We start from the raw sequence: 72,089 nt of genomic DNA, 5'->3' as shown, positions 1-72,089 counted from the left end.
AAATTCGGTAAACGCTCTAGAATAGATAATGTGTCAGAAGTCTACCTTTGGCACTGTAGGCTAGGTCATATCAATAAGAACAGGATAAACAGGTTGGCTCAAGAAGGAATTCTTGAAGTTAGTGATTGTGAATCACTTCCAACCTATGAGTCCTGTCTTCTTGGAAAGATGACCAAGTCACCTTTTATTGGAAAAGGTGAGCGAGCCAGTGAACTCTTAGGTCTGGTACATTCTGATGTATGTGGACCCATGAGCTCAAGTGCAAGAGGTGGATTTTTCTATTTCATAACCTTCACAGACGACCTATCTAGGTATGGGTATGTCTATTTAATGAAGCATAAGTCAGAATCATTTGAAATGTTCAAACTATTCCGAAATGAGGTAGAAAAACAAACTGAAAAGTGTATTAAAACTCTTCGATCTGATCGAGGAGGTGAATACCTTTCCAATGAGTTTCTGACGTATCTAGGGGAGAATGGGATTCTCTCTCAGTGGACTCCTCCTGGAACACCACAACATAATGGTGTGTCTGAAAGGAAGAATCGGACCCTGTTAGACATGGTTCGATCCATGATGGGGTTTGCTGGTCTGCCGATCTCCCTCTGGGGATATGCGCTCGAATCGGCTTGTTACCTTCTAAATAGAGTTCCAAGTAAGTCTGTAGCCAAAACGCCATATGAGATATGGATAGGACGTAAGCCAGTACTCTCGCACCTTAGGATTTGGGGGTGTCCGGCATATGTTAAACGTTTAATTACAGACAAGCTTGGACCTAGGTCTGACAAGTATAATTTTATAGGGTACCCAAAAGAGACCAAAGGGTATTATTTCTACCTTGCTGATGAGCAAAAGGTGTTTCTCAGTCTTAAGGCAATCTTTTTAGAAAAGGAGTTCCTTAATGAAGGAACTGTTGCCTCTAAAGTCGAACTTGACGAAGTTCGACAGGTGGAAAAACCGACACATGTTACTGAACCTGAACCGGATTTGATTAGATCAGATCCGGAGCCCATTGATTATGCACCCTTAAGGCGGTCTGGTAGAGTACCACATCAATCGGACAGATATTATGGTTTCTTGGTCCGGGATGGTGATCCTATCGAACTTGATGAAAACGATGAGGATCCGATCACCTACATGGATGCAATGCAGAGACCTGACTCTGAGAAATGGCTAGAGGCCATGAAATCCGAAATGGAGTCCATGAAGGTCAACGATGTGTGGACATTGGTTGACCCACCCGAAGGAGTAAAACCCATAGGGTGTAAGTGGGTCTTCAAAAGGAAGAGGGGCGCAGACGGAAAGGTGGAGACCTATAAAGCCCGTCTGATTGTCAAGGGATATCGTCAACGTTATGGTATAGACTATGACGAGACATTTTCTCCTGTGGCAATGCTCAAATCCATTCGGATTATGCTTGCGATAGCTGCCCATCTGGACTATGAAATCTGGCAGATGGATGTGAAGACAGCTTTCCTAAACGGAGAGCTGGACGAAGAGGTGTATATGATACAACCTGAAGGGTTCACATCCACAGATAAGTCTAAGGTGTGCAAGCTACAGAGGTCCATTTATGGACTTAAGCAGGCATCTCAGAGTTGGAACATACGTTTTGATAGGACGATCAAAACGTATGGCTTCATTAAGAACGGAGAAGAACCCTGCATTTATAAGTGGGCTAATGGTCCAGCAGTAGTATTTCTTGTATTGTATGTGGATGACATTCTCTTAATCGGGAATGATGTCCCTGCATTACAGGGAATAAAGATTTGGCTATCGTCACAGTTCTCCATGAAGGATCTGGGAGAAGCTTCCTACATCCTAGGGATGAGGATCTATAGGGATAGATCCAAAAAGTTGCTTGGCTTATCCCAGTCCACGTACATTGATACTATGCTGAAAAGGTTCAGCATGGAAAATTCCAAGAAAGGCTATCTACCGATAGGCCATGGAATTTCTCTCTCGAAGAGGGATTGTCCGACAACACCTCAAGAGAGAGAGCGTATGGGTAGGATTCCATATGCTTCGGCAGTGGGATCTATCATGTACGCCATGACATGTACACGACCAGATGTGGCATACTCACTAGGGGTAGTGAGTAGATACCAATCTGATCCAGGAGAGAATCACTGGAAGGTTGTTAAAACCATCCTGAAGTATTTAAGAAATACTAAGGACCAGTGGCTTATATATGGTGAATCAGACTTGAGACTTATAGGGTTTACAGACTCTAGTTTCCAGTCTGATCGCGATGATAGCAAGAGTGTGTCAGGATTTATTTTTACCCTTAATGGTGGGGCTGTCTGCTGGAAGAGTTCCAAGCAGCACACTGTGGCTGATTCAGTATGCGAGGCGGAGTATATTGCTGCATCAGATGCTGCCAAAGAAGCGGTGTGGCTGAGGAAATTCATCATCGAGCTCGGAGTAGCACCCTCCCTTGTTGGTCCAGTTCTGCTCTACTGCGACAGCTCTGGAGCCATTGCTCAAGCGAAAGAACCAAAGGCATACCAGCGGACGAAGCATATTCTGCGCCGCTACCATCTCATCCGGGAGATCGTGGATCGAGGTGACGTCGACCTTCAGAAGATCGACGGGAAGGAGAACCTGACCGACCCATTCACTAAAGCCATTGCGGTGAAGGAGTTCAACGACTACAAGTCGAAGATGGGTATTAGATACTGCACCGATAGGCTTTAGGCCAAGTGGGAGATTGTTGGGAATAGTGTCCCAAAGCCAATCGTCAGCCTGTTGACGGTTGTGCTCCTTTTGTATTAGTACATGAATTATAAATAAATAAAAGTTATTTTGGTATTTTTTCATCATAAATGTTTCATCTTCTAATGAACTCCTGTGTAGTGGTGAAGTCCTTAGGACTATTTAGACTCGACAAAGGAGGATTTGTCGTTTAGTCCTTAAACATGTTTGCGACCAAATGATACGTTGTTACCAAGGACGACAATATTTATCGAGCATAGGTCGTTGTGTGCCATATGGGTTGGTTGTCCTCATAACCAAAGAGTGTGGAGACACTGGTATGGCATACAGGTGAGATGTAATGGTACATCTGCACTGAACGTGACCAACTCCGGAGCTATTTCTGCTGTCAAGATTTGCTCCGATGGGATATGGGTATAAATGTCCCTCCGACCTGAGACCGCCACGGTGACTTGCAAGCAACTCACTGCACTTAGGCACTGGACTACCTGAATTTCTAATTCAGTGACGGAAGGTTGCTGGGTGTAGTCAAGTACTTGACTTGTCGGTGCGTGTGTCAAGATGGGATTGACCACTCCAGTTTAGGAGCTGTGTACAGTCGTGTTTCAATTTAGCAAAACCTTGGCCAGGGTAGTCCTAGTGAGGAGTCACAGGACTAATTGAGTTGAGCACGATTCGGATGATATCATCAGGGTTGACAGTTTAACTCTGAGTCATCCTAAACACAGGGGTCAAAAGGGATGAATTATATGGTAACCATATTCACGTAGGTTCTGAATGTTGCGATTGCGATTATTCGACCTATCCGGTCGTCGGGTACCATTGCTAGATGGTCACTTCGATTAGTACAGAAATTGGTTCCTGTGCTACCGGCTTAGGTTCGAACCTGTGGGGTCACACACATTAGAGGTTCCTTTCTGATCTGATGGCTGATTATAAGTCTTATCTATCTGAGACTCTATGATTGAGAATTAGGATTCTCTAATCATGAGTTCCACACATTTTGGGTACCGGGGTCAAAATTTTGAATTTGAAATTTGAACTCTTTGATCAGGGTTTCATATCGATGGTCTCTGATGCCTGATTGCCCATCAAATTTGGACTCAATATTTATGAGAGGTTTAATTAGTGATTTAGTCACTAATTAACTCAATTTGATTGAGTAATTATTTTTGGATCAAGTCCAATTGAATTGGATTCAGTTTGGATTGACCCGATTAGGTTAAATGTTGACCTAATCGCTAAGGTGGTTTAGTCCCTGATTTGATCAGGGGTTAGGTTTAGTTAATTCCTGATTTGATTAGAATTTTATTAAGCCTAATTAAGCCTAATTATGTTGGGTTTAATTTGGTCTAATTGTGCTCAACCTATTTTAAACTAGGTTGGCTCAATTTGAATCAAACCACCTTGTTTTAAATTCCCTGCGTCACCCAACTTCCTTGCACCCATTTGAATTCACGAGAAGAAACTTCTCGTGAAATTTTTCTCATGCAAAACCCTTCCCCACGTCCTCATTTGTGCACCATATGGATGGATAAAATAATTAGTTAGCCATTCAAATTCAAAGCATGTTTGAATTTGAATGGATAACGTATCACTTGCCCTTTCATCCTTATCCATTTTGTGCGCCACATTACTTACACGAGAAAAGGTTTCTCGTGAAACTTTTTCTACGCACAAAGAGCCATGCCCCTTCTCTTCTCACGCCCAAAAGGATAGGGATAAGTTGGTTTTCGTTTGAATTCAAATTTGATTTGAATTCAAATGTGTAACCTCTTGTCTTTATCCTCTCACGTGGATAAGACACGTTCGACATTGTTTTAAAAAGAGGAGAAAGGTGGGACGTGCGTAGAAAAATTAGGAGAGAAACTTTGGGGTGTGAGGAAGGCTTCTGTGCAAGGTGAAGGTCCAAAACCTTCCGAGAGAAAAAGAAAGAAAAGAGAGAAAATTGGGCGCAGGGTTTTTGGTGTGTACCCTAGGGTTTCTACCTAGGGTTCGGGAAGTGAGATTGGTGTGCCACGAGTGTCGTGAGTCCACCAAATTTTAGAGAGAGATCCATCAGCCTCTCAAGTAACTGTGCAGACGATCCGGAGAGTCCGAGAAGTTGGCACACATCGATCGAAGGAGTTCGATCAACATCTGCCATCAAAAGGATGAAATCACGAACTAGCATTCGTGAGGAGCTGATCAGACGGGAGCTTCGTGTGGATGATCCGCAGAGGCCAGACAATTGGGTGGCTGCGACATGACGATCAGAGCCCTCCGACGGTGATCAGATTGCGGTGATCGACTACCCGCAAAAGGTGATGTGTTCTGAACACAGTACTGTAAAACGTTTACTGATTCAAATTTGAATTTCAAATTTAAATGCATGCTGTTGTATCATATTTAGATCCTAGTGTAGGGTTAATTAGTATTAATTAATGAGATTAATTAATAATTCTGCTGTAAAATAGTAATTTTGAAAAAGTTTTAAAATTACCATTTTGCCCCTGCACTAAATTTTCGCTTCAAAGGGACCTCCTTCAGGCGGAGGAACGCCGCCAGGCCGAGGTTGCTTGCCTCCAAGCGAAGACAGCCAAAGTAGCCGCCCTCCAGGAGGCCCTGGAAAGAGAGAGGCAAGCTCGGGAAGAGGAGAGACAAGCCCGGAAGGAGGAGAGATGGATCTTGGAGGAGTCGGTGAGGAAGGCGGAGGCCGAGGTCACCCATTTGGCCGAGCAAACTCCGGTTCTGGTCTCGGAGGCCAGGGCCCTTGCGGTGGAGGAGTTCAAGGCTTCCGCAGAGATGAGGGAACTGAACGTCCAGTTCAGCCAGGAGGCGTTCACTAAGGGGTTCGAGCTCTGCTAAGAGAAGGTGGCCAGCAGATACCCCGACCTCGATCTCGGCTTTCTTGAGGAGTCTGAAAATGAGGCCGGCCCTTCGTCCGCCGCCACCGCAGTCGCACCCCCCGCGCCGAGTTCTCCACCTCCTGCCCCTGAGGTCTGAGACCTCTGATCTTGTGCCCTTATTTTGTCACCATATTTCTTTTCTGTTTGTCTTCAAAACTATTCAATCAATAAAGTCGAATTTCTTGTTGTGGATGGCCTCTCCTCCCCCCTCCTCCTCCTTTCTGCTTTTCTTCTTGTAATGAGTCGATCTTTGACGCTTGCACCTTCCAATGGCAGTGCCCTGCTGAAGCACTCCCCTTGCCCCTGGGGGTCCCACTGAAATCAACTATCCAGCGGCTGAAAAAGGAGGTCCTCCACCTGGCGAAGAAGTTGAAGAAGTCAGAAGGCGAGCTCCGCAAGTCGAGAGAATGCCATTCCGAAGCCGCCGCCGAGGCCGCCCACTTTAGGAGTCTCCAAGTGAAGGCAATCATGGATTACAGCCGAAGGAAGGCGAACTTCACAAAGGAGCTCGAGGAATGTAAGAAGAGTGCCAGCGACTGAACTTGGGCTCAAGAGGCCAGGATCAGCGCTCTTAAGGCGGAGCTATCAGCTGCGAAGAGAAAGATCGGCCAGCTGGAAGGAAACTCATCCCGGCTCCTGGCACGGGTTGATGATGAACAGAAGTGGTCGCAGAAGGTCTCCGACCTCCAGAAGCAGCTTCAAGACGCCGAGATGAGCCACGATGTGCAGCGGGCCAGCTGGTGCCGGCAAGTGGAAGAGTACAAAGGGAGATTTCGGAAGGCGGCGGATGAGGTCGTTCATCTTCAGAGGCAGCTGGTTACTAGGGCACAGCTTACTTCCACCCAAGATACCGAAGAGCTCCAAGCCCTGAGAGGCACTGTCGAAGGGATTTCTGTCTCCCTTGGGGAGAAGACAGCCGAGCTGCAACAAGTGAAAATCCAACTGGCGCTTGAGCGGAAGGCCGTCACGGACGCAGAGGCAGAGTCCGAAGTTTTGCGGAAGTGGCGTCGAGAAGCGGAGGCTGAGACCCGGCAACTTCGTCAGGCGCTCCAGGATACACTGCGGAAGAGGGAAGAACTAGAAGAAGTAATGGAGAACCTGAGGCAGTCCTGGTTGAGGGATGGAGGTGATAACCCTAGGTCGGAGGGAGCAGGGCCTCCTTAGAGCTCTTTTATCTTTATGTCTTACCATGTAGTTACTTTCTTTTTGTCGTTTTGTCCTTCTTTCCCTGGCCGTCCTGGTCTTGTAGTACGTATATCGAAAATGAAAAAAGAGCGCTTTGTGTTACCTTGTCCACGCGTAGCACTGATATTGTCGTCTGTTGGACCTTCCTTGTCGTTTGGCTTGTCTGACGTAGATGTCGTCGTGGGGGGGGCTCTTTCCTTTCATCCGACCTTGTTACGCGGCCGAGTTTCGCCACCATTATTAACCCTTGCTGCAGAAGTGGCGGATGGAGCCCGGCTTCCGTAGGAGTCCGGGCGAAGTCTTCCTTGGCGTAGGAACCCGGTTCCCGTAGGAGTCCGGGCGAAGTCTTCCTTGGCGGCGGAACCCGACTCCCGTAGGAGTCCGGGTGAAGTCTTCCTTGGCGGCGGAACCCGGCTCCCGTAGGAGTCCGGACCATCCATTTTGCTCGAGCCGGCGTGAGGTTCTCCTCTCGTTACCAGCCTGGCTTGTGGGGGCGCGTTAGGGCGCTGTAAGGCCTCTCCCCCCTCCGGTCTAAAAGAACCGAGCCTTCAACTTTGCTCATGTCAGGACGAGGTTCTCCTCCTGTTCCTGACACGGCTGTGGGGGCACATTAGGGCGTTGCAAGGCCTCTCCCCCAATCCGGTCTAAAAGAATCGGGCCTTTGACTTTGCTCAAGTTAGGGCGAGGTTCTCCTCCTGTCCCTAACAGGGCTGTGGGGGCACATTAGGGCGTTGCAAGGCCTCTCCCCCCATCCGGTCTAAAAGAACCGGGCCTTTGACTTTGCTCAAGTTAGGGCGAGGTTCTCCTCCTGTCCCTAACAGGGCTGTGGGGGCACATTAGGGCGTTGCAAGGCCTCTCCCCCCATCCGGTCTAAAAGAACCGGGCCTTTGACTTTGTTCATGTCAGGACGAGGTTCTCCTCCTGTTCCTGACATGGCTGTATTTTTGGAGGGATCACATCCGGTCATAATACATCCACGCTAGGTGGGAGGGGCACGTTAGCTAGAAAGAGAAGTAGATTCAAGGCGGAATAGTAAGTGATACATTTAGAGTTTTCTCACTCCTCCTTGAGGCCCTCCGGTGATGGAGTCGATGGTCCCGATGGGAGGTCGGTCCCCGGGTTGCTCCTCCCTTTTCTGCGGTTCAGGCGGTGGGAGGGCTTTTGGCCGGTCTCCTCTACCCTCAGGCCTGCGGCGGACGAATCTGTCGAGTCGACCTCGCCGAATGAGCTCCTCGATCTCGTCCTGGAGCTGGATGCATTCCTCCATGTCGTGGCCGTGGTCGCGGTGGTAGAGGCAGAACTTGTTGGGGTTGCGCTTCCCGGGGTGTGTGCGCATCCTCTCCGACCTAGGGAGCTGCTCCCTGACCTCCATTAGTACCTGGGCCTTCGAGATGTTGAGGGGGGCGTAGTTGCAGAATTTTCCTGGTGGGGAACCCCGCCGAAACCTGCGGTCCGGGCTTCCCTGCCTGCGTGCCCGGGGTGGAGTAAGGGCGCGCTTATGTCCAGGAGGGGATCGGGAACGTGGTCGGGCTTCCTTTGGCCTTTTCTCAACTGCGGGCTTACTCGAATCTCCCGCTTGACGCTCCCTTGCAGTCTCTTCGTCCTTCATTTTGAAGGCCTCTTCCGCTCGGGCGTATCCTTCAGCCCAAGCCAGTAAATCGACAAAATCCCTGGGGTACTTCTTTTCCAGGGAGTACAAAAGATCATTCTTCTGAAGGCCACCTTTCAGGGCGGCCATAGCAACTGACTGGTCCAAGTTTCGGACCTCCAACGCCGCGATGTTAAAGCGGTTGACGTAGGCCTGTATGGACTCCCCTTCCCTCTGCTTGATGTTGATGAGGGACTCCGAACCCTTTCGGGGACGCCGGCTGCTGACAAAATGGGCCACAAATTGGTGGCTCATTTGATCGAAGGAAAATATGGTACCCAGCTTTAGAGCCGAGTACCAGTTCCTCGCTGCTCCCTTCAAGGTAGACGAGAAAGCCCGGTACAAGATGGCGTCAGGAGCGTCGTGAAGCAGCATCATCATTCGGAAGGCCTCCAGATGATCAATCGGGTCTGACGTCCCGTCGTAGCTTTCAAACTGGGGAAGCTTGAAGTTTGGCGGGATCGGTTCCTGCATAATCATTTGGGAGAAGGGAGGGTCAGTGCAAATATCCTCACCATAAGCGGGAGGCGCGTGGCGGAGTTCTTCGATCCGTCGGTTCATCTCCTGGAGCCTCCGATCCAGGAAATCCTCTCGACTTCGAGTCTCGAGGGTCCTTTGGCAGAACGGGGGCAGAGATCTTCCAGGGGTGGAGTCGTGATCCGATTGAGGGCTTTCTACCCTCGGATTCGCCTTCTCGGGAAGGACGGGGCGGCTGGCCCAGGTGGCCCGCCCCGCCGCCGGGTTCTGGCATTCCGGAGACGCCCCCTCCGGATGCGCCGACGCCTGCGGTTGCTGCTGCTGCATTGCTTGTACGGCTTCGATGAGGCCTTTGACCTGCTGCGCCAGCAAGTCAAACTGCTCCGCGCCGACCGCCGCCACCGGAGGGGGAGGAGGAGGAGGCTGAGAAATGGGAGGGGAGGCCGGAGCCCGAGATCTGGCTGCGGAGGCCGTGGACCGCCGGGTGGACGCCTTGCGCGAAGGCATCAGTGTCGATCTCGCGGGGGAAGATTAGGAGTGGGTGACGGAGAAACAGTCGGAGGCGGCTCCGTTGAACACTCCTTTAAGAACAAGGGTGCTGCGAAGACACAGGACCTTCCTCTAGCGCCAATCCTGTTGGTGCAAAAATCTGCTTGCGCCGGAGAAGCTGGAGTCGGGGAAGCCGCGGTCGCCGCCGGGACCTGCAAGGGAAGTCTAAACCGGAGGTGGGGTTGCTCCGGCAAGACCCTCCGACGCTCAAGTCAGTTCTCTACCTCAACAAGAATGGAGTGCTCGAACGGAGAATTTAGCAGAGTTTTGAGATAAGAAATGAGCTTAGAGAATAACGTATCTGAGTCCCCCTTTTATAGGCGGAGGGGGCAACGGATTGATGGTGACACCTGTAACCATCTGGTAGTGGGCCGCCCGTGGTCAGGAGAATTTATTGCGAGAGGTAGTGGAGCGGAATCGTGGCTGTTACCGCAGCTTGCCACGTGGAATCAGTTGCAGGGAGTGGAGCAGCGTCCGTTGTCGTGACTTGCCAGCGGATGGGAGAATCGCCCGGTATCCATCGCAGGAGGTGGAGCAGGTTCGTGGCCATTATCGTGGCCTGCCAGGGGGTAGTGGAGCTGTGCGGAATCCGCCACAGGAAGTGGGGCAGGGCGGCGATGGTTACTGCGGCTTGTCAGGGAATGATGAAACCGCACGGAATCTGTCACAGGAAGTGGAGCAAGGTCATGACCGTTTCGGTGGCCTGCCAGGGGGCGCGGATCTGTTGATTGAAGCTCGGCGATGGTCGGAGCCCGACCTCTGTAGAGGTCCGGGAGAGGTCCTCCTGGCGGCTGGGGTCGTGGGTGGAGTCTGACCTCCGTGGGAGCCCGGGCGGAGCCGTGCTGCAGGGGATGTCGGAGGCGGAGCCCGGCTCCCGTAGGAGTCCGGGCGGAGCTGTGCTGCAGCTGATGTCGGAGGTGGAGCCTGGCTCCCGTAGGAGTCCGGGCGGAGCCGCTCTGTAGCTGATGTCGGAGGCGGAGCCTGGCTCCCGTAGGAGTCCGGGCGGAGCCGTTCTGCAGTCGATGTCGGGGGCAGAGCCCGGCTCCCGTAGGAGTCCGGGCGGAGTCCTCTGCAATCAAAGTTAGAGGTGAAGTCCGGCTCCCGTAGGAGTCCGGACGGAGCTTACCAGCAGTTGATACTGAGAGCGGAGCCCGGCTCCCGTAGGAGTCCGGGCGGAGTCCCCTGCAATCAAAGTTAGAGGTGAAGTCCGGCTCCCGTAGGAGTCTGGACGGAGCTTACCAGCAGTTGATACTGAGAGCGGAGCCTGGCTCCCATAGGAGTCCGGGCGGAGCTGTGCTGCAGTCGATGTCGGGGGTGGAGCCCGGCTCCCGTAGGAGTCCGGGCGGAGCTGTGCTGCAGCTAACGTCGGAGGCGGAGCCCGGCTCCCGTAGGAGTCCGGGCGGAGCCACCCTGTAGTTGATGTCGGAGGCGGAGCCCGGCTCCCGTAGGAGTCCGGGCGGAGCCGTTCTGCAGCCGATGTCGGGGGCGGAGCCCGGCTCCCGTAGGAGTCTGGGCGGAGTCCTCTGCAATCAAAGTTAGAGGTGAAGTCCGGCTCCCGTAGGAGTCCGGACGGAGCTTACCAGCAGTTGATACTGAGAGCGGAGCCTGGCTCCCGTAGGAGTCCGGGCGGAGCTGTGCCGCAGTCGATGTCGGGGGCGGAGCCCGGCTCCCGTAGGAGTCCGGGCGGAGCTGTGCTGCAGCTGATGTCGGAGGCGGAGCCTGGCTCCCGTAGGAGTCCGGGCGGAGCCGCTCTGCAGTCGATGTCGGGGGCGGAGCCCGGCTCCCGTAGGAGTCCGGGCGGAGTCCTCTGCAATCAAAGTTAGAGGTGAAGTCCGGCTCCCGTAGGAGTCCGGACGGAGCTTACCAGCAGTTGATACTGAGAGCGAAGCCTGGCTCCCGTAGGAGTCCGGGCGGAGCTGTGCCGCAGTCGATGTCGGGGGCGGAGCCCGGCTCCCGTAGGAGTCCGGGCGGAGTCCTCTGCAATCAAAGTTAGAGGTGAAGTCCGGCTCCCGTAGGAGTCCGGACGGAGCTTACCAACAGTTGATACTGAGAGCGGAGCCTGGCTCCCGTAGGAGTCCGGGTGGAGCTGTGCCGCAGTCGATGTCGGGGGCGGAGCCCAGCTCCCGTAGGAGTCCGGGCGGAGCTGTGCTGCAGCTGATGTCGGAGGCGGAGCCCGGCTCCCGTAGGAGTCCGGGCGGAGCTGTGCCGTTGCCGATTCCGGGGGCGGAGCCCGGCTCCCGTAGGAGTCCGGGCGGAGCTGTGCTGCAGCTGATGTCGGAGGCGGAGCCCGGCTCCCGTAGGAGTCCGGGCGGAGCTGTGCCGTTGCCGATTCCGTCGAGGGTTTCGGCTGTGGGTATTTTATACCCAAAATCCTGTTAGTGCAAAAATCTGCTTGCGCCGGAGAAGCTGGAGTCGGGGAAGCCGCGGTCGCCGCCAGGACCTGCAAGGGAAGTCTAAACCGGAGGGGGGGTTGCTCCGGCAAGACCCTCCGACGCTCAAGTCAGTTCTCTGCCTCAACAAGAATGGAGTGCTCGAACGGAGAATTTAGCAGAGTTTTGAGATAAGAAATGAGCTTAGAGAATAACGTATCTGGGTCTCCCCTTTTATAGGCGGAGGAGACAACGGATTGATGGCGACATTTGTAACCGTCTGGTAGTGGGCCGCCCATGGTCAGGGAAATTTATTGCGAAGGATAGTGGGGTAGACCCGTGGCTATTGTCATAGCCCGCCACGTAGGGCCTGTTGCAGGTAGTGGAGCGGCGTTCGTTGCCGCTAGTTGTCAGTGAGTAGTGGAGTCGTGCAGCACCTGCCGCAGGGAGCGGAGCAGAATTGTGGCCGTTGACACAGCCTGTCAGAGAGTGATGGGTCCGCCGCAGGGGGTGATGGAGCCGTGCGGAATCCGCTACAGGAAGTGGAACTGAATCATGGTTGTTATTGTGATCTGTCAGGGGGCGCGGATTTGTTGATCGAGGCTCGGCGGCGGTCGGAGTCCGGCCTCTGTAGAAGTCCGGGAGGGGTCCTCTTTTCGGTTGGGGGCGTGGGTGGAGTCCGGCTCCCGTAGGAGTCCGGACGGAGCTTACCTGCAGTGGATACTGAAAGCAGAACCCAGCTCCCGTAGGAGTCCGGGCGGAGCCCTCTGCAATCAAAGCTAAAGATGAAGTCCGGCTCCCGTAGGAGTCCGGACGGAGCTTACCAGCAGCTGATATTTAGAGCGGAGCCCGGCTCCCGTAGGAGTCCGGGCGGAGCTGTGCTGCAGTTGATGTTGGAGGCGGAGTTGTGCTGCAGTTGATGTCGAAGGCGGAGCCCGGCTCCCGTAGGAGTCCGGGCGGAGCCGAGCTGCCGTTGATGTCGAAGGCGGAGCCCGGCTCCCGTAGGAGTCCGAGCGGAGCCGTGCTACTCGAAGTCGAAGGTGGAGCCCGGCTCCCGTAGGAGTCCGGGCGGAGCCGAGCTGTTCCATCGTCGATTTCGCTGGGGGTTTCGGCTGTGGGTACTTTATACCCAACACTAGTCCCCCTACTTCCGAGTTTGAATTTCAAACGAAGGAAGTACAGAGGGAGAGATGGGTACAGCCAAAACCGTCCCTTCGAATCCTGCGCACTGCCGCCTCCAGATATTTTGGCATTTAATGTGTGTACGTCAGAGCCCGCTTTTCGGTGAAGGTGACCTGAAGAGTCTTTTCGGAACCCTCATTGAAATGCAATCCCAGGCATCGTGCCACGGGAATTTGCGAGCGGTCAACCCTCGATAGCAATGAAGGGGATAAGCACGACACGCGGCACACACCAGCTGGCCCAGGAATACTCGCCGCCATAACTGCGCTAGGATCCGTCGGCTATTTAAACCCCTCAGTCCTTTCATGGCTTCATCCTGGCGCTTTTCCTTCGTCTGAGAGTCTTGCTTCCCTCGCACCAGTCCTGGCCTCCTTCAGCCCCCCAATTCTTCTCTGAAGGTCCCTACGCCATGTCCTCTACCCCGAAAGCCGTTCTTGAGGGGACTTTTAGGGCTTGGAGGAAGGTGAGGAGGAGAATGGCGTCTGGTGAGAATCTTCGTCGTTTTAAAGGGGGCTCAGGGAAGAATTCCTTCAACAACAGGGGTTTAGTAACGGGGGCTGTCGGTGAAGTTATTCTGCCCACGAATTTCGGAGTAGCAAGGCGGGGTGATATCGATCAAGAGGGCAGAGCTGCCGTCATAAGCCATGACGGGATCCTTAACACCGTCGGGGCCGAGGGACCGGAGGCGGTCGGTGTCGACGGCGGGGTAGTGGAACTTGTTGCGGGGACGGTGGAAGTAGCGCATGCCGACCTTGCTGGAGCATTTTGGGTGGCGGCTGTCGTGGGGCATTCGGAGATGAGGCACATCTCTGGCGTCGCTACCGCTTCCGAGGTGACTCCGGTTCTTCTTGAAACAGGTCTTCGCTACTGCCGCCGTTGCCCTTACCGCCTCCGGAGATCTATCCCACCCTTTTCCCGCTAGGGTCGGGACTTCGGAGACAGAATGAGGCGAGATGGGGCGAGAGCTGTTACACGCACTGGAGAACGCGATCGAGAAGGACAGAGACGGGAAGAGGAGTTTGCAGCTCGGAGCGGCCTCCGGTGCACCCTTCCCGAACTGTGCTTGCGAGGCTTGCAATGACGTGTATCTTCTTTTTCTTTTCTTCCTGACCCACCGGGTCCTGTAACGTATACTCCTGTTAAATGAAAAAGAGATTTTGTTACCTCGTCTGTATCTCGCATTAAGTAGTTGTCTGTCGAACTTCTTCATTTTTCTTTCCTCTTTCTTCCTTCTTTTCTTCTCTTTTTTTTTTTTTTTTTCGCGTCGTCCCAGGGTCATTGACGAACTCTTCTGTTCATGTGGGGTTGTCGTTTGCCGAGCTCCTTTTCGGCTTTTATGCCGTTCGAAGATATTCAATTGTCATTCCGTTGATGGTTGCAGGTTTGCTTGGGGCCCTTCGGGCCCAAGATTCCTCCTAGGGCTTGAATTCGGGGATTCGAGCTTCCGTTGCCTTCGGGCACTATTTGCTTTCCTTTTTTGCTTGGATTGTTCTCCGCTGAAGTCTGGGCTAAGTTTGGCTCCCTTGGTAGTCCGAACGGAGAAGCCCTCCTGAAGTTGGAGTAGCCCGGCTCTCGTAGGAGTCAGGGCAAAGTTTTCCTGCAATCAAAGTCATAGGCAAAGTCCGGCTTCCGTAGAAGTCCGGGCGGGGTTGTCCTGTAGCTGATGTCGGCGATGGAGCCCGGCTCCCGTAGGAGTCTGGGTGAAGTCTTCCTTGGCGTCGCGGACGGAACCCGGCCCCCGTAGGAGTCCGGGCCTTTCATTTTGCTCAATGGAGCCCGGCTCCTGTAGGAGTCCGGGTGAAGTCTTCCTTGGCATCGCGGACGGAACCCGGCCCCCATAGGAGTCCGGGCCTTTCATTTTGCTCAATGGAGCCCGGCTCCCGTAGGAGTCCGGGTGAAGTCTTCCTTGGCGTCGCGGATGGAACCCGGCCCCCGTAGGAGTCCGGGCCTTTCATTTTGCTCAATGGAGCCCGGCTCCCGTAGGAGTCCGGGTGAAGTCTTCCTTGGCGTCGCGGATGGAACCCGGCCCCCGTAGGAGTCCGGGCCTTTCATTTTGCTCAATGGAGCCCGGCTCCCGTAGGAGTCCGGATGAAGTCTTCCTTGGCGTCGCGGACGGAACCCGGCCCCCGTAGGAGTCCGGGCCTTTCATTTTGCTCAATGGAGCCCGGCTCCCGTAGGAGTCCGGGTGAAGTCTTCCTTGGCGTTGCGGACAGAACCCGGCCCCCGTAGGAGTCCGGGCCTTTCATTTTGCTCAATGGAGCCCGGCTCCCGTAGGAGTCCGGGTGAAGTCTTCCTTGGCGTCGCGAACGGAACCCGGCCCCCGTAGGAGTCCGGGCCTTTCATTTTGCTTGAGCTGGCGTGAGGTCCTCCTCGCGTTACCAGCCTGGTTCGCGGGGGCACTTTAGGGCGCTGTGGGGTCTCTCCCCCATCCGGTCTAGAAGGACCGGGTCTTCGAGTCAGGATGAGGTTCTCCTCCTGTTCCTGACACGACTGTGGGGGCACATTGGGGCGTTGTAAGGCCTCTCCCCCCATCCGGTCTAAAAGAATCGGGTCTTCGACTTTGCTCAAGTTAGGGCGAGGTTCTCCTCCTGTCCCTAACAGGGCTATGGGGGCACATATGGGCGTTGCGAGGCCTCTCCCCCCATCCGGTCTAAAAGAACCGGGCCTTCGACTTTGCTCAAGTTAGGGCGAGGTTCTCCTCCTGTCCCTAACAGGGCTGTGGGGGCACATATGGGCATTGCGAGGCCTCTCCCCCCATCCGGTCTAAAAGAATCGGGCCTTCGACTTTGCTCAAGTTAGGGCAAGGTTCTCCTCCTGTCCCTAACAGGGCTGTGGAGGCACATATGGGCGTTGCGAGGCCTCTCCCCCCATCCGGTCTAAAAGAACCGGGCCTTCGACTTTGCTCAAGTTAGGGCGAGGTTCTCCTCCTGTCCCTAACAGGGCTGTGGGGGCACATATGGGCGTTGCGAGGCCTCTCCCCCCATCCGGTCTAAAAGAACCGGGCCTTCGACTTTGCTCAGTTAGGGCGAGGTTCTCCTCCTGTCCCTAACAGGGCTGTGGGGGCACATATGGGCGTTGCGAGGCCTCTCCCCCCATCCGGTCTAAAAGAACCGGGCCTTCGACTTTGCTCAAGTTAGGGCGAGGTTCTCCTCCTGTCCCTAACAAGGCTGTGGGGGCACATATGGGCGTTGCGAGGCCTCTCCCCCCATCCGGTCTAAAAGAACCAATTGGAAAGAGTTCCTACCTTTGAACTCATGAAGATTTGTTGTGCAACCGTATGAGCTTTTATGAGGAATTAGGATCTTAATTCCCCTAAAAAAACTAATAAGATTTTCTCGTTTATCATAAGAGAGGGCAATGGTCTTCGATAAAATACTGAGAGTAAGAATTAGATAAAAGTCATAATCTAGTTGTGCATGTCATCATAAGTTGTCTGCTTATATTAGTTTCTTATTATTGTAGATTTAACTGTATAATGGCATCCTCACTTTCACTACATGGCATACTTGATGCTAAAAAATTGATCGAATCCAATTATATGGACTGATTGAGAAATCTGAGAATTATTCTCACACGGGAGAAAGTCTCCTATATTTTGGATATCCTTACATCCGATTCGATCGGTGAAGATACAACTGAGGAAGAAAGGGCCACATACAAGATGTGGCAAGATGACAGTATGATTGTCAAGTGCGTCATGCTTGTCTCTATGAGTAATGAGCTTCAGAGATAATATGAAGGCATGGATGTTCCTTCCATACTTTTCAATTTAAAAGAGTTATATGGAGAACAAAGTTAGACTGTTAGATATAAGATATCTAAGTAGTTGTTCCATACCAGAATGAGTGAAGGCATGTCTGTGTAGACTCATGTTCTGAAGATGATTGATCTAATCACTCGTTTCGGTTAGTTGGATTTTGCCATGGATGGTGAGCTTAGTCAGGATTTGATCTTGTTGTTATTTTTTGATTTTTTCTCGTAGTTTGTCATAAACTTTCATATGAATAAACTGAATACTAGCCTGCTTGAGCTGTTAAATATGCTTAAGACAGCAAAGAGCCATTTCAAGAGTGAAAAGGCTCATGTTCTTCTTGTAGATAAGATCTCCAAAAGGAAAGGCAAGAAATATTTTAAGAAAAAGTCAAATCCTAAGGCTAGCATCTTCAAGAAGAAGACAAAGAAAGTCTCCGTCAAGAAAACCTGTTATTAGTATGGCAAGGAAGGACACTTGAAGAGGAACTGTAAGGAGTACCTTACAAGTTTGAAGCATAAGGAAGTAAATGTTGCTAAAGATTTGTATATGATACAAATAAATTTATCATTAAGTACTTTAACTTTAGATTCTTGGATATTAGATACCACCTATGGTTCACACCTTTACAAATCATTGTAGGATTTACAGAAAATAAGGAGCCTGAAAGAAGGTGACTTTATGCTATTCGGTGCTAATGGAGAGTCCATTTAGACTGAAGTCGTAGGAACCAAGCTGTTGAAGTTGTCTTCGAACAAAATTTTGAAATTGAAAGACTGTTACTATGTGTCAAATATTGTTAGAAATATTATTTCTGTATCTGTATACTAGAATAAGGTTTTGAAATAAAAGAAAAGGGTAATGGTTGCTCTATTTATTTTTTTAATGAATATTATGGTAATACTTTTATAGATAATGATCTTTTATTCTTATCACTTAATGATAATATTCTTCATATTGATCATATGAAGAAAAAAAGAAAGAAGATGTGAATGTCACACATATCTGATACTGCTGACTTGGTCATATCAACGAGTCAATGATTAACAAGTTATACAAAAAAAAAATTTTGATCCTTATGATTTTGAATCATATGAAACTTGTGAATCTTGTCTCATGAGTAAGATGACCAAGACTCTATTTACTAGATATAGAGATAGAACAAGTGATATTTTAGACTTAGTATATACTGATGTCTATGGTCCAATGTCGACTCAGATTAGAGGTAGATACTCCTATTTTATCATATTTACTGATGATTTATCTAGGTTCAGATATGTATATTTATTGAAATATAAATTCGAAGCCTTTGATAAGTTTAAAGAGTACCAAAGAATGATTGAGAAATAAACTAGTAAGAGTATCAAGACTCTTCGATCTGATCGAGGAGGCGAATACTTAACTAGTGCATTTCTTGATCATTTAAAAGAACATAGAATTCTCTCTCAATGGATAGCTCCTTACACTCCATAATTAAATAGTATTGCGGAGAGGAAGAATCACATCTTATTAGATATGGTGCGGTCTATGACGTGCTTCACAGATCTTTCGATCTCCTTCTGGGGTTACGTCTTATAGACTGCTGCACATGTTTTAAACAGGATACCTTGTAAATCTGTGCCTAGTACTCCATATGAGATATGGAGAGCTAGAAAGCCTAATCTTAAGTATCTTAAGATTTGGGGCTGCCATGCTTATATCAGGAATGTTGATGGACATAAGCTAACTGCTAGATCAGATAAATATAGGTTTGTAAGTTATCCTAAGGAGAGTATAGGATACTACTTCTACCATCCTACTCAACAAAAGATGTTTGTTAGTAGGCATGCCATCTTCCTAAAAAAAGAGTTTGTCTATGAAGGGCAGTAGAAAGACAGTTGAATTTGAGAAAGTTCAAGACCTACAGTCTATCCAGAAGTAATTTGTAGAGAGTCTACAAGTTGATCCTCAACTTGATATGCCCATTGTTGAGGCACAGCCACTACACACACTTCCTCTTTGAAGGTCAAGTAGAGTGCGTAATATACCACTCAGGTATGGGTTTGTCATTAAGAATGATAATACATCACACATCATTGAGAATGATGATCCCATGATCTATTCGAAAGCAATCATGAATAGTGACTCTGATAGATGGCTTGAAGCCATGAAATTTGAAATGGACTCTAAGTATGCTAACCAAGTTTGAACTTTGGTTGATGCGCTTGAGGGTGTGACCCTAGTAGACTATAAATGGATCTTCAAGAAGAAGATTGGAGCAAATGGCCAAGTAGTGACCTATAAGACCAGGTTAGTGGCAAAAGATTTCAGACAAAGGTAAGGTATTGACTATGAAGAAACCCTTTCATCTGTAGCTATGCTCAAGTCTATTCAGATCATACTTGCTATAGCTGCATATCATGACTATCAGATCTAGCAGATGGATGTCAAGACTGTCTTCCTCAATAAAAATCTCAAAGAAGAAGTCTATATGACTCAGTCAGAAGGATTTGTCTCTAGTGAGAGGGTAAATCAAGTATGCAAGCTAAAAAAATTTATTTATGAATTAAAGTAGATATTGAGGAGTTGGAACATCCACTTTGATGAGATAGTTAAATCGTTTGGTTTTATTAAAAATATGGATGAACCATGTATGTATAAGAAGATTAGTGAGAGTGCCATTGTCTTCTTGATCTTGTATATGGATGATATACTGCTCATTAGAAATGACATTCCTATAATGCAATCGGTCAAAACATGACTATCATAAAGTTTTTCATGAAAGACTTGGATGAAGCATCCTATATACTTGGTGTAAAGATCTATAGTGATAGATCAAAAAGTTTCAATCTAGGTATATAGATCTTGTATTGAAGAGGTTTAATATGGAGAAAAGTAAAAGATATTACTTACCCATAAGTCATAGCATACAACTCTCTAAGAAGATGTCTCCTAAGATACTTGAAGAGAGAAATAGAATGAGTTCTATTCTTTATGTTTCGGTTGTAGGATCAATAATGTATGCTATACTATGTACCAAGCCTGATGTGACTTATGCCTTAAGCATTGTAAGCAGATTTCAGACAGATCCAGAAGAGGATCATTGAAAAATTATGAAAAATATTCTCAAGTACTTAAAAAGGACTAGAGATACTTTTCTCATTTATGAAGGATCTGATTTGAAATTGGAAGACTTTACTGATTCTAGTTTTCAATCTGATTCAGATGATAGCAAATCCATATCAGAGTATGTATTCATCTTATATTGTGGTGTAGTGAGTTGGAAGAGTTCCAAACAACAAACTATTGCTGACTCTGTCATCGAGATCGAGTATATTGCTACTAGTGAGGCTGCTAAGAAAGCCGTCTAGATGAAGAAGTTCATCTCAAAGTTGGATGTGGTTTCTAAAATTGAACAACCAGTGCCTCTTTATTATAACAATACTGGGGTAGTTGTTTAAGCTAAAGAACCGAGGTCTTATCATAAATCTAAGCACATTCTAAAGCGATTCTATCTTATTTGGAAAATAGTCGAAAGATGCAATGTGATCGTAAAGTGAGTTGACATCAAGAATAATATAGTGAATCCGTTCATTAAGATCTTGTCATTGTAACAGTTTGACCACCACCTAGATTGCATAGACATCAAGGGTGATTGGCTTTAATGCAAATGGAAGATTGAAAGAATAATGCCCTATAAGCCAATCACATGTGTGATACAATAGGATATTTTTTTATATTTTTATTTTTTAAACTCATGTAATTGATATTTATTATTAATAAAGTTAGATATTTTGATTCATTATATACTGCATCTTATGCTTGTTTAAGATTATGATGAACCATAAGTTATGGTAATGATTTTATGATGCGATCATATCAGTGAGATTTAAATTTTTGATAGTCCTAATTTAAAATATTTTTAATTATTGGTTCATTGAGTCAGAAATAAATGATACTGGTAAGACTGGGACATCTTATGTATACTCGATGGAGAGGGTGGTTGATCTCACAACCATTTGTGTAGTGACACTAATACAAAGATATAAAAGCTCATTAGAGAATGAGTTCATTAAATTGACCTACAAGAGAACATCTGATAGAGCCTTATTTGCATGTCAGCTACTTGTTCTTTAGTAAAAATTGTGTAAGTGATCTTCAGACCTGAGATTAACATGGTACCTTATCTACATGAATCCATATTTTGATTCATTCTCTAGCTTGATTCTCTAATCCTTGTTTAGGGTATTCTGGACATGGTGTAGTATGCATGAAGATTGTGAGTGTGTCAATAAGAGATCGGTCACTTCTAATAAGGGAAGCGAACATCCTACATGATCTCATAGGTTGATGATTTAGGAAGTCTTTGACCAAAGCAGAATGATAATTAGAAAAGAGTTTCTAATGTATCATCAAGTGAATCATCACCATCTGATTGAAATACATATAGATAAGTATTTGGGTTTGATATGATTTTATACCCATAGCTCATTTGGGATGTTGCATGATCAAAGAATTGATTGCACGGTAACCTATCACTGAAGGATAATTTTGATATTTTCATCAAATTTCATCTCTTTCGGATAGTCATAACACATTGCTAGATGTCAATCTTGACTTGTAGACTCACAAAAATTAAAAAAAATTAATTTAAAAATTAATTAAAAAGAGTTCTGATTAATTGGTGTATTTGAGCTGATCTAATTCAATCGGATTGATTTAGATCATGAGTCTGAATCCACTGCTGGCTAGATATGGAATCCAATGGGTCATACACTTTGAGATTTGATCTTGATCTGATCTAATTAGAGTTTACTGTAAATCTTATGGGTTAATTTGATATGCTAGCATATTGTGTTAACCCAAGTTCCTAATTTGGTTAGTTCAAAGTGTTTGAGCTAAGCTTAACCTGATGCCTTTAAATCTAATTGGATTAGGTTGGTTTCTTACCTAACATGAAAGTGTTTCATGTGTAGAAGGAGTCCTCCATGCCACCTATCTGATTTACATGCCAAGAAATAAATGTGCAATATTTATTTGGCATTAAGAGAAGGAAGAAGTCCTTCTGCATTAAGTCTTTTAACCACCTGCTTCTTATTCCACACCAATTCTTTATGTTACATGCCAAATTAAATATGAAAATTATGGGGCACAGAAGAGGAGGAGTCCTTCTATTTGAAAGTTTTTCTATGCTATAATTCATCGCATGAAAAATTTAATCTCTGTGTGAAGAAGTAGAGCACCAAGAGTTGGCGTCCCTTGGGGATTGTTAGCGTCTCCTTATTCCTTATTTAAAGGATGCCTCTTATGTGATAAGGTGCTGATATTTTGGTTGTTAGGCGTGTGATAAGAGAGGAAAAAGTAAAAAAAATTTAAGAAAAAAAAAAGAAAAATAAGAGAGAAAAAAAATAAAGAGAAAGACAATAGAAGAAAAAGAAAAGTAAGGGATTGCTTGTCCTAAGGTTTGGCTTTTCCAATTGTTGGAGCTCTAAACCAAATTTGGGTGGTGAGATCTCTTGAGAAGAGATTTTTGACATGGTCTTAGTGGAGGATTCGAAGGCATACAGATGGTGGTGCAATCATTTCTTGAGAAGAAAAGCCAGCAATATTCTTGTGAAGAAAGACTGTAGCACTACATCGGTTAGGAAGGACCCTGATCAATCTCATGTGAATCACCATTGGAAGACTTCTACTTTAGAGTCTTGTGGAGACCATTCTATTACCAGATCATCGTCTTCAGGAAGTATAGCTTCTTCTCTATTGCATGCTTATTTTAGTTTGATTGAAGTCTACAAGATTATTCTAGGGTTTGAGTTTCAGTTTGCTGATTTTAAGAGTTAAAACTTCTTTTATGCATGTTATAAATTTTTAAAATTCATATTCTATTGCACGACCGGAATCCAATAATTAGCATCACTAAAAATGAGGTTGTAGCCATCAGAGCATAAAAAATAGTCATTTGAAGCTTTCTGGATCAAGTCTGCAGCTTTTTGGAAACTAATCGTTAGAGCTGTTAGGAGCTGATGAGTTGACTCATCGAATTTTTGAGTTGAATCAAGGTCCTCATAAGTCGGATCGAGCAGCATGGTCAAAACTAACTTTTCGGTGCCAGTTCTGCGTACTTGAGTCGGCTTATACTGTGCTTGAGTCGCCTCAAACAACAGGATCCAAAATAACAGCTTCTATTTTTTTTGTGCCAGAGCCCATCTGTGTGCCTGAATCGACTCAAGGTTCATGCCAAATACTGAATATGTGCCAGAGTCGACTCATCAATCTCTTGAGTCGGTTTAAGGTCCTATTTTCTTAAAAAATATTTAGCTTGACCTCTTTAACTCTTCTTTCTACGAATCTTTCATTCAAAAATATTGAACTTTATTGAGATAGGATTCTAGCTTCCTGAAACTTCTCTTAAATACTTAAATAATTCATTAGTATCAAATATACTCAAAGATTTTATTATTCATCAAAATCAAATCTAGAGTCAACAAAATACGTGTTAAATTTATTTCTAAAGTGCATTATTTGGAAAAGATATAGTTTACTATTTAATATTTAGATAAAAGTCATAGAGTTAAGCATATAATCAAAAAATCATGAGTGGTATAAGAGTCATGTAATAGTCTAAGGATCATCTTTTGGTATTACAAGAGTTACATTAAATAGTTGGAAGTTCTAGAAGTCACTTTTGTATTCATTAAGGTGGGATTCTTAAGTTCTCTTATATAATTATAAATATTGGATGAGAGTTCAATACAAAATAGAATACTCAAAGGGAGTTATTGTAGAGAGCTCCACTTGTAATCTTTTTATAATAAAAATCTTTTTTCTTGTCCCTAATTTTGATTATTTTTTTCTTATTTTTAATGTGATCTTTAGCTAGTGTGAATTTTGTATTTCACTATTTTGAAGAGAGATTTTTAAGCTCATAAAATCCACTTTCCTTTAACAACATGGAGGGATGGAATAAGAGGGGTACAGGCACAGTGAGGGAAATGCATGCAGAAGAATGGTGGAGATAAGGGAAGGGCATAGAGTAGTATGGGGATGCATTAACTTTTATTTTTCCTCTATCTAAACTTCTTCACGGGGTTGTGGGTGAGGAGGAGGGTGAGGGGAATTCTTGATCTTATGGAGGAATTCTCTTCCTTGGTCTTATCCTTAGTAAAAAAAGGGGGGGGAGGCGCGGATGGAATGATGATGATGGGGCTCCATCTTTGAAGGAAAAGAAAGGAAATGCTGGCATTCTTATTATAGATAGCTTACGTGGGATTTTATCAAAAAAAATATTTATAGGAGAGTTTTAAAGTTTTTTTGCTGAACTCCCGCCCAGTTTGAAACGGATCATCGGGGCACCATATATCTGTATTAAATCATCGATGAACACCCGCATTACTTCTATCGGCCTCCGTATTTCCCTTGAAGCATCATCTTGATGAGACATCTAAGAATTAATGCATCTGAAGACTTCTGAAGCAAGTAAAAAAAAAAAAAAAAAGCGTTCGCATTGCTTATGGGGGAATCTAAAGAAAAAGCTTATAGGGAACTTCATAACATCCCTTTAAAATGGCAAGGAGGAAATTCTAACTCTATGAATATATAGTACAGATAGATATGCTCATTTTTTTACCCCAATTGATTTGAATGAAATCGGAGGTGACTTTCTTTGTGTAGTTGGCTTTTACCTTTCTTTTGTCTCTTGAATCTCTCTCGAGTGCCATAGATTAAATCAATCATCTTAGAATCATTCTTACCAAAAAAAAAAAATCATCTTGGAATCATTTGTGATTTGGATTTCTAAATGGAAAGTCTCATGAATCATTCTTACCAAAAAAAAAAATCATCTTGCAATCATTTGTGATTTGGATTTCTAAATGGAAAGTCTCTTGATTTTCGTCTCCATTTGGATTTCTAAATGGAAAGTCTCATGATTTTCGTCTCCATCTAGATATTATATCTAGATATCAATTTATGTCTACTATAGAAAAAAAGAGGCATTTACTGGCTCTTGCTTTGTCGATGCTAGGAGAAAGTATTGGTAATTGGCCGACTGCACCAAAACACTGTGATGCTATCTATTATATATAAGAATGATGCTAATAAATATCAATAAATAACTTAAAAAGTATCAGCTCCCACAATTTTTTCTGTAGTGTTCGATATCAACCCACCAAATGTATAAAATCTCAACCTTTTCATTTCTTTTGTCATGAACCAGAATTAATCATTTGTTGATGGAAATATGAACCAGTATTATTCGATATGTCCTTCACTTAATGTTGGTTGGTATCTTTTAGTATGTCGATTTTATTTTCACCATTTTAATGAATTTTTTTAGTTATTTTGTACCAAGGTCAATGTTTTTAAAGGATTCAGTTTTATTATTTTTTAATAATTTAATATCAATATCTCAGCTTTTTTATAGGTTGATCGATACCATGGATTATTCCATTTCTTTCCAAATTTTCTTGGCCTTCCATCTCCTTTTATTATAAATACTTTAGATGTTGGCTTATAGCAATGTCAATCAGTCACTAAGGATGCATTTGGTTACACTTTTTGATTTTTGATTTTTAATTTTTAAAAAGTATTTTTTATTTTTTTATTTTTGTTATTGAGTAAAAGTAAAAAAAATAAAAAGTATGTTTGATAACTATATTACTATAAAGCAAAAAATAATATTTAGGGACGGCAGGTGAAGAGCTCGACGAGAGAGAAAGATTCAGAAAGAGAGGGAGAAGGGGGTGGGGAGGTGAAGAGCTCGATGAGGGAGAGAGATTCGGACTCTTTACTTTTTAGTTTGGTATTTTAGATATGCGGAAGCAAAAAAAAAAAGTAGAAAAGTAAATTTTGAAAAGCAAAAATTTTTTGTTTTGCATATAAAGTAATTATTTTGATTTTTTTGATTTTTGCTTTTCATGGTATTATCAAATATTACTTTTTGATTTTTATTTTTTAAAAATCAAAAAATAAAAAAAATACTTTTGTAATGGCTAACCAAATGCACCCTAAGATAATTGAGAGGTCAAATTTCAAAACTTCGAGAATTCTGAAGATAAGACTTTTCTTTTGAAACTCTTGTATAGGAACATAAATTGATGTGAGCCCATCATTAAACGAAGTTAGCATCATAAAAATGCCCAATGACATTAAGGGTCTATTTAGAAATTTCTATACGATTGGGCTCAAAATCTTTGTAAATTGGGTTGTCTATTTAAGCATGGCTCTATATCGACTGGATACCAACAAACCCAAATCATGTAGGAAGACAAAAAAATAATAATCCTCCCATAGGTTCTTTTTCTTCTTTTAGCCCAAAAGCCGAAACCTAGGATGGGTTTAGATAAATTCTTAAAAAATACAAGTTAGATAGGCCTATAAGCCCAATTTCTATTGGATTTTTAGTTCAATCATGCAGAAATGTCTAATAGGCTCTAAGTCTCGGAGGAAGTTTTTGGATACAAGTTTAAAAGCAACCATACTAAGGCACGTAACAATGCTATATCTTTATATTATCACGTAACAATGCTGTATCTTTATATTATCCTAATCAGCAATAAATTTGCCTTATTATCTATTTACTTTTAACTTTCGACATCTCTTTAGATATTGAATTTCAAGGAAAGTGTGTCCATAATTGGGAAGAGAGATTTTTTCTTTTAAGAAGGCACTACAATAAAAAAAGTAATTTACGACGTAAAACAAACATCGTAAATACTAAATTTTTATTCGCTAATACTTATTTGCGATAGAAATTTCATCGTTAATATTTCATCGTAAAAAATAATATCATAAATATTTTTTATGATAGAAATTAAATTTTCATCGCTAATAATTAACTTTTATGATTAAAAATTTTCATCGCTAATAATTTAATAAATAAATTAAATATTTTTTAAAAATTAATAAAATAAACTATTTACGATAAATAATTTTTATCATAAATAATTTCATCATCAAAAAAATTTATTTACGATGAAAAAATTCAGTCACAAATAATTTTAAAAAAATTTAAATTTTAAAAAATAAATTATTTGTGATGGAAATAATCCGTTGCAAATAATTTTGTCATAAAAAATCATTATTTGTGATGAAAAAATTCGATCTCAAATAATTTTAAAAAGAATTTTTAAATTTTAAAAAATAAATTATTTACAATAGAACTAATTCATCACAAATAATTTCATCGCTAATTATTATATAATATTTTAAAAAAATTATAAATATATATTTTTTCAATTTATATTTTTTTATATTTTATATTTATAATCTATAAAATTAAAATAAAAAATACAGATAATAAACCCATAAATAATTAAATTTAATAATTTTATTATATTAAAATATAATTATTAAAAAAATAAATTTAATAATTATAAGAGATCCAAAATAAAAATAAAAAAAAATACAGAAATAAGTCACTAACTGTCAAGTATCGGTATCTAGAAAAGGGAAATGAGTGGAGGACGACGGACCGGCCTGCTGCTGCCTCACCACCTCTATCTGCGCCATCTGCTTCTTCATCTATCTCATCAGCTATCGATCCTCAGTAGCTTGCTGTCGATTCTTAGCAACCTGCCTATAGCTCCTTCAACCAGACATCGCAGGCAGAATGGATATCAGCCCTGGACGAGCGGAAGGATGGGGGAGCTCTGATCCCATGCCCTAATCTTCTAACATAACAAGATCTCGTACCAAATATTTAATCACAGATCTCGTCATCTGTGGGTGTGGTCGAGCCCTCAAGGGTAGGATAGGATCTAATCTCTATCATACGATCTTGAAAATTAAAATTATAGCTATTCTAAGTTTGTATTGAAAATCAAAATTCCAACCAAAAAAGTAGTTGAAAAAACTTACATAAATCTCCTGACTCCCCATCATCTACTCCTCTGACCATCATTGGTGGGTCCACTGATAGATTTCGATTCTACCAGGAAGCTCGCCACTCTCTATGTCTCTTTGTAATTTGAGAATAATTGATAAAAAAAATTTTAAATAGTTAAAGTGTTAAAACATGCTAAATAAAAATTGCTTACCATCTGCTCGATATGGCAAGCAAACGGCCTCGAACCCCCATAATGCACGACGGTCTATCTCGCCCGATTCATGGCATTTCAGACATATCGGTCCTGTACAATTAATAGCCAAATTAGGAAGTAACTAAATTTAAGAATAAATAATTTAATTATTAAATTTAAAAAAAAATTGGATGCTTAACCTGATATGTCGGGTCCTCATGCCTGTGGTATATGATAGCCCAGTCTTTGATACTAATACTGTCATATGGTTGCTATCGTGCTGCCTCGACCCCTGGATCCTACACTACAGCATACTAGTGGCAATGAATGCGATGCCGGTAATTCTTGAAATACAAGCATAAATGATCATCTACAGCTCGCTGTACGTAATTATGCTCAAAATTAACAATATCAAATATAATATGCCAATAATAAATATTATAATAATATAGTACTAATTAAATATTTTATTAAATATTATTTTACCTGTAAGTGGCTATAGAAGAACTCTCTCTAAGCTCATGTGACCTTTACTAATCGAAGAGCATCACAAGGACATAGCTGCAGCATATGATGCCCAGCTCAGTCCATCATGGCTCGCACCATCCCCTAATGGGTATGGTGTAGTCGGACAAAATCTGGATATAGAGACGCTATCTCTCGTGCTCACATCTCCAATGCTCCAAGGCGACATTCTTCGACGAACCTCATCATCGCTTTACCACCTGCAGAGAATGGCCTGAAATAACAATAAATAAATCATTAGTATAATAGATATCTATAAACCTAATAGATATAATTAAAATCAAATTTTATTATATAAAAAATATTAAAATACCATTCTAACCCACCTCTACAGTACTATCACTCGAACCCACCTCTACAGCACCCTCTGGCGGCTCCGATGGTGAAGCAATGAAAATGGGGGAAGGCTCAGCCTCAGTGGTAGGTTGAGAACTCGAACATGATCGTCTCCCTCCCGACGCCATACCTGCAATGCTTAAACCATGTATATAACTAACTTGACATATAAATAAATATAAGAATGAATAATGATAATAAGAAATATATAAATGCTAATGAACAGAATTGTATTGTATACCATTGTTGCAAGAGAAGATTCAATAAAGAATATAAATCTACTCATCAATATCCATATCCTTCTCAATTTATAGGTCCTTCTCCGAATCACAATAATCGACTAATGTATCATCTTCTATCTCATCATCATTTATGAACTGATCGCCGCCCTCTGAATTATCAAGATTAAATATAAAATCAGCTCCAACTTTATTGGACGGTAGATCAACCTTATTCAAAAGAGTTGTCATAAGTTCTTCGTCAACAAGGAGGTCAGTCAATATTTGTTCTGCCTCTTGAAAAGCTTTTTCTTCATGTAGTCTGAATTTTCATCCATCTCTAGTCAGATTGGTATGTCATATATACCTCTAGATATTATTCTTTGTACAATATGCCAATTACCTCAATACTTCGGATCCTTCAAATATATTATTTATTTCGCTTAAGTTGCTAATATATACGACTCATTCTGGTACCATGTTTGTGCAAAATTTATACTAGTAAAGTAACCCTATCTCTTTCAAAAATACATCATTTTTATTGTTGCCACAGCTTTGTTTTTTGTTTCATATCCACAGAAAATCCGACAATATCTCCCTATAATTCTCCAAGTACATGATATAGATGAATCATATTTTAACCACATCTAATGTATACCTCGAGAATAAAGAATACTATGATAATAATAAAAAATTGATGTATTTTTGAACTGCCCAAATGAGGCATTCAAGAGCCGTTCATAGAGTCTGTTTTGAAAATTCTATGACTGTTGAACGGGAGTCTAAGGTTACATCAATGCATGCATTAAATCACTACTATACATCTCTTTATGGAAATATAGAGATATAGCCAGATCCGACCCTAATCCCGACCTAGATCTGGATCAGATCTCGATCAAGATCTCAATCCAAATCAGATCTCAACCCGAATCTTGATCTAGATTCTGATCGGATCCAACCTGAATCATGACCTGAATCTGAACCGGATCTCGATCCGAATTTCAGATCGGATCCCAATCCGGATCTCGACCTCGATTCAATCCAGATTATATAATTTAGATCTGAATTAGATTCCAATCCAAATCTCGGACCAGACAATTTATATGCATTAAAAATTCACTAAAGGATTCAGCTAATCCTAGTTAAAACATTAAATCATAATCATAATAATTATATATATTAAATTATAAAAAAAATATGCATTAAATTATAACAGGCAAAAAATAATAAGCATTAAATTATAATAAGAAAAAATATTTTTTATTAATCAAATAATAAAATATTTGATTAATATTTTATTATTTTTTTTTTCTTTTTTCTCTCATTTCTCCCTTTCCTTCCTCCCTCCCTGTCCCGATCGACCTTCCTCCGTCGACAGTCGATCCGCACCCACCCCCCTCCGATGTACCACTCATGGCCTCGCCCTGCCCGTCGTGCCACCCCCTCAGCTCTCCGGCCCCTCAGACCCTGTGCCACCCTCGGCTGCCCACCCCCACCCCATGAAACCCCCTCTGCCCTCCGACCCCCAGCAACCCCCTCCGCCCTTTAGCTACCCAGCCCCACGGTCCCCCATGCCACCATCCCCCCAACCCCACGGCACCCGAACCTCTTCCTAGCCACCACCGTCCCCCCAACCCCCACTGCCATCCCTCCAACCCCCAATTTTTGTGCCTGCACCCCATCATCGTCGGATGGACCCCCACGACCCACCCCCTCCCTCCTCCCCGCACCGACGAAACCCATGGCCCCCCCACCCCACCCCCACTGGCGTTGCTCCTTCACAACCCATGGCCCCCGCTTCCCCATGGTCGAACCCCCTCCCCCACACTAGTGGCCTCGTGCTCCGGCGGCCACTGACATGTGCCGGTGGGGGCGTCGGATGTTGCTCGCTAATGGCCCGATCAATCAAAAAAAAAGGCCAGTGGCAGGTGAAAAATGATGGTGGATCTTACCTGAGGGGAAGCAGAGTCGCTGGTGAAGGCAGGTGGAAACGATGGTGGAGCTCGGGAAAGTGACGGCAGAGCTGACCAATGGAAACTCGAGAGTGGGGGAAGCAGGAGGAAACACAGGAACCCAAAACACGCATAGACAGAAGTGACAGAAAAACCCCACCATCAGATATTTATTGGACTTTTAGCGGATGCAAATTATTTTCTATCGCTAATAATCATTTATTTGTGATGAAATATAAATTTTTATTGCTAATAATTCTAGCCAAAAAAATAAATTTTTTTCTCTAAAATTTCTCTTTAAAAAATTAATAAAAAATTTGAAAAACTTATTTATGATGAAATTTTAATTTGCATCGCTAATAATTATTATTAGCGATGGAAAGGTTTATTCCATCGCTAATAATTCTTACTAAAAAATATTTTTTTCTCTCTATTTAAAAAAATTAATAAAAAAATTTTAAAAATTATTTATGATGAAAAATAATTTAAGTATTTTATGACTAATTTTTTGGTCATAAATTTTTTTATATTTTACAATCAAAAAATCGATCATAAATATATTTTATAATTGAATATATTTTTTTCTTATTTTTCTCTAAATATGATATAATTTTAAAATTTAAAGTCCATCTTCACCATTCATTATATAAATAATTATCATTAGAATTTTATCACAAAAGACCATCTCGATCCTTACGTTCTAGCTATATCGATCAATAAAATTTGATTTTGACGGTCGCAAACAATCGTATGATGATCTGATAGATAGAGACCACTGATGGGTCTGAAAATTTGTAATGATGATCTTGATGATATTTATAGTATACTATCAGAATTTTACTTTAATTGGATATCATTATCATGATCAATATAGTATGAGATGATTTGGACGGTTAAATAAAAAATGAGTGATCAAAAGGCCAAACAATGTCCGACTATAAGGTAATTTTTTTAGATAAATAATTTTTGCTACTACTTTGATCATTTATACAGTGATGATTATAAAATTCAAACCACGCATATATAAATCATCCAAAACTATATATCTCTTGATACACATTCTTAAAGTCCTTAAGCAATTGTATTTATGCCTTTATAAGATCTACTTAATGTGGATGGTTTATATGTACGAGATTTGAATTTTACGATTATCACCATATAGATGATTAAAGTAGTAGCAACGATCATTTATCCAAAAAATTACTTTATAATCGGACGTCGTTTGGCCTTTTGATCACTCACTTTTCATTTAATGATCCAAATCATTCCATACCAAATTAACCATAATAATGATGTCTGATTGAAATAAAATTTTTATAATATGTTATAAATATTATTAAGATCATCGTTATAAATTTTTAGACTCATCGATAGTCTCTATCTATCAGATCATCATACGATCGTTTGTAACCATCGAAATCAAATTTTATTGGTTGATATAGCTACGGCTATTAGATTGAAGTGATCTTTTGTGACGATACTCCAATGATAATTATTTAGATAATGAATGATGAAGATAAATTTTAAATTTTAAAATTATATCATATGCAGAGAAAAATAGAAAAAAATTATATTCAGTTGCAAAATATATTTGTGATCGATTTTTTAGTAGTAAAATATATAAAAATTTATGATCAAAAAATTGATCATAAAATATTTAAATTATTTTTCATCATAAATAATTTTTTTGAATCTTTTTTTAATTCCTTTTAGAGAGAAATTTTTTTAAAAAAAATTTATTTTTTAGTGAAAAATATTAGCGATGGAATAACTTTTTTTGTTGCTAATAATAATTATTAGCGATGTAAATTAAAATTTTATCATAAATAATTTTTTTAAATATTTTATTGATTTTATTTAAAGAGATAAATTTTAGAGGGAAAAAAATTTTGATGGAAATTATTAAAGTATGTACGATGACCGACAATTTTTTTCAAAAAAGCATGTACGATGAAAAAATAATAAAGTATGTATGATGAAAAAATAATTTCATCGATATTTATGATGAAAATTTTTCATCACAAATAAGCTAGCATTTATTTATTTTTAAAAATTTTTATTTTTATTGATTATTTATGATGAAAATTTTGTATCAAAAAAAATAAATTATTTATGATGTAAATTTAATTTTCATCATAAATATTTATTATTTACAATAAAATTATTTTATCATAAATATTTATTATTTGTAATAAAAATTTTTCATCATAAATGATTATTTTTATAGATTATTTGCAATGAAAAATTTGCATTATAAATAATCAATATTTACGATGAAAATTAAATTTATATCATAAATAATTATTATTTATGATGTAAATATTTTATCATAAATAATCTAAAATTTATTTAGTTTTAAAAATTTTAATTTTTTGTCAATTATTTATGACGAAATCGTTTCATCGTAAATAATAGATTATTTATGATAAAAATTATTTTTATATCATAAATACTTTATTATTTATGGTGTAAATGTTTCATCATAAATAATTTGATATTTATTTATTTTTAAAAATTTTTATTTTTCTTTTATTATTTATGATTTAAAATTTTCATCATAAATAATATAGTTTTTGCGATGCAACTCTTATTTCTATCATAAATACTTAATTATTTATGATGAAATTCTCGTTATATCGTAAATAATTTATTATTTACGACAGAAATAGTATTTCATCACAAATACCTTTATTTATGATGAAAATATTTATATCGTCAATAATTTTATCGTAAATTTTTTTTTTTTATAGTAAAGATGTATAAGAAGTCTTCTTCTTTGTCTAAAATCTACTTAGCTTATACTAATCAAGGATATATGTATCAGTTTGTAGTTTAGATCACCGTCTAGAGTTGACATTGGTCAATGTTTGCAGCACCAAACACATTGATCGATTTTTGTGACAAAACATGAAACATCGATTGGTTTTATCATCAAAAAAGAATTGTGACAACAAAGAAGAGATAACGCCTTAATTGCCAAAATCAAGAGAGGATGCGGCTAGTTTGCGAAGAAGCAAATATTCCTGAAGTAGTTTTAGTACAAACTTCAAAAATGGTTGTAATTCAAGAAAATATTCTAAAGTAGATGTTCTTCCGGCTGCTAAACCGTGAAAGTTGCAAAATAGTGAGTCTGGAGATGTACATGTAAATAGTATTTTTTGGTAATGAATAAGGCATGTTGAAGGGACAAGTCATTTTTTGAGGGATATATATATATATATATATATATATATATATATATATATATATATATATATATATATATATATATATATATATATATATATATATATATATATATATATATATATATTCTCATATTTTGAGCAAATAATACATATCCCTTCTTGACACTTCAATCTTATTTTTACTGCATGATGATATTATTCTAGTCTTAAAATTCTAGTGCTTAAAAGATCGTATGATGATACCAACGATGTCTATACAACACATATGTTACTAGTTATGAATGTATAAATGATAATAATTTGCCTATATATTTTGGTATGTTATTATCTGGTCAAATAATCTAAGAGACAAATTTGTTTACGGCACTTAGTTCTCATCCATATTGCCCTTGAAGAAGATGTGTGCTCATTTGTGCTTTATATGATGCCCAAATGTGCCTTCCAATGTAATATGATAGGTTTACTTCAGAAAGAAAAAAAAAAAAGAGAAAGAAAAAGAGAAAAATTACTTTAGAAAAACATGATATGATAGGTTTGTGTGGAAAGACAATGTTGATTAGGTGCTGGTAATCTGGGTTCAAGTCCTGCATTTACTCGAATTTATGATAATTTTCATGACACTCCTCTCGTAGATGAATACGGACTTACGTATTACTAGTAATAGCAAATTGGAATAGATCAAAAATAAATCAATTTCATAGATATTTGGGCTGGAGTCTAGCTTGCCTGTTTTTTTTTTCTCAAAAAAAAAAAAGAAAAGGTCCTCCTTTTTTTCGGAGTTTTGAGATTTAGATCCCCTCCATACTTTCTTGTTATGTTTCTCTTTGAATTTCTTCTAGTCTTGCTCTGGTTTATTTATTTACTTTTTAGTTTCTTTTTACATATCTTTCGGTCATTTTTTAAATGGAAGCAATTAGGCATAGACTAATCTTTTCTTTTTTTGAGGGAAAAAAAGAAAAGAAAAGATTAACCCTCGAGACATGGAAAGGCCAAAATCCCACCCAATTCATGCATACCGCTTAACTGGGTGCACTTCCCTATGCCAGTGACCCATCCAACCCAAAGGCGTAGGACATTAGTCCCCATGGAAATACTAATAGGTACAATATTTCTTTTTCTTTCAATCATACCCATCTGATCAATATCAGATGTCTACAATGGACCATAAATTCTTCCCAACCACCAACCAGATTTCAGGTGCTACACAATATTGTGGTAAAATAGACTCAAACCACTGCAACTTTATCCATATCCTCTCTGGACTTCTGAAACGAAATCTATCCACACGTCTCTTCCTCTAAAAGCTCTTCCAAACCTCATACAACTCCCCACATAACTTCACTGAACTATGCTCGTTCTCAGACCATGCAAACACTACCTCCAAATGCCTCCACTGCTCAACTCTTCAAGCTTTCTGAGACCAATTCCATCTTTCTATCAAGGTATTGCCCTCCAACACCAAATGCTTCTCTAAGCACTTCATTGTTCACATTCTCTCCTATCTGTTAAATATCTTGATTTATTCAGGAAAGAAGGTTAAGAGCAGGAAGCTTGTGGTGAAGGGCTGCCAAGGAGAGGAAAAGAAGAGCCAGAAGAGAAGCTTTCTCAGCCTAGAGGAAGCTGGCCTGGTTGAGATCTCTGGCCTTAGCACTCACGAGCGCTTCTTATGTCGATTAACGGTGGGCAACAAGAAGCTTGAACTTCTTATTTATTCCTTTATCCTTGTCAATTGAGCATTTGAAACCTATGTGGGATTGAGATAATTATGACAACCTTGTGGTAATACGCATGGTAATGAGTCGAGTTATTTGCAGTTGGGCAAGGCCAAATTTATATATAATTGATATGGAACCTGGTAGCTTGAATAATGGAAATTTTATTAGATAAAAAGTTGAGAAGTTATAGTTAAAGAGCTTCATTATTGCCTGTTAGTGGGGACTCACTTTTTTGACTGTATGGTCATATTTGTTACCAACTTGAATGTCGAGGGTACTTGAGGATATTTTCATCGAAGCCATCATCAATTGGAATTTTTTGATATAACATTATCAATTGGAAGTAGGTATTCTAAAAATTTTAAATTCTTTCTTTTGTTTTTTGTTTTGAGAAAACTGAACTTTGTAAACTTAAGTAGCAAGCAAGCACTGCAAATATGAGCATATTCTGTAATGAACCATAATGCTTCTAGATAGCATTTCTAATAGGATTCTTCCCATCGAGGAGAGGACACTGTTATAGTCTGGCAAGCGTGCAATGGATACACATACAATGGAAACTTCAGAGGTAATCCTAAGTACGATGCAACCTTCATTATTATTTATTAAGCTGGCACACAACCTTAATCGGCTTGTTTAAAGTACAACAGTGTGTTGAGTACGGATTCTCCAGCTCTTGGCACTTTGTAGGTCTCACACGGGTCCTGTTGAGAATTGCATGTGAGATCTAGTTCCATATGAAACAATTAATGGGAGGTGAAAGAGCTAATATTAATAGTTAGGCTCAAAATTTAATGGTCTAAGCTTTTAGTTGAATTAGATTCTAACTTGTACATGAACGCCTTCTCCTGGTTGAATTAGATTCTACTTTTGTAGGGTTTTAGCGAAATACAGCTTTTGGAGAGCTGGAATATGCTGTGGTGAAGTGTCCTAAAGAGTGAACTCTTTGAGCTCGAGCGATAATATATGGTGCACTTGAAAGGGTAATTGGGTACGGGGCTCCACATGAGAGTAGTGGATTGAAAGAGAGAGAGAGAGAGAGTTAAGATCAGCTCATGTGTGAAGGTGGAGAACATTGAGGATCATGTGCGAGAGTTAGTCTCCCATAAAATAATTAGTAGGAAATAAAGGGATTTAGATTAATGTTTAAGCTTAAAACTTAATGGTTTATACTTTTAAGTTGAATTGGATTCATATTTATATATCAAGACCTTTCTAGTTGGACTTGAACTGTCCATTTTACCTTGATGGTGGTTTTAAAACTAATGGTTGACAATCTTGAACAACTCTTGTGACTGCAAAGGTGTTAGAATTGCTTATTCTTAATAATGTTTGGCTTGCTACAGCCAAATTATGGTGGTCACAGTGTGCCAAATGGGTATGACAAGTGGATTTGGAGAAGCAAAGTGCTATATGTGAGCACAGGCTCAAATATGATTCTCGCAGAAGAGTAAACTCTTGTAAGGGTGCGATGAAACATGGCTTTTGCAAAGCGGGTGGCCTTTAGCTTTGAATACATTATGGTGAAATGTGGCTTTTGGAAAGTGGATGTTAACACACTAGGATAAAGTATGACTCTTAGAGAGTAGACTATTAGGCTGGAGTAATAACATGGTGCACTCAAAAAACTAATTATGTGTGAAACTTCGTGGCAGAGTGGTGGATGAGACATGATGGGTGATAAATTTGGCTCACACATAAAGAGGGACAAAGTTAAGGATCGCATATGAGATTTAGCCTCATACAGAATAATAGTGGGAAGCAAAAGGATTAATATTGATGATTGGGCTCAAAATTTAATGGTTTAGATTTTCAAGTTGAATTAGATTCTAACTCATGTGTTAAAGTTTTTTTTGAGACCGCAGATTTTCTGTTTTGCACTGCACGGTGTGGTGCACAGCGCACGTAGCCACGCACACAAAGGGCAGTGCGATGCACGCCGCACACAGTATGTATGGTACGGTGCATCGCATGCACAATAGAGGATCCACGGCCCTTTTTGGTTGGATTCAAATTTTCTGTTTCTTCCCAATAGTTCCTCATTTCGCAGAACCATTTTATGATGTTTTCTATCTTTTTTTCAAAAAGAGAAAAACAATGCTTAAAACAATAGCTCATTATTCGGCAAGGAGAATAGACCCAACTTATGTGTGGAATGCTTCTTAATATTTTTACTTTTTGCCTCTTACTTGGTCTCATTCAAGTGTCTCGGGCTTTAAAAAACTACATTCACCTGAGCACAATATGGTGGTGGGTATTAAATATGCACCAATTAACACCTCCTTAGAGAGTAGACTATTAGGTTGGAGTAATAACATGGTGCACTCAAAAAACTAAGTATGTATGAAACTTCATGGCAGAGTGGTGGATGAGACATGATGGGTGATAAATTTAGCTCACACATTAAGAGGGACAAAGTTAAGGATTGCATATGAGATTTAGTCTCACATGGAATAATTAGTGGGAAGTGAAAGGATTAATATTGATGATTGGGCTCAAAATTTAATAGTTTAAGTTTTCAAGTTGAATTGGATTCTAACTCATGTGTTAAGGTTTTTTTGGGAGTGCAGATCCTCTGCTGTGCACCGCATGATGCGGTGCACAGTGCGCATGGCCATGCACGCAATGGGCTGTGCGATGCACACCGCACGTGGCGCATATGGTGCAGTGCATAGCATGCATAGTAGAGGAACCGCAGCTCTTCTTTGATTGGATTCAAATTTTCTGTTTCTTCTCAATAGGTCCTACCATTTCACAGAACCATTTTATGATGTTTTCTATCTTTTTTTCAAAAAGAGAAAAACAATGCTTAAAACAATAGCTCATTATTTGGCAAGGAGAATAGACCCACCTTATGTGTGGAATCCTTCTCAATATTTTTACTTTTTGCCTCTTACTTGGTCTCATTCAAGTGTCTCGGGCTTTAAAAAACTACATTCACCTGATCACAATGTGGTGGTGAGTATGAAATATGCACCAATTAACACTAAATTCATCTGAAACACTTCTCACATGAATTTGTAACTTACCTTGGTTGACTTTGTTTATCCATAGCACATATCTATGAGATGTTCTATAGCTTACAAGAATTTATACAACAGGAAACAAGTTTAGATACCCAAGGGTATGAAGACTAGCCTACATATCTACTGCAAGATATGGAAAGGCAGAATTAGTACTGAGATTTATTTTAAGCGTCATTGGCAAGGAGGATTGGAGAGGAATGATGGGTTTGATTGGAATGATAAATAATTCTATAGGATTATTAGGTCAGCAATACGAAGCTGCAAGTACCTGGTCATTCCAACCATAAAGAAGCAGTCAAATTTGGGAACGGTCATTTCCTTTTTATAAACAAACACTAGTTTCGCTACAGGCAGGAAAGCATTTGCTAATGTGGACCAAATTAGCAATTTTCTAACCAAATTAGCAATGGTGACTTTAGTGTAAGGTGCTACCATCCTAAGTACCAAATCTAAGGTGGAGTCTTTTAATTTGACGTCAAAATTGGATTCCAAGTTGTCATCTGATGCATCGAATTATATGAGGGAACAATCAGTGAGACTTATAATAATAGCTTAGAAGGTGATGGTAGATGTGCATGGAAAAGAATGCAACATAACTTAAGGAACTCAATAGGTTGTGGTTCAATTTTGATAAATGCTGCATGGATATATGGAACTGGAAACTGATGGATCTGGGTGATTTAGTTAGCCATGTCCTGCAGTATAGTATGTGCTGTATTGTTGTTCTTCATCTAATTGTCATACTAAATGGTTTGAAGACTCACATATCAATTTATTTGATTGTTATATCACCATGTTAGTCTTAGCTTCTACTTAGTATAGCTTTATTCAAGCAGATGCTTAGCCGGTCAGCTTCAAAGCATTCGCATATTTTATATCAAAAAAAAAAAAAAAAAGAGCACTCCCATAATTCTCCATTTATCTCATAATTTATATCCAATGTTTCAGATATCATCATTGAATCTTTTGAGAGTAATATCTGAGCAGGAAGGGGTCCCCATTGAGGAGCTTAATGCTGGTCGAATTTGTGATTGGTATTTGAAAGATAAGCTCAAGAGAGAACAGGATGCCGAATCTGCAGTCCTCCAATGGGATGATTCTGACTTTTAATGTATGTAATTTATTTTCTCTCAAAAGTCCAAATGTCAGCAATTGGTTACTCAAATATATAATTAATGCAGGCGCTCGTAACAAAGAACAAAATGGAGTTATACATAACTCCCCAAACACTCTCATTTCTTTTGTTATTTCATTGTTCATCTTTAATAGCAAAAAGTGTTGTTGCTCCGATTGGTAAAAATTCGGATCATCTTTTGGAACGTGCCACTTGGCTGAATTGCAGTATAACTTTCCTTCCCATTACTTGGTCTTTCATTGAAAGATTCTAAACTCACTAGTACAGATTAGTTACTTCTTCTTTTAAAAGTTGAAAGAAAGTTAAATGCTTAGAAAGGTGGGTTTCTTTTTTTTGGGTGTCGGATTGTACTTGTCAACTCAATTTTATCTTCTATTCCCCTCTACCATATGTCTCTTTATAAGTTGCTTTCTTGGCTAATCAAAAAGATTGATTATATTAGAAGATCTTTTCTTCGGAAAAGAAATGATAGTGCTGGAGATCTTTCATGCAAGGTTAATTGGGTAAAGGTGCATCTTGCTAAAGAAGAATATAGATTAGGTGTTAAAGATCTTTATCAATTTAGTAATACCTTATAAGCCAAGTGGGAGAGAACATTACTTAAAACTAGTCATGAGCCTTAAAAACACCTTATCAATTACTTCTACCTTTAAAAAGTTACCTGCCATTTGGAAGCTTAAACATACATGTTCTAGTATTTGGAAAGATATTATCTATAGCCTACCATCTTTTTTGGAATAGCGTTAGGTTTATTGTTGGTAATAGATTAAATGTGCTCTTTTGGAAAGATATTTGGATTCTGGAGATCCTCCACTATACAACCTTTTGAACCTGTTTCAAGCTTATTGCCTAAAATTTGGAGCCATGGCAAAATCTTATTTTAGAAGGACCCACTCATGGAATTTCAGAGTCCATTTTCATTTATCCCCAGTTATTCTAGCTGAAATATTTCTTCTTAAAGATTCTTTAAATAATTTTATTTTGAAAATAGCTTTGATAACATCCATTGGCAATTGGCTACTTTAAGTAACTTCACTACTTCCTCTCTCTATCAATTCATTAATATTAGAGGCATCAAATGGAAACTTGCCAATTATCTATGAAAATTCAAAATGTCCTTAAAAGACATCAAATGGAAACTTGCCAATTATCTATGAAAATTCAAAATGTCCTCAAAAGTTAAGTGTTGAATTCAGCTTGGTCTTCTTAATCATAGTTATTAAACCTGGCTCGGGTCTTGACCTGGACAAAGCATCGGGTCATTGGGTCAGCGGTCCAATCGTCGGATCAATGGTTGAACCGGCGGGTCGAGCGGAGGAGGAGGAGGAGGAAGAGAGAGGAGGAGGCAGAGGAGGAAAGGGGCCGAGCAGAGGAGGAGAAGGTAGAGGGAGGAGGTCGCAGATAGAGGAGGAAGAGGAGGCGGAGAGGCCGATCCCGAGTCCTATTCATCGGAGAAGGAGGCGGAGGGGGGAGGGGGTCGAGGAGGAGAGGGAGGTTTCGAATGGCAGAGAAGAAGGTGGAGGAGGGAAGGGGGTCGAGTGGAGGAGGAGATGGAGGGAGGCCGGAGGTCACGGATAGAGAAGGAGGAGGAGGTGGAGGGGCCGATCTCAGGCCCTATTCACCAAAGATTTGAAAAAAAAAAAAAAAAGTTAGCGGTGGTTACTCATCAGAGAAGAAGGCTCTGATCGTCCTTGTCGGCTTGTCCTCAATCCTTGCTACCACCGGTTGCTCGGTCCTCTTCCTTTACAACCGCCACCGCTGACTTGATCACCAAGGAAAAGGAAGACGGGGTCATCTTGAACTCGAAAAGTTGAAGGGAGTTGGGACAATGGACGAACAATAAAATTCTAAATCGTTCAGAGCTCAACTGGGTTACACAGGGTCAAGCAGTTCGCGGTCCAACCGGCCGGTTCACACGGGTTTGACTGGATTTTAAGTATAAATGGTTCAATGAGGTAACCAGCCCGATCCCATGATCAAATCATTGGATTTCTGGTCCAACCAGCCTGGCTGGGTTGGATTTAATAACAGTATTCTTAAAAAACTCAACAAGAGAAAATCTTCAAATCAAAAGTAGTGCCAACTTGAGGTTTGTCCTTTACTACTTCCCCTCTCTATCAATTCATTAATATTAGGGGCATCAAATGGAAACTTGCCAATTATCTTTGAAAATTCAAAATGTCTTTAAAAGTTAAGTGTTGAATTCAGCTTGATCTTCTTAATACACTCAACGAGAGAAAATCTTCAAGTCAAAATTAGTGCTAACTTGAGGTTTGTCCTTTGCATGATGACCCAATTAAATCTATTAAGCATATATTCATTGTGTACCACTTTGTTGCTATTTTATAAAATGTGTTCTATTTTTTCCTCTTAATACCCATTCTTATGCATGATCTTTAGGATCTTTACATTAAATGGAGATATCGCTTTTTCTCAAAAGACTTGCAATATATAATATTTATGCTAATTTCGGCCATTATTTGGTGTTGCTAGTAAGAAAGAAATGTCCAAATTTTTTTGGGAGCAATCTCTGATCCTCATTCTACTATCTTTAAATTGACTCATTTTCTAAATGATTGGTCCTAACTTGTGGGCAAAAAGACCTTCTTCGCTTCTGTAAGCTACAGGAGAAACTTAAAAGTGTTGCCACCTATATCCAGCTAGGTTGTTCCTTTGTTGAAGCTTCTTGAGGCTTAAATGGTTGGTAGATTTCTCACTCTTTTCACTTTTGGAAAAACTTTCTGCTGCTTTTTAGGATACCATGATAGAGGTTTCTATAGCATAGTGATTACACATGTGATCACTATTCATGCGGCATCTTGATTACAATAGATACTACTCTTCTCAGTCTCCATTCACGTGGCATCTTGTATATATTTTATCTTTCAATAAATTCTGTTAATAAAGTCTAATGGAGGCTGTAACCTCCATAGTTTCCATTTTCTTCAAAAACAAAAGGATCTTTACGTGCATTTTATTTACATATTAATGAGAGATGATTAAAATGATAAACAAAGAAATCTAAAAATAAAGCTTTGTGAAAAATACTCAAATTATTCAAATGATGCAAAAAATTAGTCCCAATAATCTTTAACATCCTTGCTTGTTCTTGTAGATCACTTATTTAAGCATATATATACATCATCTATTTGTTTATTTCAAATTACAATGTGAAATAGCTTTGTCAATTTGTAGAACACCACAATTTCATGGTTTCTTTTCTTTTTCTTTTTCTGCCTGAGAATGTCACAACTACAGGGACTGCTATGCGAATTGACTATCAAGAAAGGCAAAAGCTAGAATAACCATAGATTGATATATGAAGAGTCCAAGTCATCGTTCCATATCTATAGTTGCAAGTATTTTGAAGCTGATGCCATTCTGGGCACAAGAAACCACTTCTTAATTGATCTTTGCCTTCTATTTCAAAAACTTCATAATCTTTGCCTTCTAATATCGACTTTTGACAATAAATAATGGTGATATTGGTGGAGAAAAGTTGATTCATACTTCTACTTTTTGAATGAAGACACAGCTCGGGTATGCTATATCCTAACCATAACACCAACAATTTGATCAGCTAGGAATTGACAACTAATATTTTTTTTAAGGTGGAATCGTATGACACATTCTATTTCAATAAAATGGAATAGTAATTTAGATTATGACCCTCATTTCACCCATGATTTTTTTTTAATGATATTTAATAAATAATCTTTTTAGTTTTTTAATCATACACATTGTTGTGGTTCTAATAATATGGAGAGCACCAATAGTCCCACATCAATTGTGAGTCAAGGGAGACTCGTACTTTTAAGGAGGAAAAATTTTTTTCCACGTGAGCCACCTTTTAAAGAACAAAACCGTGAGGTCCATGGATCAAAGCAGACAATACCTCACGTGACGGATCGAGCCCTTGTCCGCAACAATGGTGCATCAAGTAGGGATCGAGGTCCGCCTCGACTCTGTAGGGCTCCTCGAACTATATACATCGGAGTCTTCCTTGACTGGGGGGCTCTGTTGTGGTTCTAATAATATGGAGGGCACCAATAAGACCACATCGGTTGTGAGTCAAGGAGGACTCGCGCTTATAAGAAGGAAAAAATTCTTTCCACATGAGACACCTTTTAAAGAGCAAAATCGTGAGGTCTATAAGTTAGAGCGGATAATACCTCACGTGATAAGTCGAGCCTTTTTCCACAACACACATGAACCATGCAACCAATAATATCTTAAACTGCAAAGTTGCAATCTTCTCGATTGTATTTATATAGCCTCAGATTGTATCTTTCTTTACGAAGGAAGTTTATCAAACGCCACCAAGTATATACAACAATACCGATGATCATGCTAGGTTAGGTCAGATAGAGGAAGTCCAACATTCTTAATTAATCAAATCCAGAAGGCATTAATACTCTTTCTTTTTGAAAGGCGACTTTTCTGGCCTACAAAGGTAGATAATAACAAATGTTATCTTGGTGGAGATGCTTCTATACCTCAATTATTCTTTTCGTTATCTTCTATTGCATTGACCGATCTTAAAATTTCAAGTAAGTTTCTCTCCTCCATCAATGGAGAAATGAATAAAGAAACCTAGTCAGACACAAAGCTCGTGAAATGAGATAAATTGCGGTGATTTTGACTAAGTTGGACTGGTGGGTCTACACGTCCGGTATATCTTTGGAGCGTATCAACAGTCCACCATTATTTCATAAAAATGGTGGGCCTGCCATTGTCCTAATTTGAGAATAAAGTTGACTCTGTCGGAGATAAAGTCTAGTAGGCAGCCCATAAATTGCGACAATCAAACCCAAATACATTTTTAGATCTAATTCCAAATAGATTACCAGTTAAATTCCTTATTATTGATTCAATAAAGCTAACTCAATATTTCCTATAGTGTTCCAACCAGCTTGATGAAGTCTTATATCTTCAGCCTCATGACTTCAGCTAATTCATACGTTTATAATTTCTGAAAGTTCTTTACTCAAAAATGGTTACTTAGAGTTTGGTGAGAGTCCTACAAATTTATTACTGACCAAAAGAAGAAAAGAGCTACATAAAGGATACATCAGATTTAAGGAGAGATCTTTGGTTCACCAAGGCCTGATGTGACTAGTAGCACCGGTATCCTTGAATAAGGATGATTAGCCTAAGCAATTTCCATTGGATTTGATCAGGGGTCGCCTCAAATCCATGTATCCTAACCGGATTAGATGAAAATTGGGCACTGATATCTTCATCGTCTTAAAAGCTTGTATGGGCTAAATTATTAAAATATCCAGCTTGCTTGTGATTAATCCTGACTCCTATTGGCCTTTTCTTCTTCCTTTTTTTATTCACATCTTTGGCATAATGTATATATAAAAGCTCTGCTATTTCTGAAGCTGAAGTGGCAACTTTTATGCCATGATCCTGAGATATTCTTGTCTTTCACAAGTGTTGACAAACAAAAGTATAAACAGAAGAAGAATAGAAAAGAGGGTGAAGACGAAGATTTCAGAGGAAGAAGGGATCCTTCTCTAGGACCAAACGGGCCCTTTTTATTAATTTTCATGGGCTCAATTTAGGAATTATACAAATATATTTCCCTCTAATTAGACGATTGCATTCCTCATCAGGGGATTCAATTTAGGAATTATACAAATATATTTCCCTCTAATTAGATAATTGCATTCCTAATCAGAAGGATTCAATTTAGGAATTATACAAACATATTTCCCTCTAATTAGATGATTGCATTCCTAATCAGAGGGATCTACAGCTCATTTCAACACTCCCCCTCAAGATGGGTTATAGATATCATAAAGATCCATCTTGTCACGAATAAATAAAAAAGAAGGCACACTAAGACCTTTGGTCAAAATGTCTGCTAGTTGACTAGCAGATCGCACATAAGGCATACAAATGATTCTGGCATCAAGCTTTTTCTTGATAAAATGTCGATCGATCTCGATGTGCTTCGTCCGATCATGCTGTACTGGATTATTAGCAATATTGATTGCTGCCTTGTTGTCACAATATAGCATAAGGGACGATGACTGATAAAGGCCTAGATCCAATAACAAAATCCGCAACCATAAAATTTCGCACACGCCATGTGCCATAGCTCGATACTCTGCTTCAGCAGTAGATCGAGCAACTACATTCTGTTTCTTGCTTCGCCAAGTGACTACGTTACCTCCAACAAAAGTACAGTAACCTGAGGTAGAGCGACGGTCATCAAGTGATCCAGCCCAATTAGCATCTGTATAACACTCTACCCGTAGGTTGCCATGATTAGAATAAAGTAAACCACGACCAGGACAGCTTTTGAGGTAACGAAGTATCCGTGTCACAGCATCCATATGAACTGAACGTGGATCATGCATAAACTGACTTACCACACTAACGGCGAATGCAGTATCAGGCCGTGTATGAGATAGATAAATCAAATGTCCTACCAATTGTTGATAACGTTCTCGATCAATAGGGACACCAGTATCAGCTACTAGTCGATGATGTTGTTCAATAGGAGTAGCAATAGGTCGACATCCCAACATACCGACTTCTATAAGAAGATCTAGAATATATTTTTTTTGGGAGAAAAAAATTTCTTTTGAAGAACGAGCAACTTCTATCTCAAAAAAATATCAAAGATGTCTAAGATCCTTTACCTCAAATGCCTGTGCCAGCTGAGCCTTCAAATGAGCTATTTCCTCAAAATCATCTCCTGTGACCACAATATCATCAACATAGACAATCAAAACAACAATCTTACCCTTGTTGTGCCGAAAAAAGAGTGTGTGATCTGCATTGCTATGTTTATACCCCATCTGAATGATTGCTTGCCGGAAGCGATCGAACCAAGCATGAGGTAACTGCTTTAAACCATAAAGAGATCGTCATAACTGGCATACTTTGCCCACTGTTTGAGCAGTAGCAAATCCTGAAGGAACATCCATATATACTTCCTCCTGAAGTTCTCCATGAAGAAAAGCGTTCTTTACATCGAGCTGGAACAGATCCCATCCGAAATTAGCAGCACATGATATAAGAGTTCTAACAGAGTTCATTTTTGCAACAGGTGCAAAAATTTCATCATAGTCGATGCCATAAGTCTGTGTATATCCTTTTGCTATCAAGCGAGCTTTGTACCGTTCAACAGTACCCTCAGGTGTCTGTTTAACTGTAAAAATCCATTTGCATCCCACAGTTTGTTTACCAGCTGGCAAAGGTACAAGTTTCCATGTATTATTTTTTTCTAGTGCTTGCATTTCTTCAAGCATGGCGGCTTTCCACTTGGGGTTTTCCTTAGCAACCTTTCAGTTCTCGGGTATGGAGACAAAGGACAAAGAAGCTATAAAACTCTGATAAGATGGAGAGAGAGACTCATAGGATACAAAGTTAGTAATGTCATATTTGTACCCTACTCCATCCTTAAGTCGAGTAGGAATACCAGCATGACGAGTAGATTTCCGTAAAGCAATAGGAACATTTAGATCATCATTATCTAATGTAAAATGGATGGGAGGTACAGGAGAATTACCATTAGTCGTAGAAGATGAAACCGTTGGGACAGGAGAGGAAGACCTGGAGACTGGAGAATGCGTAATAGACTCTGAGAGAGGAGATGAATCAGATAAAATAAGCTGTGGGAGAGTCTCAGATGCAGTTTCAGATGCTTCTCCTTGAGTGTCAGATGCACCATTTGTACCAACATCCACAGTAATATCTATAGTAATAGGACTCCCTCCAGAGGACTCCCCCTCTCGACCAGTTTCAGAGATAACGGGAGAAGAAGAGGACACAGAAGATATATAGAATGGTTCAGACTCCCGAAATGTTACATCAATGCTGATAAACATCTTCCGCTCAGTCGGACACCAACATTTATATCCTTTTTGAGTAGCTGAATATCCTACAAAAATGCACTTGAGGGCACGAGCGTCAAGCTTGCCAACCGAAGGTCGATGATCCCGAACAAAACAAACACAACCAAATACCTTGGGGGGAATTATAAAAGAATTAGTTCCTTGCAGGCATTCAAGAGGAGTCTTGTAGTCCAAAGTTTGAAGTGGCATTCGGTTAATCAGATATGCTACAGTTAATACTGCTTCTCCCCATAAGAACTTAGGAACATTCATAGAAAACATCAAACATCTTGTCACTTCAAGAAGGTGTCTATTCTTTCTTTCAGCAACTCCATTTTGAGCCGGTGTGTCAACACACGACGTTTGATGTATAATTTCATTATTATGTATATACTCCTCAAATTCTTTATTAAGATATTCTGTCCCATTGTCAGAGCGAAAAATCTTAAGAGTTGCTCCATATTGAGTACCAATCATTTTATGAAAATCTCTAAATGACTGAAATACTTCATTCTTATTTTTCAATAGATAAACCCAAGTGCAACGACTAAAACAATCAATAAAAGTGATGAACCACCGATGACCAGAAATAGCGGTGGTCCCACAGGGTCCCCATACATCAGAATGAACTACCTCAAACATTGCTTTACTACGTCGGCCTGAGTTTGGATAAGTACTTCTAGTGTGTTTAGCTAGTTCACAAGCATCACATACAAGCTTCTCTTTATATGTTTCAAAAATAGTTGAAAATATACGAGCTAAGAGAGTAAATGAAAGATGACCAAGCCTGCGGTGTTGGAGCAACAGATCTTCCTTTTGTGAAGATGAAACAGTCAAACTGGTTTCTGAGTAGCCTTCAGACACTCCTCCCTCCAAATAGTAGAGCCCATTATGCATTATACCAGTCCCAAGTTTCCTCCCTGTCTTTGGTTCCTGAAAGACACAATGTGTTTTGAAAAAAGTTACGGCACAATCAAGATCATTTGTAATAGCACTAATGGATAGGAGATTTATAAAAAATCTTGGGACATGTAGAACAGATGATAAGGGTAATTCGGAAGTGCATTTGATAGATCCTTTTTCAGAAATAGGGGTAAAGGAGCCATCAGCAAGATGAACTTTATCACGACCAGAACAGGGAATATAAGACACAAAATCTCTAAAGGATCCAGTCATATGATTAGATGCTCCAGAATCAACAACCCATGGAAAAAAATTACTACAGTTAAGAGCATGAATTTGATCACTCGTACCTATTTGGGCAAAATTATCTTGAGAACTGGCTGGTTGATTTGAAGAATCTTCTGTGGAAGTGCTGCTTTCAGAAATATTTACACCAGATCTGAATTTTTTTAAAAGTTGCATTTCTTCAACTGATAAATCTCCTATAGAAAAAAATGAGCCTGATTATACTGACCTCGGCCTCTACCAAAACGATCACCTCCACGACCACGGCCTCTATTTGGACGACCATGTAGCTCATAGTAGTAAGCTTTGATGTGGCCCGGCTTATGACAGTGGTCACAAATTTTAACCCCACGAGGTCGAGGCTGAGTTTCTTGAGCAGAATTAGGAGAAGAGCTTTCAAGAGTATTAGGCTGTACCACAAGTGCAGATCGTATAGCTGTGTTCGTAGAAGAAGACATAGTGGTTAATCTAGTTTCTTCACTAAGAACCAAAGAAATAGTTTCATCAAGAGTTGGCCACTTCTGTGTACTAAGAATAGAAGAGCGTCGATACTCAAACTCTGGGTTTAATCCATCCAAAAAATTCACAAGTCGCTGTCGCTCTATCCATTTGCGAAACACATCAACATCACCAGGATGAGTAGGGGTAAAGGGACTATAAAAATCAAAATCGTTCCACAACCTTTTTAATTCTCCAACATACTCTGTTACAGATCGGGAACCCTGATTAAGTCCTCGAAGCTCTCGCTGGATCTTATGGACATACATATTATTGCCTTTATAAGAATAAGTTGTGGCTACAGCCTGCCATAACTCATAAGCATTCGTTAGTGCCTCAACCGTATGAGCAACACTTGGTACCATAGAGGCAAGGAGCCATGCTACCACCCGAGAGTTATTAGAATTCCACTATCTAACAGCTATCCCATCTCCTTCTGGCCTTTTTGCAGTACCACTTATAAACCCCTCAAGTTTGTGAGAATCCAAAATTAGACGAACATGTCGCGTCCAACTTAAGTAGGTACCCGGCCCATCCAATTTGACTGGGTTAGTTTCTAGGGTGATCTTTGAAAACTCACTACCCAAGATACGAGATTCCATCATCCTAACCATTAACTTTTCTAAATCCTCCATGGTTAAAGGAGTTTTATCACCCATAAGAAAAAAACTTAAATGATCAAGTAAACAAGAACAATCTTGAGGGAGGAAATTGAAGTTTTCTCACCAACGATCTGAGATAAACTCAGATGATGAAAAAATATCGAATCTCTGCTTTCATGAAAGGTGCCTTGATAATATTCAGAAACTCTAAAACAGGACGCTCCATTGTTGCTCCAGAAAAAACAACATCTACAATTGGAGACACATGTGACAGCAGTAGAGGTTCTCCTTTTTTTTTTTTTGGTATTTAAAAAATACCTAATAAGATATGAGAACCATTTTCAACCCCGTGGTTTTTGGGTGGAAACGGTGGTGGCGTTGATGGTAGCGGCGGTAGCAGCGACAGCGGTGGCGATGGCAGAAGCAGTGACAGCAGTGGCGACGGCAACGATGGCCGCGGCAGCGGAGGCGACGATCATAATGGAAAAGGCTCAGGTAGCGGCGGCGGCGACGATGGCCGCGGCAGTGGAGGCGGCGATCATAGCAGAGGCGGTGATGAAGATGAAGGGATGCGAGAGAGAGAATGAGAGATTTAACGAAAATGGAGAATGGCTTTCAAGGTTTGCAGGGATCCACAGAGAGAGCAGCGGCGATGGTTTGAAGGGGGAACAGATCCCACTCTGTTTGAGAGGAGAGATTTGAGTTGTGGACGATCGACGATTGAAGAGGCGGAACAGAGCACTCTGTTCCCTAAATAGGCTCTGATACCATGTTGACAAACAGAAGTATAAACAGAAGAAGAATAGAAAAGAGGGTGAAGACGAAGATTTCAGAGGAAGAAGGGATCCTTCTCTAGGACCAAACGGGCCCTTTTTATTAATTTTTATGGGCTCAATTTAGGAATTATACAAATATATTTTCCTCTAATTAGACGATTGCATTCCTAATCAGGGGATTCAATTTAGGAATTATACAAATATATTTCCCTCTAATTAGACGATTGCATTCCTAATCAGAGGGATTCAATTTAGGAATTATACAAATATATTTCTCTCTAATTAGATGATTGCATTCCTAATCAGAGGGATCTACAGCTCATTTCAACAACAAGGTAGAAAATCAATCCCTTCTCCACTACCCACCATCAGTCAAGAACTTGCTATCCCTCCTATCACTTACAAATGATCAATGCTTATAATTAGACTTTGGATTCCTTCTTAAGGAATGAGAAGATGACATTTTTTGTTTAACATGTTCCTAGCACAATTTTTCAAAAATTTCCATGTAATTCAATGGCTGGATCATTAAATGTGTCTCTAAAGCTAATGCAATTTGGTGATCAAAGAGATGTAATAAGGTGGTAAGTAGTTCTCTTGAGGGTAATAAATATATTTGTTGGACATGGGTTATTAAACATAGTAGGGACTTGTGGCCGTAAACCCTAGCTATCACAGCACCATTACTGTTTTAATAGTCTACACAAGTGACAGGAGTTGCACATTACTTTGAGCTATCCTTTTTCCTTTAAAATCAATATCATAAGGCATGTTGTTTGGAAATAGGTAGGCTTTCTTTTGATTCTCAAGTAGACCAACTCGGAAACTCTTCCAAGTCCTAATATCTTGTTGAGCGAAATTTTTTTCCATTCATTTTGGTATGGGATCTTATGGATTCACCCTCATCTCTTGTTTTGATATAGCAAAGCCTAACTGTGAGGTTATTGAAGGCTCTAAAAAGAATACCATGACTTCATGAAGTAGTCACCAAGCTAGTTTAGATTAAATACCACTCTGAGTGCTTCATCTCTTGTGAGAAGTCAGGGGAGGGCTGCAATCATAGGTTACGTGGTTGACATGCAATGCAATGATAGCATACCTTTAACCAAGTCATTATTGAAGGCCAATTTGTCTCCACAATGCGCAGTTATAATCAACCAAACCTGCCAATTTGTCTTCATGGCTCATGAAGGGTACTTATGACTATTTTTTTTTTTGGCATTCTTATCCCCTTAGCTATATTTAATTTGACCATGTCGCATGATAAAGAGAACTTGTTGACATTGATGTGGGCACAATGTTATGTGGTTTCTTTCAATAAATTAACGATCCCCCTCCTATAGGGCTTAACATGTCGGACCCACTCATATGACTATTTGATGCGACGCATCTCTAAACCTAGCATGGCATGTGGACATTTCCTATGTGATAATGGCTTTATGATCGTTTACAAAAGAAAAGCATCTAGAGGTAATTCTTGAAAAATTCCTATGAATGCCTATTTAAATTAATCTCACCATTCTTTCACTCATAAAGTTTTTTATTATTAATTTTTTTAGAAAAATAAATTTAAATTTAGTAAATGCATATTATTCTACTTCATATATTCATACGTTCATGTGGTTTATCCCAAACTTTTATGAATCAGAGTTAAAGGCCACCGTAACCTTGCAGCAAAAAGGAGTCATTTTGACCATTCCATTACCACATAATGCATTGTGTAATCTTCAATTACAAGAAATTGTTTTCATCTTAGTAATGTAATTGGGTTGTAATGAACATCCCATGGTAGGGTTGACATTGAAAAATGGCAGCTAGTAGGTAGACTAGTAGTCATCATAGAAGCATTCCTTGACATAATCTAATCTTGCCTTTCCTAAGGTTGTTTCTTTTAACTTAAAAAAATACATGAGAGCACTGCAATAAACTGCTAGATGTTGAATGGTCCCTAAGAACTTAAGCATATGACTAGTTTTTTCAGGTCTTCTTAGGAGAAAACTGTATAACAGGTGCAACAACACAGGTTTCCTTGGACCTACCGTTTTGCACAAATATCAGTTAATTATAGACTACACATGTTACCATTGATCCATAGTTTCATTAATTAATTTCATGTTTTGGCTTGAGTCAGATGTGTTTGAGTCTTAGCTACCCTAGAATAATATTCCATAGCAGATGTAGAAATTATCCAAAAAATATTCAGAAACAAGACATTATTGTGGTTGCTTTGTTTCCTTCCAAAATATCATGTAGAAACTATCACCACACATTAAAATGGTTGAAAATTATGTGAGCAACATTGCAACAACTATTATTGTTATCCATTGTGATAACTTATAATTATTGAATTGGACGAGGCAATAGTATCACTTACGTGAAGTCGAAGCCATTAATGTCTTACTCGGTATTAGCTCTGCTGCAATATCGGATGATGAACTAGATGTGCTCTATGCCACCCATAAGTTTTAATATGATTTCGTAAACTCCAATTCTAAGTAATTCCGAAGGATGAATCTCATAAGCATTCTCGATTAAAAGGGCATTATCTTCAATATAGTTACATAGATATTATCATTTACCGTAACCAGTATAAAATATATTCTATCACTATACCAAGGCTTTTATATATCTTAAATGCAGAACCTATATTAAAAATAGATAAAAACAAATCCTGGCATCGTGTTAATGTGGGTCGCAATCAGGTGGGCTTAAATCAAATCAAGTTCGAAAATAATTACACATAATAATGGTATATCACATCTTATTAATATAACTATGTGATATATTTCTATGCAGGTACATAAAGTTATATTATATTATATTGCAGGGAAAAGGATATCATGGAAAGCATATGGAATCTCATAATACATTTTCAGATTTGAAATAATTAATGGCACATCATTGTTCTTGTCTTTTCTTTCTAATTTGGGAGAAACTAAGATTGCGGAAAGACCTCAACTATGATTCTCTCAAAAACAGAAAAAAAATAAAAACTTAACTATGAGAATATTATTATTGATAGGTTATAGATTGAAACCTGCGATCACCGGTCTAAGGTTATATCTTGCTATCGTCGCCCCCTATTTTCCTTTATACCTTTTTATCCAAATGAATTTAGGTGGGGATTCACCCTACCTTTCTCTAAAGCAAAAATGAAAAACAAAATTTTACCAACTTGATTTATGGGATTTTAATTTGATGAAATTTATCCTATTATGATTTATTTCTTGACAAAGTACCAAATACTCAATGATAGTCGTATCATAGAGACTTTTGTGGATATACAATAATTATTTGATATGTCACTATATATTTGTATAAAAAAATTATTGACGTCAGCTTGAAGTTTTATACTCACTACACTCTAAGAATTTCACATATTAACGATGGTTATTAGCGAAGGTAAAAAAATTATCATTAATAATAATATTTTTTGATAAAATATTATGATCAAAAATTCTTTCATCATAAAAAATCAAAAAATTATTAGCGGTGACTTTATAGTATTAGAGACGGCTTTAGGATGGAACATATATCGTCATTAATAACTGATATTTTTTTCATCATAATCTTATTAGCGACGGAAAATTTTATTAGCGACGGTATTTTATCATTATTAATAACATTAGCGACGACTCAAACGACGATTGTTTTGTCGTTGCTAATACTACTCCTATTTCACCGCACCGCTTAATTTTTCACTTTTCATTTTTTCTCTTTTCTGCCTCTTTCTTCTGCCTCCAATCCCTCCGCCGCCCCTCTCTTTACCCCGCCTCCGATTGCCCTTTTTTCCCCGCCACCGGATTCTACCTTCGACCATCGGATCTCACTTTCCTGAGTTCCGATCGCTTTGCTGAGCCCCCGACCACCTCTCGCCTCTTTGAGACCCCGACCGCGCGAGCCCTTGGCCACCTCTCGCCTCCCCAAGCCCCCGACCCGTCTCTCCCTGGCTGCCTCGAATCTCCGTCTTTCCCCTGTCGCTGAATCCAGCCACCGACTGCCTCCCCGAGTCCCGAGCCCCCAATCCGCCTCCCTCTGGCTGTCTCCAATTCTCCTCTTTTCCCCACCGCCAGATCCAACTTTCTCCAGCTGTCGGATGCCTCCCCAAGCCCCCGGCCTACCTCCCCCCGACTGCCTCCCTGAGCCTCTTGCCCGCCTCCCTGAGCCCCAAGCCTGCCTCTCCCCAGCTGCCTCCCCCTTCTTCCCCCTGTCTTCCTCTTTCCTCCCCCCTCCCCTTCATCTAGTTTTAGGATATTATCTAGTGGATGTAGGCTCTTCTTCATTGTCGTATTCTCCATGTTAATCAAGAAAGAAATCAAGTTAGTGACCAGGCAGCTAACTTTGCTCTTACAAGTATTTTTTTTATGCTCTCTGAGACTTCCTTGCATCTAGACCTTGTGTACATCCTCAATGCTGATGCCATGTAAGTTACTTTTCTTTGACATGAGCCTAACAAGTTCATATTATGTTAACATCACCTGAAGATTATATCCTATTTTTTTCTATGTTTATGGATTATTGTTTACCATTGAAGCTAATTTTTTTCATATTTCAGAGAAAGCTTTGGCATATCATATTAATAATTCACCCATGCAAGATTTTTTCTTTGGACCATCATGCAGAATGCCAGGTAGAGAGAGCATTCCATTTGCAAACTCCAATTTATGCTCTATCTTATAATATCCTGCATACTTTCTATTTGTGCCAAGATAACAGTATTGCTATTAATAGTAGATGATTTTGGTTGCTAATTCATGCTCTTACTGCTTCTATTTCTGCTTTTTCATTGTAATATTGTATCGTCTGCTCTTTTCAAGATTAGAATATTGGGAGTTTCTATTTATATTCTTTATTGGATATGCTATCTTTCCATCGACCCCCTTTTAGTGTTGCTGTTAGTCTGTTTATCATATATCCCTTTCTTTAATGATGCAACCTCTATATCTTTATCTTTTTTGTGGTATAGACTACAACTAACTCTCTTAATTGAAGTTCTGATTTTTATATCAACGTAAAAACTAGATAATCAGTATACCATTACTATATAAAACTACAAACTCTCAATCAAATCACAATTTAAGAATTTTAAAAAAATTGTTATTAATTGTTAAACTTTTAATAACTTTTTACATAGAATATTGAAATATATAGTTAGTGTTGGGGGATAATTTATCATTCAAATCAAAGACATGAACCAGCGAAAAAGTATATGATGAAGTATACAGGATCGATACCATAATACTGTTGGAGATGAAGGTACCCGATCCAAGAGATAGATATTTTTCTCTTGGACCATGAGAGGATTGTCCGAAGGAGATCATGCAGTATATAACTTTGGACTTCTCTGATCCTAACTTTGAACCTTGGCGATCCTTGATTTTCGGTGATCTTCTTAAGTAGAACATCAAAGTCCGACTGATCCTGACTTCGATCTCGAACTAGTTGATCTCGACTTCGGTCTCAAATCTAGACTCCATCAATTGGTCCTAGTTTCTATAACAGCTGACACTTGGATAGACTGATTTTTGATTTCAGTAGTAGGTAAGCTTCAGATACCACTGATACTTATTTCTATGAGTGCGATTGGTTCCAGCCATTTTCTTTCTTCAGCACCCATTTTCATCGAACCGCGTTAAAGCCTCATCAATCAAAGCTAGTCCGATCCTATCTGCATCTTCATTTCAAATTCAAAAGCACCTATTGGATTCCCTATACTGCATCTCCTCTCGGTTCCCCAGCTCATGCCCATCTTCTCCTCTTCTTGTATGCCTCCTTCTCCTCCTCTATCAATAAGGTGAGGTAGCTTTGGAAGGTCTGTTGTTTCGTAGACAACCAGCATGCAGTCATCGTTAGATGGAAAGGAGAAGAAGAAAATACGGGAGGGATCTTTTTCATAGGTTGGCTTCTAAATTTCTTTCTCAAGATTGGTTGAGTTCTCTTTCTTGTTCTTCTTCTTATCTTAGGTCTTCCAAGTGGGTAATGGAGGTGATGTTGTGCTTTCTGTGATCTTTTATGTATTTTATCCTTAATACATCTTAATATTTTATTTTATGATTTTTTTTATGTAAAATATGTCTTATTATTCTTTTCAAAGTTACTTGAGTCCAAAAAAGAGATCTAGGAAGTAAAAATTAAATCTAACCATCCAATCGATGGGTCGGGAATGTCTATAGCTCTCTATCATCGAATGAAACATATAGAAATAATCTGTTCGAGAATCAAAGTAGTATATCAAAATATATACCTCCACATCGACATATATACTTTCGTATCAAAACTTATTAATAATATTTTATTTTTTTCATTACAGGATGCTGAGATATCCAACTCTCATCTACTAGTTGTTGAAGATGACGTACAATAGCAAAAGGAGGATGAAGAGGATGACGACAAGCGTTTGAGGTCGGGCTACCGTCGAATTGGCTCTGGCCCAATAGTGCCAGAATTAGATATTCTGGACCACACGCATGCTACACTGATGTTCGAATAATGTCGGATCATCAGTGATCCCATAGTCACATGGAGCAGCATCCGACTCTCAGAGTAGATAAGTCTATTAATAATTTTTTTATTTATTTTAAATATTTATATTTAAAAATTTTACGTATTTAGGCTTGAGTCCGAAAAAGAGATCTAGGGGGTAAAAATTCAATCTAACCATCCAATCAATGGGCCAGAAGTGTCTATAGCTTCGTATCATCGAATGAAATGTGTAGGGATAATCTGTTTGAGAATCAGAGTAGTATATCGAAATATACTTCTCCGTATCGACATATACACTTTCCTATCGAAACTTATTACTAATATTTTATTTTTTCATTATAGGATACTGGGATATCCGGCTCTCATCCACTAGCTGCTGGAGAGGATATACAAGAGCAGGTGGAGGATGATGAGGAAGATCTTATATGATTTTTTTTTATGTATATGTAATTTTGATACTAGTAAAATAATATAAATTTATAAAATTATATAATTTATATTTTTAATATAATATAATTAATTTTATATTTATGATTATATTAAATAATTATTATTTTATTTATAATATATTTTAAAAAATATTATTACTTATTAGTGTGATTAAAATATATTTTAAAATATTTAATTATAAATTTTTGAATAAAATTAAAAACTATTAGCGATGGCATCCGTCGTTGCTAATAATTTTTTAATTTTTTTATTAAAAAATTAAAAATTATTAGTGACAACAATAGCGATGATAATGACCGTCACTAATAATATTTAATAATTTAATTTAAAAAAATAAAATTATTAGTGATGACTTTTTATCACTAATTTCGTTACTAATTATTATTATTAGCGACGACGAGTTTGCCATTGCAATAAGGATAATTAGTGATGAGATTATTTTCATCAAATTTATAGTGATGGTGAGCCATCGCTAATACTATTAGTGATAGTATTTAGTCATCACTAATAATTTATTTTTTTATAATATAAATAAGATGATTAAAATATTTTTATTAAAAAACATTGCTTCCCTACCTTGCGTATTGCAAGGATCAAAATTTTATTAACAACATAGTAGTCTTGTCACCAAAATCCTTAGTGATGGAAATAAAAATAATTTCAATAAATTATTTTTATTAATATCTTTAACAACGAAATAAAATATTATCACAAAATATAATTTTTTTATGATTATTTTTATTTTATTATAAAAAATTTAGTATTAAAGAAATTTAATAAGTACATCTTTAGTTGAGGTGCATGCACTTAAATGCATGTCACGAAGTAAACTGAGTTTACTAGATAATCAAGTACATAACTAGTTTGCATAAAAAAAAAGTACATAACTAGTACAAAAAGAATCATGGTTGTCCTTACTCATCTTAACATCGTTTATTTTTTCCATTGAAATATCTCCAAAAATTACACACATACCCACACACATTTCATACCCTTCCATGTGATTGCCTTTCTTGTCCCGCTTCCAATCACAGCCAACTAAATAACAACCATTAAGTTACGGAAAGAGCTAGCTAGAAAGGGCATTTGTAGTCTATCTCTATAAATTTGGGAAACCAAGAATGGTAGAGAGGTATGATGATTAGAAGGGATATGTATCCCTCTCTGAGAACTAGGAGATATGGTATTCAATAAAATGAATTCAAAAGATCCCTAAAAAATAAAAAAATAAAATGTATGGATATTGATTTGTTATTTGCTTGGGGTAACTCTTGGTTTCTATTTCCCAATGTTTCTAAAATCTAACCACAAAAAATAGAACTGCTTTCAAGGATCCAGTACAAATAATGAAAAATTTTTCTTATTGGAGATATTTATTATTATCTTTTAAAGAACAATCAAGTATTAATATAGAGCATCTTTCTATAATCGAATTGCTATTTCATTTATACCATCTTTGCATTTCTCATCCTATAAGATTTGTTGTGATTTTGGGTCAACTATCAAGATGTGCTTCATGATTGTGGGTTTAGCAAATGATCAATTGAAGTATTTTTAAGAGTGCATTTGGTTAGTCATTAAAAAAATAATTTTTTTATTTTTTGATTTTTAAAAAGTAAAAGTCAAAAAGTAATGTTTGGTAACATCATGAAAAGCAAAAAGTAAAAATCAAAATAATTACTTTATATGTCAAGCAAAAATTTTTTACTTTTCAAAATTTACTTTTCTACTTTTTTTGCTTCCCCACATCTAAAATGCCAAATCAAAAAAGTAAAGAGCTTGAACCTTTTTCCCTCGTCGAGCTCTTCACCTCCCAATCTCCTTCTCTCTCCCTTCCCGAACCCTTCTCTCTCGTCGAACTCTTCACCTACCATCCTCAAATATTATTTTTTACTTTATAGCAACATAGTTACCAAACATACTTTTTGCTTTTACTCAATGCCAAAAATTAAAAAAAATAAAAAAATATTTTTTAAAAATCAAAAATCAAAAATCCAAAAATGTACCAAATGCATCCTAAGTAAATTGTGGCCCTTATCACTTTCACTCTCTATAACTATCATTTTGTTACTTGTCATTTTAATGGTGTGAATTGTAGATGTTACTCATTGAACTATGGATTGATGATAATGGATGAATTTCACTTTTGTCAAAAGGAAAAAATGCAGAAGTTGGAGCATTTTGACAGCATTATTTTTTTTATTACCTTAACAAAGATGTACCACATGTTGTTGAGAAGGATTTTTTCACTCCTATATAAGTGGGATTTCTAAATATTTGCAATTATGCTCATTGAATTAGGGATTCTTTTTCTTACTGTGACTCATACAAATATGATGTCTAATCAATCTGTGCTTATTTAATCTGTTTTTTTCTAGATGTAGATTACTGGAAAAAAAAATACTAATATCCATTGCTCTAATTTATAAAAAAATAAAAAAACTGCTTTTGATTGATAATTTGTCAAATTATTGATTAACGAATATATATTTAAAAAAAAAATCATGCTTTCTCAAAAAAAAAAAAAAAAAAAAAAAAAGAGAACTCTTTAAACTTACACGCTATATTATGGCAGCCATCACAAAAAAGATGGAGAGAATGCATATTATTCCAACCGCACTAGATAACAATTTGATGCTAAAAGTTCAAACCCTTGCTTATATATCAGTTTTCAATTATCACAAGCATCAAATATTTATTGTTGAGTGCAACCATTAACCACCAGCCAAAAATATTTATACATCATTTTTTTCCCTTGGTACATTGATATTAATTTCTTTCATAAATATTATCCTTGCGTTTGTGGCCTAAATGTAGAAGTTATCTGTTAGATGATATAATGATCATATAAAAGCCTGTCTTATTATTTTTCACACTTAACTCGTAATAATCAGTTATATAGTCCAAGTAAGCACTTACTTAACTTATCGAGTAATTACGAAATTAATAATCCAGCAAATCATGCCATGCTGGCCTTAAAAACACTGCATTCCCTCAGGCGCACGTGCACTCCAAGCCCAGCTGCTAGGCCGCAATGTAACTTGTAACCGTGACGCCATCTCTGAACCGACTCAAGAGGACGGCGGTTCAATTAATTCCATGGGCGGTTCAATTAATTCCATGTTACCGTCGTTCTCATAGCCGACTCCAAACCACACTGCTGCCGTACCTTCCAGACCAACTCTGCCGTGTAACTGTAAACGCTCCCGCCCGACCTTTCAACTGCCTACTGCAACCATTATTAAAAGTGTCCAAGCAACGAGTAGCCCCCGTCACCGTCGGTGGTAATACCACGACCATGACAATCCATTCCAATAAGGGGATGAAGAATTCAAGCTCGAAACGAAATAGTACCGGCGCTCAAGATGAATTCTCGAATAAGAATTTGATAAATTAATTGATAATTATCTCCATGATATTTTAATAATAAATATATAAAATAAAACAATTATATATAAATAATTTAAAAATATATAATATATTTGTTTATAAATAATTGAGTTAAGATCAAACAAGAAAGATTTAATTTCATTAAGACTCATTTATAATTGGTTAGCTGAACACTAAAAGGGAGGTACTTTTACTTTGAGTGACCGTATCCAACCACTCGGGTTTGAAGCGGAAGCGAACAGGGAAAGCACAGAAAAGGATGGGAGAGGAGGAAGGTCCCAAAAAAGCTACGGACATGAACTCCATTTATCAAATACAATTAAATGTATGTTTTAAAGTCCGGGCTGCTTGTCACCCACCGTCTTCCCGTCTCCTCCGCTATTGTCGCTACCGCGAGAGATCGTCGTGAAGGGCGGAGGATCAACACGTTAACATATCTGCGGTGACGCGACGCGAGCTGCGGTCTGGTGCTCCGCCGGAGAGGCAGCCGCTGCTCTATGGACTGAGAGGCGGAGTCGGGTCACCGGTTTGGGAGGAGGTCGACGAGATGGCAGTAGATAACGGGAGGCCGGAGGGGAAAGGGTGGAGGCTGTGCCGGATTCCCTTCTGGGGTGGCGGTGGTGGCGGCAGTGGAGGGGGGTCGTCGTCGACGAACTCGTCGGCGTCGCTGACGCAGCACAGCCACCGGAGCTCGAGTAGGAGCCAGGTGGGGCAGGCGGGGCAGCCGGTGTCGGCGGTGCCGGACGCCGGCCGTCGTCACTCCAGTGGGAGCACGGTGAAGGCTGTGGCACGGTCGCTGCTGCCAACCCGGCGCCACCTCCGGCTCGATCCGCCCACCAAGCTCTACTTCCCATGTGAGTATTTTGGTTTCTATCTTAATTTTCTTTTTCCCAATTGTATCTTCGTTAGATTTTTCTCTCTTTTATGTTCTTATGGAAGTTGGAATTTTTTCCCCCTGGATGTTGAGTAATTCGGTTTTTTACTCCGGTAGCAGGATTTCTTGTGCTGGTTAGGGAGCTTGTTTTGCAGTTTAAACCCTCTTAAGGTTTTTCTTCTATATATCCTTCTTTTGGTTAATGAGCTTCATCAATTGACAAGCAATTGATGTTGGGTTACGAAAAAAGTGTTTGGTTTGAATTTTGTCATCAAAATTTCCAAATAGAACTCAGAATTACAATTTTCTTTGTAATACTGACCTCAAAGTTATTTATTGAGAAGGATTTGATGGGAGTTTTGGAAGTTGATTTATGGGTTGCTCATAAGAATTTTTGGAATTGGTTGCTTTAAAAATATCTGTGACAGGATTTTAGTCACTTTCTTAGTTAAATGGTGCGTAGATATATTTGAAGAGGTTTGCTGATCATTTGGTGGATTGATTTGCATTATTTTCTGTTATTTAAGAATAAATTTCTCTCCTTTTATGCTTGCTACATCACTTCATTTTTTGTAGGGTTATTTGAAGTTTGAAGGGTAGATAAGCTCCTTTGAAAGATCTCTTTCTTGAATAAAAGATTTTATTTAAAAAACTTCATGACTAGTGCACAAGCAAAGTCGAGAGCCAACATGTTTGGAAAGTAGATCTAACACCCTAAATAACCTATCATCATCCCATTGTAATCTACCGAAACCATCATCAATTAGAATATCATTAAAAAATAAAATACTGATGGGCATCATTCCAGCTTCCTCTTGCAATCTTTTTCTTGAAGGGTTCTGTATAATTTCAAATGCTCGTACCGATGACAGTTTTGCTTTACATGGTCTTCAGAACTAAGCTTTTCATCATGGTTGAGGCATGGTCCTTTCTTTTGCTGTCTGACATCTCTGCAAATGTCAAATTTTTGATTGGAGGCATGCTTCTTTTCTTTGGAGTCTACAAAACTGGAATTGTCATGAATAGCTGGCTTCAAACTTGAGAATCAATTTGCACAGCCTCCTCTTGAAGCCAAGCCAGAAAAAAAATGCTTGCAGGAGAGTCATAGGCTGAAGGACCTTTACTCCAACCATGATTTTATCTTGGAGATGGAACAATACGCCTAACCAAAAATGATTCAGCTGTCGTTCTCTCGGACTGAGTTCGATATTCCAAAACATATTTCAGCTTGGCATAGCTTGGAGAGCATTCCTGTTGAATCTGCATAATTGAGACATATAGCATGGGTTGGAGACTGGGCTATATGGCCATAATAATCCCTCTCTAGGATGCTATTTTCTTGATTGTTCTTTTTTCTTCTTTCCTGCTGGAAACTTACCATCAAATTTAGGAAACTTAGCTTTTTACTTTTATGGGTTTGAATGGCAATTGCACCATCTCCCATTCCATATTGGCCTTGGGAACTTGATACATCTAATGGTGGCACACCAGAAGATTTTCAGACTGCAACTTCTTGATTCTGATGAAGTTTCTTGAAGTGGCAAACAACTTTCACCTATCTCTAGAAGTTGATGTAGGTTCTGACCTTGACAATCTATCCTTGCTTTCAAAATTGCAAGTTCATTCTCCATTAGTGCCGAGTACATTCTTCCATCAACCAAAAGGATGATGCTCTGGCATCAATTGATATGGCTAGAACTGCAGGCGGGTTGGATAGGGTCAGGGATTTGCTTGATCCATATCCAACTCAATATTAATCTTGGGTCTGATATTTAGATCCAATCTGACCTAGTTTGAAATTGATTTGGTAAGGTCAAATTGACCTTTGTATTTTTCCAACTCAATAGGAATACTGGGTTGGATTGGTTAGAGTGGATCCAAATCAAGCTCCAGTGTTCTGGGGTTGAGTTTGTGTTGGGGAGAATTTCATTGAGGAATCGAACTATTTGTGGTTTATTTACTTTTGGTTATAAATTGCATTGCATATATTTTAATTTCCAATACCTACATAGTCATTGACTCATTATAATAATGTTTGAATAATAACTACAAATACTTTAATTTATAATAACAAAACTAGTTAATCACAATAGTAAGAGTAAGAAATTTGTTGTACCACAACCATCCAGCCTTATCACAACTATTGGGACTTGGGTCCCAAAAATAAGAGAATTACTTATTATATCATACCCAGTGGGACTCATGCCCCAATTGCATGATGAGTAGACAGTTCTACACATTGAAGAATTTGACCCTCAAACATCATTATTGTGCAACATCTATAATGTTTTTATGGAATTTTTAGAGACAAAGCAACTTGAAAACTTAAAAGGTGTAAGTGCTATTTTTGTAGACCATAGACATGGTTAATTGTATGTCATGAGAAGGCATGTATCATCACATACTAAATGTGCTAGATTGATTGGTTGACTGCTGTCATAATTGATACATGGCATAGTAAATGTGCTCAAACTATAAGATGGGTTCCCATGAGTGGTAATTTTGACTTGGGTTCTGTTTTGTCAGGTTTGGTTTGGTCGGGGTGCTAGGTTATTCTGGTCCATCTACTTTTTAGGGCTGTGCCCAGTCAGGTCAAAGCATGGAACATGAAAACCTGACTCCAAATGACAATGGGGCCTAGACTTAGACCCGACCCAACCCAACCCAATTTTTCATATGGGTCAAGGTTTTGGATGGATCTTGAGGAGTCTAATTTCTTTTTCAGACCATACAGCCTTGTATCTTAATAAAAAAATGAAAAATATAGAGAAAATAGTAGAGGATTGACCACTTTGAGGGATTGAGACATCCTAATCACCAATATGAGAGTAGCAAATCTCCTCTAAAACAATTTCCTTTCATTGTCCACTGAAGCAAGTTAATGACCCTTGTTTAAAGAACCCAGTGACCTAACAGACATGCAGCTTAGGGATGTAAAGTAAAGAGCTAACACCCTAAATAATATATCAGCATCACATAATTACCTACCCAAATCTCATAATCATCTGAAATAGATTTAAAAGGAAAAAAGAAATGCACACAAGTGTTTCAGTTCACTATCCTGGTTTCATGAAATATCCTTAGTTTTCTCCTTAGGTGAATTCTGGTTATTTTTGAAATTTTTAATATTTTACAATTTATGGTGATTGCTCTCATGGTATTTATTTTGTTCATCAGAATTTACTGCCTGGGAAATGAATCAAATGATATGTAGTTTTGGTTGATTTAGTGGAAGATTTGCACTTGTGTTTGCATTTATGTTAATGAATTGAGGGCTTTTCCTTCTGTAGATTACCCCTTGAATGCCATATTTTGATTTACATGTTTCAATTAATGCAGAAGATTGAGTTTATTTTCCACTAATATTCCTAGTTTAATTACAAAAATAAATAACATCTTGAGCTTAACTTTGCTTTATCTTTGGTTTTTAGCTTTTCTTTTTTTAATGCTATAATTTCTTGGAAGGTTGGTAGTCATCAAACTTAAAACTTTGAAGGTATTCTATTGTTCTTTTTATTAACTGTTTTTTTTTTAAAATTATGTCTGTTGAAGATGAACCTGGTAAACAGGTCAGAAGTGCGGTCAGGATAAAGAATACCAGCAAATCTCATGTAGCATTTAAGGTGTGTATGGAAATGCCATGGCATTTGAACTTTCAATGAATCAATCACAGTCAACAGATATCTTTTAGTAATTATTTGTTCTACTTTGGAAATTCTTGGTCTGCATTTTTTTATTGTTCCTTTCTCATACCTGTTCGCTATTATTTCCATTGAGAACTTTGGTTTTGACATTTTTCTCATTACATATTTTTGTTGGCCAAATATTGATTAATGGAACACCTGCTAGTTTCAAACAACTGCACCAAAGAGCTGTTTCATGCGTCCTCCTGGTGGTATACTTTCTCCTGGGGAGAGTATAATAGCAACTGGTAATCTTGTTTATGTGTTTGCTTTTTTTCTTGATTTTTCATCCAGAAAAAAAAGAGGAAATAACTCTTATGGGATTTCTGGACTAGTGTTCTTATTCTTATTTCCATATTAAATGCCAGTCTTCAAGTTTGTGGAGCATCCAGAGAACAATGAAAGGCCAATGGATCAAAAGAGCAAGGTTAAGTTTAAGATTGTGAGTTTGAAGGTGAAAGGACCTATGGAGTATGTACCAGAACTGGTGAGTCTGTTTCTTTCGATTACTTCCAACTTGACAAGGAAGGTCTAAGTTTCTTTCTTTCAGAGCTTTTTTCAGCTTTGATTTCAAAATGTTCTGTCGAAAAAGTAACATGTTGACCAAGACCTGCCCACTGACCAACTGCTCAATTTGACTGGTTTCAGCCAAATATGGTTTGACCATGTCACTTCTGATTCAACATTGTTCAAATATTGGATGAAATTCTAACTTTCTTTTGCTGGACCAACTTCTTCAGAAGAACTTGACATGTTCCTGTAGGAACAATACATGTCAGAAAGAAAGATATAACCTATTTTAGCTTTGCCATTCAGTTTGTTTTCTCAATTTTTTTATGTTTTGATATTATAAACTAACCCAACTTGGAATGTGGACATATCTTCTTCCAGTGGGCACAAGAAATCATGGAGGAAAATAGTTTGGGTCCACTCACTTCATAATGTGGATAATCCCTTGAAAAAGCGGCTTGTAAACCTTATGAAGATGAGAATATCCATAATCTGTACAGACAATTCTAAATTTACTTGACTGAAGCTTTTGTTTTTTGTCATTAACAGCTATAGAATACTCTATTACACTCAGTGGCAGATGGACCTAGTTTTAATTGAATGGATGGCCCTAGCAGTGGCCATCTGCAATTGCTTGGCTGATAAGTGATGATGAAATAGACCTGGTTAGCTATGGAAATCCTGAACTGCAATAACCACCCTGAACTTGCATTGAGATTATTTATGATTGGGACTGCAATATATTACTATATAGCCACATTATTTAAATATTGTCGATGCATATTTTTTCGCATCAACATCCATTTGAAAGTAAGTGTCTGCAACAGTTTGATGAGCAGAAAGATCAGGTTGCAGTCGAGCAAATTCTGCGGGTTGTATTTTTGGATGTGGCACGTCCCAGTCCTGTAAGCCAATCTGCAAGCACCCTTTTTTCCTGCTCTTTTCATGCCTATGATAGTGAATTATTTGCTTAATTATTTAGCATATCAAGCAATGATGTACATTGTGATTGTTGCTGAAGCAAATGGAAAAACTGAAGCGTCAGCTTGCTGAGGCTGACGCAGCACTTGAGGACCGCAAGAAACCTCCAGAAGATGCAGGTCCTCGGATTGTTGGCGAAGGGCTTGTCATAGATGAATGGGTAAATTAATCGTTCACATTAATGCACAAGTGAGCTATCCACTTCATCTGCTCTGAACTTTTCTGCTAATTGTTTGCTTTGCATCCCTCTTTATTCTTTTTCTCAGAAAGAACGAAGGGAAAGGTACCTTGCTCGGCAGCAGGTTCAAGGGGTTGATTCGGTGTAAAGTGCGGCTTACTATTATTATAACTTTGTAATCCTTTTATTTTGCTTGAAACAAATAATTTAGTCTTGCATTGTGGAAAAAGAATCTGCCATCATCCTTCACCCCTTTATTTTCAGGCTTGCCAGGGTGACTGTTTAAAGGTTCAATTGGTGACAATAACAGGCTTACATGTCATGAACCTTTGAGACATGTTGTGCTTGACTTAGGCTTATCTCCCTATTTGTAGGTATGGGTTTTTACTCTTTAAGAAATAAAAGCATTTTCTGTGGGAGGAACCAGAACATTGCACCCTTTTGTTTTTGTTATTTAAGATGTAAATTATATATTATATTCATTGTTCAACTTGATTTGGATGATAGGAATATCTTTGTTGGAGGTCTTGTAATGATTATGGACCCATGTAAATGTACTAGTGTTTCCTATCAGCTGTATGCCATTATCTTTTAATGCTGTCATGTAAATTGTCACTTGATTCGTGTATTTCTAATGTTCACATATATTTCTAGACAACATGTTAAAAGTTTGTTAATTATCTTAAATTCTTTTAAACGGTTTATCAATTTGGTGATTTCTAATCAACAAATTTCATATGCTTTACTGTTAGTTTACCATCTTCTTAGTGATCTAATCATTCTTTGTTGTTTCCTTTTCACCTATTTGTTAATAAATACCAGGACATTCCTTGATGTTTCATCAGCTTCTGTTCGCAACCGATTAATTATATTGGACCACCTTATCAGTTTGCAAAATTTCTAACATCTTTATTTTAAGTAGTTACTTGGTCACAAATGCAACTATAGGATTCTAAAGTGATTCATATAGCGCGATCTGTACTTTTGTAGCTGCACATGGAATTATCTAGATCTGGACATTATGGTTTTCTCTATAATTGACCTACCAGTTGAGATCTGTTTGTTGTTATTCTTTCTTCAATACCACAAAGGCTACTCCAGTTACTATTTAGTGCCACTGATTCTTGAGGTATTCAATTTCAACTCAATTCTTAATTGCCTGCACCATTGCATGTTGCTCGAGTCAAACCTTCTTTATACTGGTCGGCTAATTATGTGCATTCACTCAATCTATTTGTTCTTGTTATTATGATGCTATTTCTCTGACATATTTCTTTTGCTTGCTTACCTACTTATGCTCCGCTTACCTACTTATGCTCCTCTTAAAGTACTTATGTTGTCTCAGTCAAGCTTAGAGTTTGTTGCTTTGTCCTACAAGTTAGCATATACTACTCTGAAACTATCACGTCCTGGATCCAGCTCCTTGATCACCACGCGACATGGCTGCATACTTTCTGAGATAAGACTCTAAAAAATATGCAAATCTTTAATTTTCATTATAACATCAAATTATCAATGAACAATAATGATCTCTATATGAAAAGATAATAAAACTTGTATAATTGTAAAATTCAATCATCTGGTTAGTACCACTGAAGTTCTATTTATTTAATCTTTTCATTGGTGATTTCAACAATAGCCAAGTAAATGTGTCCTGTAGTTGAATAAACAAAGGAAAAAAGGGGTTGTGAGCTTTATAATCTAATAAAATTTTTATATACTAATATCAAAATAATAATAATAAATAAGAAACTAACAATGATTGTTATTCATATAAATTTCATGTCATAAGTTATTATGATTGTAAAATATGCATAATAAATATATCTTTAAGTGCAATAAATCATATCAATCACTTGTCTCAAATTATGGTGTATTTGATCCAATAATATTTAGGTGTTCGGTATTGGACTACCACAATCATATTTTCGATCCGTGGCAGAGTATAAATATAGTGGCTAATCCTGTAGATTGCCGTAATCATATTTACAGTCTATGGTAGGGCATTAATACAGTAGTTAGTTTAGAAGATCATAAGTGCTCTACTCTAACTACTATAATCATATTTTCAATCTATGGTGGGGCACCAATAAAATGACTAATCCAGAGGATCATAAGTATTTAATTCTAAACTATCACAATCATGTTTTCAGTCCATGGTGGGATATTAATACAGTAGCTAGTCTTGTGGACTATCATAACCATATTTTTAGTCTGTAGTAGGACATCAATAATATGGCTAGCCTAGAGTACCATAATCCATCATTTAGTTATACAATTCAAATTTATGCTTGTGAAGGAATTATAATTCAATACCATCTTTTAACAAAATTCAATGTATATAAGTACCAAGTCCATATAAACCAAGATCAATAATATACAATACATAACTTCATATGTAGCGATATATATACTTAAGAAATAAGTATATAATATATAGGTATCAAAAACTACATAAAAGAAAATCATTGATGCATAAAAATAATTATTATATAAATATGTAATCAATGTCTGAGAATTCTTATATCTACTGACGATAAATTTTAGAACAACATTTTCTAGTCCTCAACTAATATGTCCACTTAATGACATAATTTCAATATATCCTCGATAAATTATCAGCATAAAAAAAATAAATTATCATTAAATTTTTATTTTTAAAGCTCTAATATCTGAATTATTTTTAATCCCAAATTTCTCAATGCTATCTAATACATAAGCAATTAATAAATAAAGATTTAGGAATTTACTTTAATTTAAGAATCAGAGCATCAATCTCTTTATTCAACATCTTCTTATCCACTTGATTACATGCCCGTGGAACCCGTTCAATAGTTATGAAATTTATAATCATTAGAATCCATTGTTGAGAAATCCAGGATATAACAAAATAAGTGATAGTATCTCAATAACCTAAGTGGTTTAGATCTGGATGACCAATGGATCATTAAAAAAGTCAGGCTAGAGCAAAAAAGGTACGATAGGATCATCAAGAATGAGGTTCAAGGATGTCCGATACAGATCGGATGGAAGTCAATGGTTATTGACAGCAAGTCTATACCCTTCTTTTGGGATCAACTTGAGGCATCAAGTCTTCTAAATTTATCTTTTTTTTCTAGATTCGAGAAGAGAGAGAAAGGTAAAGATAAAAAAATAGAAAGAGAGTAGAGAAAGAAAAGAGAAGAGAAAAAAAAATAGATTTCTTCCTCTCTTCTTCTTCTTTTTTCAAATAGAGGACCGTCCCCTTCTTCACTCTTTCCCTCTCAATATGGTGGTGGATAGACCAGATAATGGCGACCGATAGTAGCACAGTGCCCGACAACGGCAAGGCAGTGACTCCGATGGCAATCATGGCCCGCGGTGGTTAGTGAGGAAAGGAAAACTCAAAGCAAGATGTCTTGTTTTATCCAAATTGACAACTCACTGGAGCAAATCCGCGTGCCGGTGAAAGCCCAAAGATCTGAAAAAGGAAGGAGAAGGTGGAGGTGATTATTAGGTGCAACGAAGTTGAAGGCAGGATTCCGGCAATTTATTTTCACTGAAATCAAAGGAGAAACTTGAAGAAAAATCTTAGAAATAAGTGGTAATTTTTAGAGAAATTGGTGATGGATTCAAAGGAGGGGAAGAGGCCTTCTCATAAAGGGGGTTTTTAGCCAAATCGATTACTCCAATCTCATTGGACCGGGAAGAAAAAAAAAAAAAGACTCCAATCGGAAGTCTACTCCAATCGGAAATCTTTTTCCTCCTTTCTACTCGTGTGCCAAGCATGTGCGTCCATGAATGGACCTCTGGCTGGCTCACAGGCCAAATCCAGTTTATTGCAGCAACTTAACAAGATTGGGATCTAATTTTATGTTTGCAAGTAAAATTTAGATATAACCATTTCTTTTTACCTCACTAAGCCCTGGTTATTAAAAATGGATTGTTCATTGCTAAAAATATGGCAAGTTTTATCAGGACAATAAAAAATGAATCCTCTAATAGAGCAAATACCCAAGCAGCCAGTATTAATTAAAATTATATTTAGTTGGAGCAAGGAACTAGCTGTGTTGGCTATAATTTCTTTCAAACTTGTTCTTGAGTCTGAGCAGGTGCATTTGTTAGCCAAAATACTGCATGGTAAAGTTGCTCGTTGGGTGTAAGAGGACCCAAGGAATAAATGCTTTCGCGGGAGGAGATGTCAGGATATTAATGGATCTTAATCACATGGACCTTGGGGAAGGTTGACAAGAACTAGCTTTTTTGAGTGCTCTGATGGTTGGCCTTCCATGGGAAACTTCTGCTTGCCCATCATTGCGCTTTTGTGGAGAGCCATCAAACCAAACCATGGTACTAGTTGAATATGCCAACAGAGCAAGCTTTATTGGCAGACAAACTAGATGCATGCATCCATTATTTCTGCCATCTGACAGACGCTGGGAAGAATATTTATATGGTTGGAAAGCAACTGGAACCCTCGGCATAATTGTCAGAGAAAAGCTGCATGAGTAATCCCATGATGAGTTGAGCCATGCTATTTGGAGACTATGACATGAAAGAATAGCAAAAAGATAAAGATATGGAAGTTTATTTTAGGATCTTTCTATCATGCATCGCTAGCGTGTAACCCTCACTTCGCAGCAGTGGAATTTATTTTGAATTAAAAAAATTTAAAATATTTTATCAATATATAATTTTTAATATAAAATAAAATATAATTTTTTTAATAGCCAATGAACTTACATTTATGATAGTCTTTGTCTATCATAATTTCTTCATCTAAATCAAAAA

General features: G+C 39.1%; 2 protein-coding genes across 5 annotated transcripts; both read left to right on the top strand.

Annotated features, from left to right (window-relative positions):
* Positions 1-35,248: 35,248 nt before the first annotated feature.
* On the top strand, positions 35,249-40,018 carry LOC105032725 (uncharacterized). Of its 3 annotated transcripts, XM_073258035.1 has the most exons (4): positions 35,249-35,419; positions 35,505-35,656; positions 36,182-36,260; positions 39,667-39,804. In XM_073258035.1, exons 1-4 carry the CDS (start codon positions 35,326-35,328, stop codon positions 39,699-39,701), a joined length of 360 nt encoding a protein of 119 aa, XP_073114136.1. In that variant the 5' UTR covers positions 35,249-35,325; the 3' UTR covers positions 39,702-39,804. The 3 variants fall into 3 exon arrangements, with proteins under 3 accessions (XP_073114136.1, XP_010905553.1, XP_010905552.1); XM_010907251.4 differs by lacking the exon at positions 36,182-36,260 and having other exon boundaries at positions 35,255-35,419; positions 39,706-40,018; XM_010907250.4 differs by lacking the exon at positions 36,182-36,260 and having other exon boundaries at positions 35,261-35,419; positions 39,667-40,018.
* A 21,358-nt stretch (positions 40,019-61,376) lies between these two features.
* Positions 61,377-67,947, top strand: LOC105032726 (vesicle-associated protein 4-1). Of its 2 annotated transcripts, none has more exons than XM_010907257.3 (8): positions 61,377-61,947; positions 65,520-65,590; positions 65,817-65,898; positions 66,019-66,137; positions 66,988-67,065; positions 67,182-67,301; positions 67,408-67,468; positions 67,584-67,947. In XM_010907257.3, exons 1-7 carry the CDS (start codon positions 61,641-61,643, stop codon positions 67,465-67,467), a joined length of 837 nt encoding a protein of 278 aa, XP_010905559.1. In that variant the 5' UTR covers positions 61,377-61,640; the 3' UTR covers position 67,468; positions 67,584-67,947. The 2 variants fall into 2 exon arrangements, with proteins under 2 accessions (XP_010905559.1, XP_010905557.1); XM_010907255.3 differs by having other exon boundaries at positions 67,408-67,494.
* Positions 67,948-72,089: the final 4,142 nt, after the last annotated feature.

The sequence above is a fragment of the Elaeis guineensis genome, chromosome 5, assembly GCF_000442705.2.
Source record: "Elaeis guineensis isolate ETL-2024a chromosome 5, EG11, whole genome shotgun sequence".
Taxonomy (NCBI): Eukaryota; Viridiplantae; Streptophyta; class Magnoliopsida; order Arecales; family Arecaceae; genus Elaeis; species Elaeis guineensis.
This window is presented reverse-complemented; position numbering and strand designations above follow the sequence as displayed.

Bases quoted from the DNA above. Each gene is read 5' to 3' on its own strand.
- LOC105032725 (XM_010907250.4), top strand. From the start codon at position 35,326: ATGCTCGTTCTCAGACCATGCAAACACTACCTCCAAATGCCTCCACTG. The intron at 35,420-35,504 runs GTATTGCCCTCC...TGATTTATTCAG, and splicing joins AATTCCATCTTTCTATCAAG to GAAAGAAGGTTAAGAGCAGG. The intron at 35,657-39,666 runs GTGGGCAACAAG...CCAATGTTTCAG, and splicing joins GCTTCTTATGTCGATTAACG to ATATCATCATTGAATCTTTT.
- LOC105032726 (XM_010907257.3), top strand. From the start codon at position 61,641: ATGGCAGTAGATAACGGGAGGCCGGAGGGGAAAGGGTGGAGGCTGTGC. The intron at 65,899-66,018 runs GTAATCTTGTTT...ATTAAATGCCAG, and splicing joins GGAGAGTATAATAGCAACTG to TCTTCAAGTTTGTGGAGCAT. The intron at 67,066-67,181 runs GTAAGCCAATCT...TTGTTGCTGAAG, and splicing joins ATGTGGCACGTCCCAGTCCT to CAAATGGAAAAACTGAAGCG.